We start from the raw sequence: 72,089 nt of genomic DNA, 5'->3' as shown, positions 1-72,089 counted from the left end.
GTGTAGAACTTTGTCTTTTATCAGTAAGTTACCCCCAAACAAAAAGAGCAGGTGGCCACTGCATCCTTTTCTGCTCAATTTCAAAGACAATCATTGTGCGTGCGTATGTGCACGCCTGCTCCTCTCCCCTCCCTTGTGCCATCTGTATGGAACTATCTTAATTTTTTATCCAGTGAATAACCCATTATCCTTCTATCTTAGTTATGTCATAAAGATCATTGTACTGTAGCATTGTTTTTAAACTAGACAAAAACCGCAACTAGTTAAGATTTTCCCCACTGGAAATAATTCCAATATAGTCTCCTGAGTGTGATGAAAACAAACTGACAACCCTGCCCAGTGCCCACACATACAGTACACACACTGTGTACATGTACACTGCACTTTAATCATTATTGACTGCACTGTAATCATTATATTTAGTAAAACACCTTAAGCTTTGAAAAACAACCTCGTTTTAACAAGTGCAAGATTAACCAAGCAGGGCAGCTTTGATCCCATTTATAGCATAAATAGTTAAATACTTTATTTTATGAAACTTTTCTCTCCCTTAGGGTTGAAGAGATATGTCACACAAACAAAAAGGAACGCATAACTTATTCCTGGCACCTGTTGAGTTAGGTGTATTAATATACACTGACAGTTACAATGTATCTTGTACACTACAGCATACAAGTTGATGTACAATGTCAGACATTCAGATTTTTGGGGCTTATGCTGGTTGTTCAATTGAATTCATTACTTGCGCAAGCAGAGCGTGCAAGTAATAATTTTCGTCCAGTGCTTCGATGCGTATGTCGCCGTTTAATGTGTATGCGCCGTGCCAGCGTATGACGTAATGACTACTTGTGCTTGATATGGCAGTGGTGTCAGATTACATACATGTATACATAGGGGCATTACCATTAATCCTCCCGACACTAAAACATATCGTCATTACGTCACCATCGAAAACCAATTGCACCCTGGCATTGGGTCCTTTAATCCACATCTTTATTACGTCATCATTGAGAGCTAGTTGTACCAGTTATACCCTGACGTCATACTGTATGCTGCTACGATACATACGCATCAAACGGGGCATACGCAAAGTAACCACATTATACCGCTAATCAACTTACAAATTACATATACATAATACATAGAGGCATTTCCTTTAATCCACCCGACACTGATCGACATATACGTCACCAGCTGAGATTTGAGGTTTGTAGTGGTCGACAGTACTTGCGTGCTCTGCTTGCGCAATGCCAAATGTCATTGCACAGTTGAGGATTCCCTCAGTTAAAGTTCCCTTTCTACTCTTGGATATATGACTACAAGCTGTGGTTAGCATTAGCAACAACAAGCAACCTACCCTACAGTACAATCTAGCAGACTTATAAGGCAAAATTAACTCTTTAAGATATGATGGTATATACCTCTATTTGGAGTAAGAACAGCTGGAAAAGAATTGGCCTGACAGCGTGTCGCGTGTTTGAGTCCCGTTCATGACGACCTTTGCTGCATGTCTCTCCCCTTCTCTCTCTCCTTCTTTCCTGTCTATCTTCACTTGATATTATATACTATCTATTCTAAGGCAGAAAAGCCAAAACTAATCTTAAGAAAGATGACGCCAGATTCTTTGGAGGCCAAGGTAATGAGTAGGAGGTGCTAAGGTGCTTAGAGCTAGACTTCAGTTTTGGTAGCTACTGCAGTTGTAGGTAATACAATGCTTTAAATCTTTAAGACATATTCAAGTTCAGTTAGCTGATTGGTTTCATCTGGCTTCATTGATAAATATAATTCAGTATCATGTGTGTATAGTGATTATAGACAGTGTTTCCTAATGATTTTACCTAAAGGAAGCATATATAAGGTGAATTGTATTGGTCCAAGCATAGAACCATGTGGGAATCTGTGTCTAACCTTTTAGTGTATGGAAGATTTACCCATTGTTCTACCTTTGATGCCAGCGCGCTCTCTGTGTCTCATCACCTATTGCTATACATGTATCAACATAACTATTTTAAAAAGAATGAATCCGAATTTGAACGTTTTCAAACCTTAGGTCAGGCCCTATAGAAGGCGTTCCCAGATTCGGCCTCAGGCATCAATGGGTTTTAATGTGTAAACTGAAATTGATCTAGTACATGTCATGTATGTCTTAGGAGTAACAGAGGTTTGTGGTTTTCATAGTTTCACTTGTTGACAGAGTTAGAGGCTTGTTTGAGGACACGCAATCTTGTTTTGGTTCAGCCATTTCAGCAGCCGGGAGATGTATATTAAATAGTGACAGAACAAAATGACAACCAACTGGATTTCAACTGGCTTGATCATGTTGCAACTGCACATTGTTTTTTAGTTTCATTAGTCAATGCACACAGAAAATACGACAGTATGTGATACATAATTTCCATTTGAAAGCAAATATCGTTTTGTTTGAGTGGGAGGAGGGCACAGGCATGACCTGTGTCTGTCTGTCTCTCTCTCTCTCTCTCTCTCTGTGTGTTTTTGTCTGTGTGTGACTGTGGTATGCAATATGCATGTGTCAAGTGGGGATATGGGAGCTGAGGTGCAGACTGACAGCTAGCTCAGGAGCAGGGACATGGCTGTGAAGAAAATATGACTGGAATGTGTTGCCACTAATTTGGGAAAAGAATATCATTACTATTTCTCAGGTTTGGATGGATGGATGGATGGATGATAGATATTACTGTCATTGACTGACTGACCAGCTTCATCAGGTATCTCTGGGATACCTGATGAAGGTCGTTTAGACCGAAACGTTGTCGCGGGACCCTTTTCTTCTCATTAACTTGAGTGTAACTTCATTGGTCAGTAATGTTCAGGTTTTGTGTTATCATGCGCAGGCACAAAACTTGATACAGGAGCTAAATCTACCGTGAGAGAATAAAAGGACATCTATCATCTTATCAATCATGATGTTCTTTCATCTGAAATAAGTGTGATCCATAGACAAAACACAAGTGCCTTTGTGAAATGCCAACAAGTAGGCTACCTCTTGGTCTCTCTATCACTCTGTGTGTCTCACACACGCACACACACACACACACACACACACACACACACACACACACACACACACACACACACACACACACACACATGGACGCACACACGCGTGCACAGTGCACACAGTGCTGCGGGACGGGTGGTTGCATGCGTGTGAGTGTGCCTGTTCATGTAAAATTATGTCCTTGAATGCACATGAGTGATCAACGGTACAAGGTAATGAGGACTCCAGTGTATAGAAGACAAGAGTGAGAAAGTGCCTTGGGTGTTTAAAGGCCCTGTCGTTTCATGCTACAATGTTATTATCCCCTTAAAGAATCTTCCATACCGTACATAGGATTAAAAACAGTGCTGTTTTTCCATGTTGATGCCTTGGAGGCTGAACCACCCAAACGACAGCGAATCATCTAGGAAAGAATCCCATTTTGACCGTTCCTGCCTGAGACTTGGCAGTAGCCAACATGGTTGAGGTTCATCTAATACAGGGGTTCTCAACCCGTGGGTCGTGAGTCGCGACCCCTCGGGAGGTCGCCAATTTTTTTTTGGGGGGTCCCCAAATATAAAAAGATTATAATAATTTAAAAAGAAAATTGCAACTAAATGGTTGGAAAAATGGAAATGAAGAGTTTACATACACATAGTGCATACACTTTATATCTGGTTTCAGTATTCATTTATGATATATTTTCTCTATTATTAAGGTTATTTTTGCAGTCAGTTTGTATTGGGGGTGGGGAGGGGGTGCGTGGCGGGCGTCGCGAGACATGGCCAAAGCATTTCTGGGGGTCCCCAGCCAAAAACGTTGAGAACCCCTGATCTAATAGGTCACCTTTCTTTGCACTTTGCACAGACCTGTTCCTCACTTCAAAGAAGCTTGGTGTTTACATCATGGCTGCATCCACATTTGGACCAGTGCATACATGTCAACAGTCCTCTCATTCCAGTGATATCCCGTATTTTTAGAACACATTTGAGGCGGATCCCGTATTATGATTCCTCCCATATTTCACTGCCTCAGGAGGAGATTAAACTTGTGACCTTCCAATGAACTTTGTGGATGCAAGTTAATATGAGCAAGAAATTGTAGCCTTTTTTCAGCTTGCAGTTGTAACTTTCATGTAAGTCCACAATCTTGTTAATTGTGCCACTGCTGCATCAAACATCAAACCTCAACCCCACATGACGTTACCAACTCCCTGTTGGAACAAAGACTTGAAAATAATTGTTCTTACTCTGTCATTGATAAACATCTCTTTAAACACTGCATTAATTATGGGTATGACCATGTCGACAGTCTTTGCAATCTGATCGGCATAGATTATATTCCATGAAGTTTGATTAATGGATATTGCAATGCAATGTTCTTATTTTGGCAATATCTTCATATTTTTTCCTTTTGGCTTTTTGCCCTTATTGATAGATGACAGTAGACTGACAGGAAATGGAGAGAGAGAGGGGGGGGGGGGGGGGAGTGACATGTAGCAAAGGTCGTCGGGATTGGGAGTCGAACTGCATCAGCAGCCTAGGTGCCCGGACCACTACCCTATAGCTGCCTGAAGCGTTTTGGCAATACCTTAATTTAAGTTTTTATACACCTACACTTCTGAAGTTAAAAAACAATAAATAAAATACATCCAGAATGATTCTAGAGTACTGTCAGTGCCCCGAGTCCAAGTTGGCAGCAGCATTTGTTAGCATTTCAGATGTGACTAATGTCAGATCCAGCAACAAATTGTTTCACTGACAATGGAAGGGCATGTTAGATTCCAAGGCCCAACATGAACAATCACCTTGGCATGGCTAAAGACAATGAAAGGCCGCACTAACGACGACGATGATGGAGTAAAAAAAGACCTTGACACAATGAGTCTAACCCAGACGTTTATCATTTGGCAGCCGCCCTGTCATAACAATAACTCGGGGTTCGTACTAGTGTTGCTGTCCTGGCCCTGCAGTGACGCTTGTCGCTGGCTGCATGATGGAGGAGACTCTGAGCATGTGCACACACAGTTCAATGACCTCATTATGATCTGGAATATTCATGCTAGGAGTCACTAGTGCAGTGGTTCCCAAACCTTTTCATGTCAAGGACCCCTAAATTGACACAAATTAGCCCACGGACCCCAATTTGAAAGGATACGCCAGGGACCCTCATAAGAGAAGATTTTTACGGCTAACTCTGCCGTAAATACTTTGTACACTCTCTGAGTTACAGACCCATAAGGGTCCATTTGGTTCCTAACTATCATTTAGCTATCATTTTCAACCTTTATTTATAGTTCTCAGATTTCTCTAGCCTGTCATTTCTGACGCAGGCAACAGAACAGTGATTGCTAACACCAAGAGCAAACACACCTAGTAGAGGTGTATTTATCTGGTCTATTTAAAAGATCAAAGAGAGTGGACCTTTTTTGTTGTTGTTTTTGGTCTAGTTGGCTCAGAGATCAGTTGTGTTAATTTTAGATCTACACAGGCATCCTTATACTACAGCAATCACTGTTGTCATCAGAGAAGACCGGTTAAAGCACAAGCAGTTGGGAGTTGACACCAAAAGTATGTTGAACTTTGTTAATGATTGAGTGTTTTGCACTCCATACAGTAGTGTACATGCACATGGTTATGAAATAAATATTTTGACTGTGTGTGTGTGTGTGTGTGTGTGTGTGTGTGTGTGTGTGTGTGTGTGTGTGTGTGTGTTGTCGCCAGGCAACAAGGTATACGCCTTGTCCTGTTAGATAGTCTCCCAAAGGTCACACTCCAGTTTTTAATGAATTAGCTCCCTCACTAAAAAGCCCTATTCAGACACAGGAGTGTATACTGAGACTATTTGCCGTAGGATATTTGACTCCAGCTCGTCGACGGCCCTAATCATAAGGCCACACTCATTTTCATTAATAAGCCTAGCACATGAACAACCCATAACACACTAGAACAATTATTAATACCTTATTTGATGACCGCTACCCTACTAATCGCGCGTGCACTTGGTGAATGACTGGTTTTGTTATTTAAAGTCTATATAGTCTAGACCTAGAGTGTTGTTTTACAGTTGTGTGGTTAGAGGTAACCCATTAAACTCTTTAAGATGCATAGACCTATATTTTACTCTAACAAGGAGGTCAAAACCCCAATAGTGGAATGAATCCAACAGTGTCAAATAATTCTCTTGAAACAATTGCTTTAAATACAGGAAAGATATAAGTTTTATTTTGGAATAGCAGTTATAGCTTTTAGTAATAACTCAGGTTGAAGCAGTTCAAATCAGCTAATACAAATTAATTAGTCAGTAGAAATAATCAAAACAATTATAATAAAAATCATTAAACCAAAATATTCACTTCCCACAAAGTTACTATCTCGATTCAAGGTTCGGTCCTACTTACAATTTATTCCATCGCCTCAGTCCTGATGAAGTATTGAGTCCGGTGTGAGGATTTAAGGTGATCAATCTCGTTCCTCGCCAGTTTACAATTATTCGAATTTAGAGTTTCCCGGGTTTGAAATCCCCGGGTCTAATTCTCCATAATTGGGAGCTCCTTATGCCAAATATGTTCCATTTAGTGTGGCGTGTGCGTGCATGCGTGCGCACCCGTGTGCGTGCGTGCGTGCCTGTGTGTGTGTGTGTGTGTGTGTGTGTGTGTGTGTGTGTGTGTGTGTGTGTGTGTGTGTGTGTGTGTGTGTGTGTGTGTGTGTGTGTGTGTGTGTGTGTGTGTGTGTGTGTGTGTGTGTGTGTGTGTGTGTGTGTGTGTGTGTGTGTGTGTGTGTGTGTGTGTGCGTGCGTGCGTGCGTGCGTGCGTGCGTGCGTGCGTGCGTGCGTGCGTGCGTGCGTGCGTGCGTGCGTGCGTGCGTGCGTGCGTGCGTGCGTGCGTGCGTGCGTGCGTGCGTGCGTGCGTGCGTGCGTGCGTGCGTGCGTGCGTGCGTGCGTGCGTGTGTGTGTGTGTGTGTGCGCGTGCGAGCGAGCATCAATCTTTACCTTCTTAGCCCCCAGCGGAAAAAAAGCTGACGGAAAGATAGAAAATTTAAAAAGCAGTATGCAGATAATGTATCATGTAAAGAAACAGAAAAGAGGGAGAGAAAGTTAAATAAAGATGGAGTGAGAGAGAATGAAAGATCTTAAAGCTTAATCTCCACCTGCCTAGCAATGTAAACAAACACGCTGACAAAGGAGGGCAAAGCAAACAGCAACTCAGGAGCTCTTACCACCACGTGTTGCCATGCATGACTGTTCCTAAGCATTTTACTTCAATATCTTTGGAAAACGAATGTCACCTTTTTCTATTTCGCTCGTTCATGTAGAGGGGACATTCTACCAGAAACGAACATTTCCACTTCTAAAAATACATATCGTGGCATCTCAGTATTTTTTCTTTTTTTTAATACATGTTTTTATACATATTTTACCCTTTAAATGTCAGGCCCTGTCACAGACAAATGTGTATGTTAGAATTGTTTCTTCTATACAAATTAGATACAAATAATGTTCTCATTCTTCACATGTTCCTGTTTGTATTTAATATAGTTCTATAATTCCTATAAGAAATATAGAAAACAAAAGATATCTTTCTTTACAAAAAATATATAATAGACGTAAGACATAAACCCACCTTTATCTACACAGTTCAACAGATGAATCCATCAATAGCTTCTTAAATGATCAATTTTGCGACAGAAGGTCGCAGTTAACTATGGAATCGTGCGTTTTTTGTCCGTCAGTGTATCACTCAAAATCCCCATACATGGGGAAAGCCCCCATATATTGTGCCCAGGTCGTGTGACATCACTATGACATCATCAGGGATATCATAGTAAATGATCATAGTAAATGCGACCTGCTGTCGCATTTAAGCCCATATATGGAGATCCCTGAGGTCGTCAATATTAGTACATGGATATATGTCAGAACCTGTTCTGACATTCCATATGTTGATCCTTCCCCATCCATCCTTCCTCTTCGATGTCTCCCTTTTGACTGATACCTGTCCATTTAAACTCTAGTTCAAAGTTATTTGTGCAGCCTCGCCCGGCAGCCGGCGAAAACTAGAGTTCTCAACAGGCCCGAAAATTAAGTCCTACCTGGGCCCTACCTGGGCCCTCATCAAACCCTGTACACTCAAGACACTGCCCCCGCTGCCACCCTTAGATCTCCATATACAGAGCTGACCTGTTCTGACATTCCATATGTTGATCTGAACTGCCAAACAGTTTCACTACCTCCTGAGCCACTGCCGCGTTGAAGAGCGAGATCGAGATCATTTAGAATGCTCTCAACCTTCTTTTCCTGTCTGTCTCTATGTTTGTCCTTCTGTGTCCTCCGTGACGCACTGCAGGTATGCCAGCCGAGTGAAAGATAGGGATGGATGGATGGATGGATGAGGGAGAACCTTTTCAATAAAATGGAAGACATATTTATCAGTACATCTTCTGCACCTCTGGTTAGGCAGAGGTTTTGTTTGACATTGATGAAGAGGGTTAGAGAGGGTAAATAATTGCATCTGGAATTCTCCGGGTGCAACACTAAAACAAACATGTTCCTTTCGTTGCAGAATTGATGGATGCTTTGAGATGTCAGATGTACACTGTATATATAGCCTAGTTTTTTATCGTCTGCATGAATTCATGATGTGACTGAATGGGTATCAACATGCTTTAGTCCATTACAAGACCCAGAGTTTATAATTCCATACATTCTGAACATTCCCTTACCTTTAGGTGTGCACATGAACATGTGGATGCCAAGATCTGTTCTTAGATATGAAGCTCTAGTAACATTTAGTGAAATTCTGAAAGCACATATGAGCTCAACTATACTGTAGTGACAGAACTTAAACTGAAAACTCACGTTGTCACACTCACAGTCACACACTCGCATTTACGTCACCCATCATATCAGAATGTGTTGGGGATTCTCTCCCACAAGGCATGGTATGTGTTCTTGAACTCAGACGACTGAAGGCAGTAAGAGTGGTAAGGCGGGGTGGTGCTTAGAATGGGATTACAGGCAGACAGAGTGCTGAAAGACACCTGCACAGATTCCCATAATCAACACTTGTGGAAGTGTGTCATCGCATTGGCCCAGGTGTGAGGACAAAATCACAAAATTCACATATAAAAGTTATCATTCTAACTTTCTGTTTGCCTAAAATAACAGATTTTCAGCAAGCAGCTCAACTTAGACACAGGTCTCTCCTGTCCGTATAGCTTCTGCTTACCTGTCCAGCCTAGTCCTTGGGGTGAGTCAGCCTACTGAGGTAGGCTACAGTAATTAATCCACTCTAAGCCACAGCAGGGTTTCGTGAAATGTGTTGGCACCGCTGGGGCTGTTCGCTGAAAAACAGGGCGTGTGGAGGTATCGCAGGGCGTCGGTCAAACGTCAGAGGTTTAGTCCTGTACCCCTCCCTGACTTTTCATGCACAGAGTTCCATTGTTTGGCTCCTGGGCCCGAGAATTCCTGTCGAGTTGAAGAGATTCCTCGCACTGTAATGGGCTATTATGTTAGTACTGGACCTATTCAATAGACTAATGACTTACGCCAAACGCAATGTCTCTGGGGAGTCCCGTGCATAGAGCTGCATAGCTCAGGGGCCGCCATTGTGCTCGGGCCCCGGGCCTGTCCACATGTCGTTAACCTCTTCAGGGGCCAGATACTGTACATGGAGAATCCTGCTTCAGGTGCTTTGATTTGATTTATTTTATAAATTCATGATACACGTCACCAAGGTGCGGATAGCGCAAAAAGTCAGACAACTTCATTCCATTGCGGTCCCAAAATAAATAATTGCAGCATAGATACAACATCTAACTGATGACACACGGGTTATTCTATTTATAGCTAAATAAAGAACACTGTAGTAATAACATTCAACAACAAGACGGTCACATGTACAAGAGATAAATAAATAGAACATTAGAATTAAAAACACCCAATACCAGCTATACTGCAGGTCCAGTGCAGACCAACCAGGGGCCCTTGGCTCTATTCTAATTTACCAATTCTTCAACAGATTTTTAAAAGATGCTTCTGAAAGATTGTGGTCAAAATACATCATGCATCCATATTCGTAGATTACGTGTGTCACCGAGGGCATTAAATGATTTAGAAGACAATTGTAATTTTGCTAAGATGTGTAATATGTAACTTTGTTTCTTTTTGTTTGATATTGTCAGAATATTTTCTCATATAATGTAAAAACCGCAGAGAACAAGGCTTCTGAAATAAGTGATTGATGGGAGCCAGAAAATATTAACAAAAGAAATGTATCATCTGTTCCAGAATCCACATATCACTTTCCCCATCACTGATTATATTACAATTTGTGGACGGAAACCTTGATCATATCAAACTTCACTTAATGTCGACTTCATAACATTTTCCTCTGCCGTCCCAGGAGAATGATGGAGGTATCATCAGATCTCTCTCCGTCAACATAAGGAACATGCCTATCATGGCAGTTCAGTGGTGGCAGTAATGGCCAGATTAATAATAACTGGCTAGAGCAAATAAAGATTGCCCAGTACAGGAAGAATCATCTAATTTCCAGGCAGGGGAATTACCATGCACTTGACTTTGCATGCATACAGTTTATATCCCGCTTACCACCTTTGTTCTATGTGATCCCATTCGATCCATCACAGCTTTCCAGTTTCTCTCAGCTGCCTGCTGAAGCAGACATACTGTATCATAGGGTAATCTTTAAAAAAAAAACAATAGATCTGTGATTACAGCACTGTATTGTTATTGGACTTGTACTTAGGAGAGCATGGGAGTATGTCAATATGTAAGCCAGGGGCATGTGTTTTGCTGTGTGATTTGTTTGCTAAATGGGCTGGTTAGATCATTTGCATCATTTGGTTGTTCTGTTGCCAGTTCAAGCAGGTTTTTGATGACTGACATGGATGTGATATGAAAGCTTGAGCTGAGAGTAAGTTCATTTTTACAACTTGCATCGTATGCAAAACTGAGATTTATATGTGGCAAATTGCAGGTCATAATCCCTGCTTCGCAAAAGATGCAAAAATTGCCTGGTGTTAAAAATGCAGCTCGGGAAGTGTCCTCTTTGAAGTTAGTCCTATAATAACTGCATAGGTAAACCCCCCAGCCACTCCTCTCCCACTCTCCAGAATGTTATAAAACTGTTTTTTTTTTAAAGAAGAAATGCCATGACTCATCTTCATCACCATCCTCTCATCCTCTACTTTCCATGGTAAGCTCAGCCTGATAATCATTCAGGACTACATAATGTTGTTTAACTTTAAATGACATTTTAATGTCTCATATAAATATAACTTTTAATCCTCTCCCACCTTTCCAAACTCAAGTCTGTCAAAATGTCATTTCTAGGAAGGGTTCATGAAGTGCAGAGAGCAGGGAGGATATTATTTATTTATGCCGGATTTATACTTAGGTGTGGTCTGGTGTCGAAAAATGCCAAAATTGCCGATCTACAAGCTTAGACTGCGTGCAACAAAGTGTATCAAGCCCTTTATAGTGTACTTCATCGCATGACCACCTTCCTGCGACAATATAGGGTGCAGTATACTTAACAGCTTGGTGAAATGGAAGATGTAACAGAGCATATTACAGTATATGCAGAGGTGGCTGTGGTGCATTGTGGAAGACAAAAACCCAAACCCCTTCCAAGGCAAGGCTTGGTGATTAAGGGACACCAGCTGCAAATAATAGCCTTTATCTTTTGATGACCTTCAGAGTGGAGGGAGGCAGGTTTCTAAAGGCCAGAAACGGCCAGTTAAAAAGAGGGGCTATGCCTTCACTGGAGCTGGCTGGCGCTGAAATATTTGTCACCAAGTCATTTCAGCAGAAAGTGATGTTGCGGATTGGAAGGGACAGACTGGCACTTTGACAGTTTTGCTTGTCATTACAATTAAGGCCTTTCATTGTAAAATAAGAATAATATCTTGGTTGATGCTTTGAAATATGGAAGTGTAAACACCTATACTGAAGCAAACATAATCATTCAACCCCACTATTTTCGCTTGTTGAAGAAAATGCAGTGTTTACATTTTGGTTTGGCACAGGGATGAAAGACAGGTTAGTGTTTTCTATTGCACTTAGATTGGCTTCAGCATAAACCCTTTCTGGTCTGCACAACTGTTTCTCTCGCTTTCTCTCTCAACACTGAACTTAAAATACTTTATTTATGGCTATGATTAATGACCCCCATTATTCACAGCTGACCTGCCTGTGGTAAACCAATGTGTTCACATTGGCAATGGAGGTTTGTGCTTTTTCAAACTACTGCTGTAGTTTATTTATTTCTATATTCCAAGACAGTGAACTCTCACTTAATCCTGATTTACTTAGTTGTGTTTGAGTTTGTAGATTGGCTTTCTTTTGGATGTGTGACAGTCTTGCTTTACTGTGCTTTGATGTGAGATGTCTCTCTATTCAGCTAATGGTCTATTAAGCGGATGGTCTGTAAGAATCAACGATGGCGTTAAATGATTTAAATAAGTAAGTCACTATTTATTTTTGCAAAATGTGGCCATAATTTGGCAATGTGTTGACACAACATTTCATAGAAATGACAAAGCATGAACAAAACATGATATGATAGACCAATATGACCAATAAAGTACAATGTGTAACATGAATAAATAAAGTAGAAGGTAAATACAATTTACATTAAATATTTAGTGAAACATTAATTTACAATTCAACATGTAGAGAAAACTCCCAAGAACCATTACATAGTCACAAAAAACGGACTAAACATGGAATGGTCTGCTACATTAATGTACACTGTACTGTACTGTACTGTACTGTACTGTACTGTACTGTACTGTACTGTACTGTACTGTACTGTACTGTACTGTACTGTACTGTACTGTACTGTACTGTACTGTACTGTGAACAGTGTGCCACAAGGCACATGATCATTATGCTCGGATAGGCTTTAAGGTTTTTGAATCCAACTGCATATTGGACAAAAACTGAACTTTGAAATTGGAATCACAACTAATACTGGGATTATTATTTTCAGCAAAGCAATGCCATTGGTTGTGAAGTCCCATTGGTGGTCTTTTGAGCAATATCAGAGTGATAGACTAGACACCTTTTTTATGATCATGTCTCCTATCCTGAGATGATCACTGAAGATCCATTTTAGTCCACAGGGGTCAAGTCCTCTCTATTAAAGTCACTTGAACTCCCAGTATTGGGTCTGACTTTTTCCCTCATATTTCCAACGGAGAGCACCCAAGTCCGGTCAGTGGCAGATGGACTTTTTCCACTGTCGCAGAGCCCGCTTGCCGGCCTTGCGCACAACATCGGATGCCTTTCTGAGGGACCACTGTACACAGAACGTGGCTCAGTAATGGCAGATGTACGGAGAGGAGGTTCCTCTATATCTGGCAAGGTGTGCAGATTTTCGGTCTTATTTTCCTTAGGAGGCTGTGCTTTCTCCCTCCCAGGCTCTCGCCCTGTGGTGCTGCCTCACCCTCCACTTCTCCAGCAGCAGGCGAGTCTTCAAAACAGTCCTGAGTGCTACAGCTGACGTTGCTCTCTTATCACTGCCGTTCACCCTGTAGACAAGCGAGGAAAGGAGAGACAATCAGCATTCTCAAATTCAAACCACTGATCGGCCCTGATTGTGTAGAAGGAAAGCTAAGCTGGGTGGACATGCTGCCAGTCATTACATTTTTGACAGAACCCTTGGTATGCTAGGTATCAGGTCCAGTACAGTTTTAACCTGATACACACAGCAATGTGAAGTTTCCATTTATTAATGTGTCAGAAAGAGCAGACACTTGGCGCTGTAAGATGGTAGTGGGTTTCATATAAGTCATGATGATACATGACAGCAGTTGTGCCAGTGTAGGGCTCAACTACCCCACATCAATTTGACACTTTTGTGAGGGGAATTCTTGGAAATTCCATAAAATCCCAGCAATGTCTCAGAATTATTATTTTCTTTTTCTCATGATGATTTAGAATTCTTTGCTTGAGGGATGTAATTCCTAAAAAAGTCTTAGCCCTAAGACACGATCAACTAGCCTATAAGTGACATTGTGCAGGCTCATTATGCACGCATAATGATGCCTCTGAGATGTTTTGGCCCACTAAAGACCTGTGCCTTGAAGTTATAATTATCGTGTACATTTATTTTCCAAATACACTTGTGGTATTTGCCACCATCACTCTGAGCGGTTTGTCTTACCTTTTAATCCTGCTCGTTTTGCCTGCCAGCGTGTGTTTGCACTGCAACTTGCCATCGCCCTCGGCTGAGAGGATCACCTTGTCTGTCGACATATTATACCTGTGCACAAGACATAGAGTAATATTATTGGAATGGTGTACATTTTCAATTAATTACCCCATGTTTTCAAAATATTTGGGCGGTTTAAAAAATATTTAGGAGATAAGGTTACAAAACTAGTTTCAACATGTCTTATTATACATAAAAGAGAGCATGGAAAGATGGATTGGATTATTGGGCAGCTACATGATCAGTTACAGACTGAAGCAACAACATTGCTTTGCAATGGCTCGAACAGTCTTATGAATTGTTTAGACAAGTTGGAACTACGATAAAAGTGCGATATGTTATTACATAATACGCAGCGCAAGCTGTAGTGCTGTAGCCTGTACCTGAGGCGGTTTTCCATCTGACAGAAGTTTGCACACGCATTGTCATTTTCTCGGACGCACTTGCAGCGCGGGTCCTTCTTGGTGACCTCGGTCCTGACAGCGCGCCTCTTCCTTGGAGCGCTACCCAGACCATAGGAGACGATGCGTCTGTGGTGCGTGGGAGAAAAGAAGAAGCCAAATTAGAATCAATTTGAGTCGAAATTGTGCAGAACAACGTAGAGCCAGTATAAGTTGTAGAAGAACTATCTTTATTGTTATTCACTCACTCTGGCGTGTTGACCCATATGATATCCAGGTGACAGAAGTAGACACACTCCTTGTCAAGGAACGTGGCGCAAGAGCATCGTTTGGTCCTCGTGTGGTGCACCGGAGTGACCGTGGAGGAGGCAGTGGGCGTCTCACCCGCAGGAGCTGATAGGGCTGCGATTACAAATAGAAATGTAGTATTTGTTAAAAGTACAAATGTAGTAGGCCTGCAAATTAAAAACTACTATAATTCGCCATTGCTAAAATATTTTGATATAGTTGGATATTTAGCCTATAAATAGACGTTACATGCAGGGTAAGAAATGTAGTGTTTAATAGTGTATGTTGTAGTTCTAGGCTAATTAGTCTTAATAGAATGTGTCGTGTATTAATTAGAGACAGTGTGTCGAATAGCCTACTTAAATTACAGTTTTTTTTTTTTAAATATCTTACCTGTGTGCAAAATCCCAGAGTACATCACTGACAACATGGGAAATAAAATGCGTAAATCCATTTTCCCTTTAAATCAGTATAGCTCCTACAAACAAATTATTGATGCAAGAAAATGAAATAATCCGTGTGTTTCAAAAGTTCTAAAAACCCAGCAAAAATCGTGCATGCCTCTGACTGGAGCGTTCTTTTAAGATACAGCTTAACTATAGAGCAAAGACATCACCACCCGCTCAAATGTCTTTCTGACAGTGTGCGGCCCCCACATGTGCAACCCAAGACTTTATACAAGTGCTTTACCACGTCCCCTCCTCCTCTCCAGTCGCGTGTAATAAAGTCCTGGCCTTTGGCTTATTCGCAGACAATGCTGTTTGTTAATAGTCACCGATAAGCAACGTGCAAGCCAAGATAAGAACTTTTGAAATTCCTTGGTTCCGAGTGAGGGATGGGGCAGACGCTGTGTGGCTGTGACTGTGCCAAGTTCTTATTGGACTCCCCCAGGCGAGCAATTGCAGCATTCATACAGCAGATGGCAGGCAAGTAACAACTATCCCAAGCAGGTTCATAATAATGAGTGATCCTTGCAGGAGTTGCATTTGAAAAGGAAACTAACCTAAATATCGAAGAATTACAATGCGGCTGGGGGGCGTCGTTGGCCAATGTTTAATGTTGATTAACTTATTTTTTTAATTACCAGATATATTTCCATTTAAGCATTGGGCTTTGTCAGTTGGATTGCATCAAATTAAGAAATTAGTAGTCTACACTGAGTCCATTATGGTCTGCATCAAGTGCACTACTAGACCCCTGAATTAGGAAATCCAGACTGCAGTAGATTTAATGTGGTCATTTAATGTGATGGTTTAAAAAAGGAATCTGTCTTATTAGGCTACACCCAACATTATAGCAATTTAGCAAGTAGGCCTGCCCTACAATAGGCTACTATACAAACGGCACCATGATGACAGTATAATCATATTTGTGCCTGGTACCTTTGTTGCTTCACTTCAGTAATACATTTCACTGGCAACAGATAATTAAGGAGTATTTGAGTAATTATGTATCATACATCATGTTTAATTATGCAATTACTGGCTACACAAGTCATTGTCAGCCAAATACTTTCCCAAAAGCGCTTTATCTTTTAACAACAGTTTTTATAACACCATGGAAGGTGTATGTATTCAAGAGATGCTGTGCTGTAGGTAATCCTGTAGGTGTGTGTGTGTGTGTGTGTGTGTGTGTGTGTGTGTGTGTGTGTGTGTGTGTGTGTGTGTGACTGTGTGTGTGTGTGTGTGTGTGTGTGTGTGTGTGTGTGTGTGTGTGTGTGTGTGTGGAAAAATCTAGTGTTGGAAGGTGGTTTTACGGGGAAGTATACATTTAATCTAGTACTGTAGGCTACTCTAGTACAATTTCGAGGTACTTTTACTTTACTTGAGAATTGCCATTTTCGATGAAGCTACTTCTACTCATATTCTACTATACACTTCAGAGACAAATGTACTTTATACTCCACTACAATGATTTGACAGCTTTAGATACTAGTTTAGATCATTTAGATTATTATTACAAAACATATTAACCACTTAAGCCCTATTTTATATTTTGGTCATTGGAAAATAATCAATAAGCTGAACTCATACAGTATAATGTGTAAGCCTGTAGATTAGCTATTTATGGAAATCTTTGACATAATCTATAAGTAGGCTATACTGTACCATTACTACTTCAAGATTATTTATACATGGGTGTATTGCTGCTTTGTAAAAAATCGGAGTACTTTTTCCACCACTACACTGTGACTGTGTGTGCGCGCGCGTGTGTGTGTGTGTGTGTGGACTGTGTGCGCACGTGTGCATGCATGTATAAAGTGGAAAAATCTTAGGTAAAGCATCCTGATATCGTTCTGTGGTCCCTAATCAGAGGCTGGTGTTAAGAGTTTCCATTGGACAGGGGAACAAACTGCTCAAGGCAGCATAAGAGAATATATCTGGTCTCTCTCTGTCTTTTCTCTGTGCAGGAAAGCAACAAGCTACAGATTTAAGCCATTTCCTCTTCACAAAATAGTTAGTAGATATGGTTTGTGTCATGATTTGGCTCTTTGCAGCTCTGCGTAATAACGTGTAAAGCTTTGGAAGCTTTTGGGAATTCTGGGCCCAATGACAACATACATACTGCAAGAAATAACAAATAACATGGCATGCAATTTAGGCTAATAATTAAACTATTTATTAGACTATAGGAATATGTTATGCTTACAAATTTTACATTGATGCAGATGCTGTTTGGTGGGTTATTTACTTTAACAAAAATGACTGCTTTTCCACATTGCCTGCAGGGCTTTGACCTTCTGCATTAACAGGCAGTGACCTCTAGATGCCTCTGTTGGCTCACCATAGCACCTCGCAGGGTTTCAGCACCAAGGAGTGATAGACAAGACATTTCTGCGCCCCAAGAGAGATATGAGGAGTTATCCACTAAAGTGGTGTAATGAGGAGGTTTTCATTTTAGTGCTCTTGGATGAAAGCCACTGCTGGTTCCCTCATTGAGTGGTGTGGTAAGTTTCCTTCACAGAAGCTGGTTGTGTTCTCGCACTCACGCAGAGCTTCAATGTTCAATCCCTTATTAAATGAAGCCCTTTGTTTCCTAAATTAAAATCAGAATGAGGTTCCATCCCTCATTGAGAAACCGCTAACAGTCGGCCCTGTCACTCAAATGAATGTTCGGTTCAGTCATTGAGGCAGTGATGGGACAAAGCTCTTGGAGAACTCCTCATAGTGACTCTTCTGTTTAATATGGCATAACAATAATATTTAATACTGGCATAACTTTATAGGGTGCCTTTATTTATTTCCTTTAAGTCTAATTGTTTTGCTTAGAGGTTTATATGATATACAGTCAGAAATACAAATGTGTACCTGGGAAGGGAATTGGGATGACACTTAATAGGCCTACATCCAGAGAATATGGCTGGAACTTGGGGAAACAAATACATCATGATATTATGCATTATAAGAATTCTTCTGACTATATTTGGTTACATTTTTAACACCAGGAATTTGCCGTTGTTAGTGGGCCAGTGGTTTCTGGCTGGTGTAGCTAGCGCAATTACTGGTAATTGAGTCAATCATAGAGACAGCCATTTAGTGAAATAGTTCAGGACGGGGTCCATCCCACAGCTGAAATTCCATTCAGTTTCACTGTTTCTTTAACAAAAAGCTACATTTTGGGCTTGGCATTATGTCAGAGAAGGATATAATGGGTCCAGATTCTACAGGGCCACAGACTCCAAGCAAGTAATCTACTGTATATTTTAAATGTATGGCTTGTGGCATTGTAGCAATGTGTGGAATAGACAAGAAACAGTGCTTGTTAAATATATTTTGAAATGTAAGAAAAATATCAGGCCATTCTCAACAGCTGACCACCATATTACAAAAAGGACACAGCAAAGTGAACCTGTTTTACTTGATTGTCTTAATGCTACTCTTCTATGCAATTACAGTATTTAGTAACTTTAATTTGTCTCTGCATCTATTATCAATTTACAGATTGTCTTGTTACCTGAATAAAAATACATAAACTATGCCAATACTTGGCATAATTGGATGCCAAATTCAAATTCAGTTTGAATGTGTGTAGTGTTTGAAATGAAAAGACAGACTCTGCTTGAATGTTTGTAAACAAAGATTTACTGATACAGTTCATAATATTGATACCGCAATGTAAAGCTACCATATTGCACATACCTATGGACTTATGAATCATAATGGGCACTAGATGGAATATAATAAATAGGTGAACACAACATCTGTACACAGAAACATTGCCCCAAGATCCATAGAAATGTACATTTACCAGTACAACATTAATTTTTCAATATTTACGACAAATTTTGCAAAATAAAACTGATATCCGTTTTCCCTGCTCCTACTTCCATCTTTTGAACACAAATAACTACTGAATTCATAAGGAATTATGTACAAGGTTCCTAAACAAGAAACTCCAAAAAGGCACAAGTGTCTATACAACATGTACAAAAAAAAAGAAATTGTCTCGAGCTGACGTGAAAGTAAAAATAAAACGATTGGTCATCATAATAAACACAGTCATTATATGATTGCACATACAATATGAATGTCAGATTCTGTGCTTTGAAAGGCGATTTGCAAAGAGACAAACCCCCGAAGAAGTGTTTTTCAGTCTTACAAAGTGACAAGCATTACAAAAAGAGAACAAAGAAGAGCTTTCCAATTGGGGCTTTTCATGTAGCGATGACAAGTCTGTCTTCATCATCGCTGGATGCCTCATTGTCATCGTCAGTAACCTGTTGCCTGGATTGCACTGGTGGCCTTTGAGGGGCATGGTCATTGGTGCCCCTGGCTAGTAACTGGTTGTCTGCTCCACTGTAGGGAGCTGGTGTTGGATGCTGTGGTGTTTTACCCCTTGCCTCCTTCTCCACTGTCTGTGGTAGCTGAGTACGACTTCCTATGCTGTGCCTAGCGCCCGCTGATGTCACTTCTGAAGTGGTGCTGACTGTTTGAGGGGTTGGTGTCGAGTAGGATGAGTCTCTCCTTGAAGGTCCCGGCTCAGTTCGCACCAACTGGGCCATCGGAGCTGCTGGGGATTCTGGACTACCCTGCCTTTCCGAGGGCGCAGGGAGAGGACTGATGGAAGGAATGAGAGCAGGCAAGGCGATGTTGACGAACTGCAGACCAGGGATATGCGTTTGGGTATGTGGATATGTGACGGTACTGCTCTGGGAAGTAGGGCTTGCAGCCAGGACTTGCAGGCCCAATGTGGCATTGAGGGTGAGCCCCTGCTGGGGCAGCAGCGGTGCAGAGGCCAGGCCTGTGTTGGTCAGCCCCATAAGGTTGAGTGTTTCCAGACCCATTGGCTGTAGAGTCTGAGCCTGCAGACCAGTGACCTGTCCCAGAGGAAAGCAGGGCACAATGCTGCTGATGGGTTCCTGGAGCACCAGGGGCTGGGTGGGGGAGCTCTCATGCTGGGGTAAAGTGTTTGGAGCTGGCAGTGGACTAGTGTTCCTGTGGATGACACTAACTGCAGGGATAGTGAGCTGCACAGGGCCCGCCTGTAAGGGCACAAAGGTGGAGTAAGCTGCCAGACCAGCAGGCACCAGCTGGATCCCTCCTATTGGGACCATGCTGTATGGGGAGCGAGCAGGCTGCTGGGAGTGCAGGGGCAGGTGGCTGAACAGGTGGGTCTGGACCCCTCGTGCAGGTGCGTGGATTGAGCCCTGGGCAGGCTGCTGGGAGTGCAGGGGCAGGTGGCTGAACAGGTGGGTCTGGACCCCTCGTGCAGGTGCGTGGATTAGGCCCTGGGCAGGCTGCTGGGAGTGCAGGGGCAGGTGGCTGAACAGGTGGGTCTGGACCCCTCGTGCAGGTGCGTGGATTGGGCCCTGGGAAGGAAAGTGCATGGCACCTTGAGGGGCATAGGAAGAGGTCTGAGTGCTGCGATCTACTGGGAAGCCAGACTCACTCGTTGGCACAGTTGGCACGGCATGGGATCCATCCTGCAATAGAAGTTAAATAATAAACATTAACTCAAAGTGAAATGACATGGGAACCTCAAACCCGCACCATGGGCAACCGGGCCTTCTGCTCGGCCGCCCCCGAACTGTGGAATGCCCTCCCCGCCCACCTGAGAGCACCACAGTGGGTTGACTCATTTAAGAGAGGACTTTCCTTTTTAACAAAGCATTTTTATAGCATGCTATTTTGTTTTAAATTGTGTTCCCTTTTCTTAGATGGTTTTAATGGTGTAATGCTTCTTATGTTTTTATTTTTTGCTCACTGTAGCACTTTGAGATTCAAACAAATGTAAAGTGCGTTATAAATAAAATCCAGTATTACTTGTGCAAGCAGAGCGAGCAAGTACTAGTTTCGCCCAGGACGATATTCGATGCGTATGCACCGTCCCAGCAAATGACGTAATGACTACTTTTCATCGGATATCGATGATTTATTTTTCTTTGAGAAACTAAAAAGGGATCCAGAATAATTCTAAATCAATAAAACTGTATTTCTTTTATAGATAGAAACAGTTCTAGTTATTATTACATAACAACCCTTTACAAATTCAATGCTATGAGAATCAAGTTTTTAAATTGAAAACTGTGCAGAAGTGTGTTGCATGCATGACTCAAGGCAAGGGGTATGGACAGGAGAGGAAATGAAGGTAGACACTACTAGAGGAGACAGGGAGGGGCAAAGAGAGAGAGATAGTTGGAATGCATGGGTCTCACCTGGCCGAGCTTGTAGCCCTTGCCCGGTGCTGGGGGACTAGGGGGAAAGTCAAAATCAGGGTAGTCGATAGACATCTGCCTGCATGGTGATACAGGACTCATCATGTGCACTGACTCTGTGTCTGATGCGAAGGAATCCGAGGTCGGGGGAAGGGGTGGGGGGTTGTTGGGGAGTAGGCCAGGACTGGAACTGGACACTAAGGTAGGCATCTCCTTGCTCATGGACACGGGGCTCATCATTGGGACAGACTCTGTGTCCGAAGTGTGGGAGTCAAAATTCCGAGGCTGGGACACCGGGAGGGGAGCTGAGCTGATGGACATCTGGGCTAGCAGGGCACTAGGTGGTACCTCTGCCTGGTGGTACGGGAAGTGCAGGGGGCTTGCTGACACAGATGGATTAGTGGACAGGCCAGACTCTGCCTGACTGTCTTCCTCCTCCTCCTCGTTGTCATCATTGTCCTCGTCATCGGCGCCCTCTGAGTCCTCGCCATCAGAATCAGGACGGTCAGTGCTGCCCACCTGACTGCGGTCTCCTGCAGTTGCCAGGTAGAAAGAAGGAATGCTGAGTATATTCCAGAAAGAACACTAGTCATCCGAGCTAATGCATTAAAGATAAGCTCATAGGCAGTGTTTTTAAACCACTTTCTCATTCATTAAATTCACCACTGAAGAATTACCAGCGCCACAGTGGTGGTGTTTCACACCCTAGACCAGTATAAAGTCCCTAAGCTTCATCACAGGCAAGAGAGAGAAAAACAAACATGCTTTTAGAGAGTTGGACTACAGAACGCTTTCAGGCAGCTTCGCTCTCTCTCTCTCACTCTCTTTTTTTCTTCTAAAATTAGACGCAGCAATTTCCTCTCTAAATGCTGTGCATGCCGCCCACATGCGCTCAGAGTTAACAGGGGAAGAAGATGCATTTAGAATTTGTAATTAGACTGTGGCACTGCTATTGATCCGCACAGCTACAGAGCACAGGCAGGGAAAATCGGCATCATACATTAGCACATGCCATTAGGGGAACTATTTAAAGAAGGGCTTTCCTGTTGCTCGATTCCATTGGGTAATGGTGCGAACTAAAATCTTTGCAGTTTGATTTTATAACATTCTGAACAAAACAAATAAGCAACATGTAATATTCTACTGGTAATCTTACTTTGAACCAACAGAAAATAATGTAGAGTATAAAATGTGTATGGCTTTGCAACACACAATGGCCCCTGTGTATTTCCCAGCAGTTCATAGCCGAACAGGGAAACACTGTACCTGAGTCCTCGGTGTCGTGATCGTCTAGGAGACCCTCGGGAATGCCCATCTCCATGCATTTCTTACTGTGCGCCTTGGACTTCATGTGTTTGGTCAGATTCCCTGCAACCAGAGAGATGAGATGTTTCAGGGTGGGTGGAGGTTGAACAAAAACCTGGTGGGAGTTTACATAAAAGAACTCTGCTTTCGGATAGGATGCATGTAACAGGTGACTAACGGAAGACATTTTTAAAAGAATGTGGGTTGCTCTGACACTGCAGTGGCGCGTGGGTAGGTTAGTTTGAGAACGAATGGTGAATCATCCTCTCTCAGTACTAGAAGCTATTCGGATAAAAAATGCCTGGTTATTATCAAGATTTATATCATTTCAATGAACATGGACATTCTAATCACGCATAATTACAGTATTTTACACAGTTGTATTCTAGAGTGGAAAACACATTATTGGTAGAAAAAAGGGCATACATTTCTATTCACAAGCAGCTCTAGTTAATGTTCAAATGCATTTTAAATGGAACAATTTTCAGATGCCTGAAGAAGGTCTTTGATCGAAACGATGCATTTTTTCTGAATAAATGGCACAATTTAAAACCTTTGCATAGAAGTGCATGTATTGTTTGTTAGACATTTTTACTCTTTACCAAGGGTGCAAAATACATGGATTGGACACCCATTTATGAAAGTAATAGAATGTATTACTATTCAAGACAAGTCCAAATAAGCAAATCCGCAGTTCCGCACTCTAACCTTTAGTCTTGAAGGAAAAGTTGCAGTGGGTGCAGTGATATGGCCGGACATCAGAGTGAGTACGGATGTGTTTGCGTAGCATGCTTGGTTTCTTGCAGCGAATCCCACACTCTTCACAGATGTATTTACCACGGCCACGGCCACGCACATACACATATTCCTCGTTGGATTTGTATCTGCGTTGATGACAGAACCATTAGTGTTAAATAAAAATTGCTCAACCATCCCCACCATAAACATAACTTTGCATTTCAAATCAAATACACAACTTGACAACTGTGTTGTTGGTATGTGAGTAATTATGTAATTATAAGATTGTATTCATACCCTCCATCAAATATTTTGACACGTCTTGGTTCTGTTTTGGATAGATCCTTGTCTGACTCACTGCTGGGCTGTGTCTCGGGCTGGCCCTTGATTTTGCTTTCAGCTGTTGCAGACTTTTGTGTTATTAGCACCTGGCAATGCGAAGAAAATAAATATTATAATTACATCACATAAGCAGATTGTTATCATAACATCATCAGTGTTTAGGACTGAACTATATGCATTCTGTTATCACAGTGTATGAATTAGAATTTGTTCTTACCCTCGGCATGATGTCTTTCAGCTTGCCGGAGTAAGACAGGATGTCAGATTTTCCACTCGTTTTTATTGCCGAGGTGTAGAGTATTTTCTTGGAACTCTGCTTGGAGTCAAAGAGAGCCATGACCACTTTGGTGGGCAGTCCGAGGGGATTTGGGTTATTGGGGCTGACCGGCCAGGCGGCGTATGCTGAGATCTTTAGGTCTATCTGAGGGACGTGGAGAGGCTTCCTCTTCATCAAGAAACACCACGTGAAGGTGGTTGCGGTCTTAAGACTTGGGAAAGACAAGCGGTGGCTGTCTCTCGTGTTGACGACAGACACAGATGAGGTTAGTTTCATCTGACTACCCTGGAAACTGGAGGGCCTTATGGGAGACTTGGCTGAAGACCACCTGTGTTCCTCAGTCTTGTCATGGGGCTTCAGGTTGAACTTGTTACTAGATGGAATGGAGGCACTCTGACTACCCGGACTGGTGTTCGACACAGAGCCTGTCTCCTGAGGAATTGCAGTTGAATGTTCTTTATCCAACCCAGTGCTGTCAGGTGACATGGGTATTGGGCATTCATCAGTAGCCTCTGAGTCCTTCTCCCCATCTCGTTTATCTTGAGGCAATGGCGGGGCCTCGGTTTCAATGGGGCTGTCTGCGGGTTCAGTGGTGCAAACTTGCCTGACAAGTGTAAATTTTCGTTGTCGAGTCACTTCTGCCATCTTGGAGTTCAGATAGTTCACTGACCGGCCATCAGTGAGACAGGCTATTCCATGTTCATCCTTAGCCCGCTTCTGGTGTTTTTCCATATATATGTCCAAGCTATTAGCAGGCGACAGCATTCGTTTGCTGGAGGCAGTTGGCTCCTGCTGTGGGCATAAGGTTACCGATGCCAGTTTCTGTGTGCAATGTAAAGACCCAAGAGAGGGAATTCTTTCCCCACTATGGTTCTGAGTACTGACAATATGAGTTGGAAGTCTATCCTTATTTACATTTGGTGCAATTTGTATATCACTATCTACACTGTGAATGGGTGAGAGGCTATTTTTAATGGACACAGGAGCCGGGTTCATCTTCTCTTGGGTTATCAAAATCTGGGGCAGTGGAGCAATGTTTGGTTGGTTCTGATTTAAGGTATCCCTTTGTTGTCCTACAGGTTGTGTCTTAATGTCGGCTTCCTGATGACTGTGTTGAGCAATGTAGACTTTGTGGATCACGTCTGAAGGCTTTGAAACACTCAAAATCTGATTGGCAATAGGTATTGTTAAAATTGGCAAGGTTATCTGAGATCCCTGTGTGCTAGAGAAAGAAAATGTTTGGCTAGGTCCCAGATCAGGATATTGGAGTTGGTATTTGGGCACAAAACATTTCTTTTCATCAGAGTCAGATAATTTATTTGGGGCATTTTCTCGACTGGCAGAGATCTGACCCAGAGGTTGCAGTAACATTTGGCTTGTTTGAACCCTTGATGTTTGATGCCAAGGGTGTGGAAGGCCATGGACTTGAGCGTGCAGCATTGGGTTACCCAAATTAATGCTTTGAACCATTCGCTCATTCTTCTGCAAGGGTGTTTCTCCAGAATATAAGACAAAGGGTTGAATGGGTGGCTTGTTGGCAAAATGAATCTGTTGGGGTCTATGGTGAGAGATGGGGCTTACATTTGTGATGGTGAGTTTCTCCAGTGGTATGATATTTTTTCGAACATTTTGATGACTTTCTGGACCTAATTTTAAAGACATCTGACGAACTAATGGCCCCCGGCGCCTTTCAATGAGTGGCACCTGGGTTACTTGAGGGATCTGTGCAATTCTAGGCTGCCCTACAGGGGACAAGGGTCTGCTGGGTGATACATGGCTACAGTCAAATGATTTGCTACGGTAGTCAGATGAAATCTCCACAGAGGGCTGAGTGCAGCTTATCTGTTCAGAGGCGGCCCGCCTCATCATCCCTGGTACCCCGAGTGTGTTGAAGGCTGTTGGTATCCCTTGAGGCTCTGTGCTTTTGCTGACAGAGTCCCCCCTAGAGGGACTCTCTGATCTGGATGGCTCATCTCTCTCAAAAGAGGCTGAAACACTGGAGCACCGAGAGAGGCTACTGTCCCTGCTGAGGCTTCGAGAGAGGCTGGACTCTAAACTAGATTCACCAGAGGAGTGGTCCATTTGAGCGAGACGAATTCTCTTCTTTTTTGGAGGAAGTTTCTCTGCTGGCAGCTTGGACAAGCTCTCGCTCCTCTGAGGCCAGCTGAATGAATCTGTGGGTTTATCTACTACCTCAGTACTCTGTACCTCATGTTCTCTGTCAGGCTCCTCTGTGACCAGAATTTCAGGGACCTGAATGTTGTTCTGGCGGACCAGTCGTGACTGGTGGACTGGGGTAGAGGTCTCACTCGCCGATGCTTCCACAGCAGCAACACAATGTTGCATACCTTGTTTTCCATAGTCAGCACCCTTAGGTATAGACATCTGTTCATGGTAACTCTCAATTGAAATATTTGCTGTAGTCTCTGCTTTGATCTTGCTCTGGACATCTTTCTCCATGCTGTCGACAGGAGAAGCCCTGTCAAAAGATTCTGCTGTCTCAAAAGAATTGGGTCTGCTGAGAGAGTTGGTGTGTCTAATGACCGATGTACCACTGCCTTGCCTCTGCAGATCCCCTCTCTCCTTAGTAGAAGTACTGATCTGGGCCTCTCGTATTGGCGACAGTCTGGACTCTGATGTATCTGTACCTCTTGCTACGAGCTGGATCTGAGGTAGATGCGTTGGACTGTTCTTGGGCTGGATGTCCAGCACCACCGCCATGGCTGCTGGAAGCTGATATGAATCCAAGCTGACGGAGCATGGGGGAATGATGTCGGTGGGAGATTGGTCTTCATCATCTCCAACACTCTTCATTTTCCTTCTCTTTCGAATTGACTGTTGTTGATCCATTATCCCCGAGATGCCTGTTGATCGTAGGAGTATGGGATGCTGTGTGCTAACCTGGAAAACATCATGCTCGGTCTCCTTCACAGCTACTGGCTTGTTTTTTGGACCATGAAGCTCGGAGCAATAGAATTTCTTGTGATTTTCAAAATTCTCTAGCTTTCTGTACCGGTTTCGACAAGTCTCACACTCATACATTGTGCCTTTATTCTGCTGCAATTTCCTGTTTCTGTCCTGGCTGTGCTCAAAAGATCTGCTTCTTTGCATCATCTCTGTGGAAATACTAGGACCAAGACAGCCTTCATCCATGGAGCGGACAGTGTGTAGTCCATGCCCCTCATTTGTGGAAAAATCCTCTACTGCTGCTTGCCTCACCAAAGTACGAGAATGTATAGCTGGATTTGGGGTAGATGGGGCTGATGAAAATACATCGTCATTCAAAGAACCGATTTTATCATCAAATGATTGACAGATTCGCAAAGGGTGAGGTTGAGGGGCAACGTTTATAGGAAGAGCAGAGTGTCCTGGTGTTGTAGGCATTGAGTTACTCCTTGTTATTGGCAAACAATCCATCGGTGGATATTGAGGAGGTACAGAGAGTAGAAATACTGGCTTTGATTTATCTGTGGGGGTGAATGGCGACTTGGGTATGTCTGAGCTTGAACTTGACCTTCTTCCCATCATTGGTTTGAGGTCAAACTGAAAAGAGTCTTTAAATATGTACGATTTAGGAGAGTCTATGCTACCTCGCCTTGAAAGAGATGTCCGTCTTGGTTTGACACTATCTAGCTGCTTGTTGTCAACTACTGCCTCATTGTCAGATATCAACTTTGAAATCCTTTCCTCCAGGGAGAGTGCTTTTGTTTCCAGTGGAGGGCGCATTTGCCCTAGTGTGGCTCTTGGTTTTTCCTCTGCTGCTACATACATTACTGTTGCAACCACAGGGGGGAGATTGGTCTTGGAAACGTCCATGTCCATTGGGGGGGTTAGCTTTACAAATGGACTTGGGGGGCTCATGGCCTGATCAGCGCTTTCAGAGCGTGAGAAGTAGCCAGAGTCTGTGCTTCCTAAACTGCGGGGACTAAGCAGGCACTTGGCCTGCTGCTGTTGAGAAAAGTCTGTTGCTTGTTGTCGCTGAAGTTGAGCATGTCCACTTAAGAGTGGAGACCTGCACTGTTGGTCCTCATCCTCACTTACAATGTCCAGAGAGGGATTGGAGCAGTCCACCTCTTTCAAGGATGAGAGTACGGTGATGCTGGATCTCAGATGGGCAGACTGGAACTCTCTGCGCTGCACAGCAGCTTGCTCCGGTGCAGCATCAGTGACTATCGGGCTATCAGCTCTCAGAGGGGATACATTCACTGGATAAACAACGACTTTTGGAAGTGCAGCTGTCACTTTGGGCTCATAACCCCTCTGACTGGAGGACAGTTTGACTGACTCTAAGACAGATGCTGAGTCGGCTTCGCCGTGGCTTGCTTGTGTTGTGCCTACACTTTGCAAACTACTCTCTGAAAAAGCTGTGTTACTGCTGTGTGAGGAGTCATGGTCCACATCTGCAGTGCTGCTTTCTCCATCACTGTCCCCACTCTCCTCTACATCTGATTGTGTTCCAAGGGCTTTATCAGATTCTTGGGAGAGTGAGCCTCCTCCAGATTCAGAACGTGCAACAAGGCCAAGTTTTATAGCATGAGCGTGAGATTTCTTATGCTTGTACAAGTTGCTCTTGGTCTTGAATGAGAAGCCACATGTAACACATGGGTAGGGTCTCTCTCCTGTGTGAGACCGTATGTGCTTGAGCAGCACACTGGGTTTTGCACATGCTCGATTGCAGTATTCACAAACATATTTCCCCTGCTTCTTCGGCTTCTGATCCTTAGCTGTCTGCTCAGGACTAAAATTCATAACAGAGGCCATCTGAACTTGGTTGCAGCCAGGTGTGACAGGGACTTGGATGGTACTGGGGACACTGGCTGAGAGGGACTGGCACGTATGAACCACAGGTGGCTGGCTTTGAGGCAAGGCATTGGAGCATGAGGGAACAGGAGCATGAGTTATGGTGGCTGGTCCAGTGCTAAAGCTCACACGTAAACCAGGTTTTTCTTGATTGGCAGCAACGGGTATGAAATGTTGTGCAGTAGCTGGGGTAGACATCTGTAAATTACCCTGTAGTGGTGCTGCTATGCCAATAAAGTTCCCTTGTTTGTCTACATAGTAAGTCTGCATATGGGGCGGTTGACCTTGGAGACCAAAACTTACTGATGACATTGGCTTTATTTCACCACTAGACTGGGCAGTGAGTGCTGGGGTAGGCCTTCCAATGGAAACTTGGAAGGAGTTTTTCCTTTCAGCCAGCGTGCTGAAGTCTGGCTCCATGGCCTTTAGCAGGACCTCGAGGGGTGCAGTCGTGTGGTAAGAATCCCCTTCAAAACTGCCGCCACAGCTCTTACTATCCTTGGACTGAGACACTGCAACTGCAGGTGCAGAGGACTCTTTTCCACCGCTGGGTCCAAGAGACTGTGGCTTCGAAGAGGAAGCTTCCCCCTGCTTCAGCTCTTCGTGGTCAGTGGAGGATGCTCCATCCTCAGGGGATGCTGCAACTGGCTGGGCATATTCAGGATTTGTGCTTCCACTGGGTGACCCAGTGGGGTTGTGAGTGGGGCTGTTGGGATAGGAGGAGCTGGAAGGTTCAGTTTGGTCGGATGGTGCTCTGTGGAGAGTCGTTGTCTTGGACTGCAGGGGTTTCTTCACTGGAGATTTGGGAATTTTCTTGAGCTGATTCTCCCCTACAACCTTTTTCCTCTTCAGGCCTTTTATGTTTTCTGCATTTCTGACACTGGCCTCGGGTATCCCTGTGGACATAAAGGCATAAGCATGAATTCATAGGCTGTTGCCGTTTATTAAATACCCATGTATATCTGTATATCATCTAGAAGTAAAAAAAAAAAAATCACACCCGTGTGAAGTGAGGGGCGCTCTTAACATCATGCACCATCTCATACTCTCCAATCAGAATGCCTGTTGCCTGTGATTGGTCAGCTGATTTGCTTGTTTACATATGACGTAAACTTTCCCTTCAATGTCAACGCCGTTTAATGTTTTGATGTTTAATTTACGATTTTACGTCATATTTAGCAGAATTTTGACCTAATTTCTCTGCACACACACACACACACACACACACACACACACACACACACACACACACACACACCAAATGCTGGATATAGCAGGGGCTAGTGCCCCTCAAAAGAAAGAAGAAGTACATTTTGTTGGCATAGTGAGCGAAATGTCAGTCCATACTGTATAATTTATTTGTGTGCATAAATTATATATGGCATTATGTTCATTGAATATTATCTATATTCCTACAACCTGATCCACTGAAATCACAAATTAGGCTTGCTAGTTATACTTTTGTATTTGTCTGATTCAGCACCAATATTCTATATAGGCCTTTTGGTACAATTAGAATTTGTACATTGTTCTGTTCAAATTATTGACTCTAGAATATCTATAATATATTTCTCACTTTTCTCGATTTGTGGTAGATAAATAGAATTGTTATATTATAATACATGTACAGTAACAATTCAATAAATAAACTATTGAAAATACATATTGAGTGACATGTCACACACACACACACACACACGCACACACACACGCACACGCACACGCACACGCACACGCACACACACACACACACTTTATACTTTATACAATGTGTCTAATTCAAACTAAAATAGTACCACCTGAAGTTGATAGCACAAGCAATCATCTACAGTAGCCCCAAGGCTTTGACTGTGAGTCTTCATGCTGTCACCACAGCAATCCAACAATAAAGCTCCACTGTTGTTGAACAGGCGCACCCAAAACAGGGTGGCCCATATTTTTCTTTTTTCATATTGGCCATACAATGGCCGTTTTCAGAATGTGGTTTAAAGAACTAGTTGCATAAGTTTACCATTGCCCTGTCACAGTTTCCTGGCTTTTGTACAGTAGGTATTTCCCAAGATGAGGTCAGGATTCCTTCTGGTTTCTGGCATAATTAGACTAAGACTTAGGAACGCCTAGTCTTTACATAAGTTGGGCTAATCCCATTCTCCACACAAACATGCAGCCAAAGAGCTTTTAAAATAGCCTGTAACCAACATAACATGTTCTGCAGACAAACCATGGTAGTCCCGAAATAAGCCAAATCATACAGCACAGAAATATGCCTTTAGACAGAAGAAAAACATAAATCACTTACAGGGATGGAAACTAGCCATTTTTAATTGAATTAAAATCCATCACTGACATTTTCATGTTTTCAATTATATATATATATATATATATAGCACCCTAGTTGTGCGTGTGGTGATTCGTTTTGATTATTTTATTAAAATATATATTCATTTCTATAATCGATTATATGTATTAGTTGTTGCTTGCACACCTAGCCTGAACATAATGTTGAAGGGTTTCACCTTTGATCTTGTAGAGCCTGGATTTTGTAGGAACAGATCACAACATGGTGGTCGAAATTATTGTATGTATGTACACACAGGGTGTTGTTGGAATGAACTGTTTTAAAAAGTGGCTTGTCACAGGGATTACCCTTTGGTTAGTGACATCACTAACAGCAGTATTTTGAGAAAGGGATTTAGATATTCCCGTCAGGTTTTAATCCTTGCCGTTTAACATATCCACACCCAGCCTCATGAAAAAGGGTGACTCATTGCAAGCTTGCACATCCTGCAAAGAAGCTTGGTGTATTTTCAAACAATAAAGTTCTTCTAAGGACAACCTAAGTTTAACTGTTTAATTGTACTGTAGTTACTAAACATTCTCAAGAACACAGACAACTTAAACAGGTTAGCCGAAAACTATGGTAACTTGGCTTGACACTTAAGTTAACCTTATTGTAACAGATATTCTATTTTAATTTAATTACATCACAAAAGCCAAATTGCAATTGTAAGAACAATGGTTTCAAAGCAATGTATACATTAAAAATGTAAATGTTTGTTATGCAAAAACTGATGGATGGCTGTCTTAAGACATCTCTAGACAGAATCTAGTCATGCATTTCTACTTTTAATTTCAAGATGTGTCACAAGATAGAACATTGGGTAATCACAAATACAATTGCATAAACCAAATATGCAATTGTTTTGGATCATTACCGATCTAAAATCTAAATGCAGGAACCAAATAAAAACTATTATTTCCTAAATAGATCCACAAATAGATCCAATACAGATGTGCTAAAGGACTATGTTGAAACAGGAAGCACTGCTGCAGAGTATTAGGTTTGTGCAGTGGCATCTGCTACAGTACTACTCGTAGCCTAGTAACAAAACAAGACTAGTAAACTCTTTGCTATAGAAACTCTTACTTGAAAATGTGTATAGGGCGAAATAAAAACATATAAAATACCTTTTAAAAAAGGAGGGAAAAAAAACTAGAGGGTAAAAACAAAACACTAGATAAATACATATAACACTATAGATATACAATATATAAATATACACATACTATTGGACTACTAACACAAAACAAGCTTATTTTTGTCTGTGAGTGCTGAATGAATGGCACATTTTATAATACAGAGCTTAGAAACACAATTGCTGTATGATTAACGCAAAAAGTCAAATTTAACTTTTCAAAATAAGACATCTCCCATAAAGAACACAAAGTGAAAGCATTCCCATTTCCTCTTTTGAAAATCTTGCTCATTTTGATCTTTATCAGAAGGCATCTTACCTTTCTGTGTGCCTATGGGATCTTTGAGTTCTTTCTGTGCCTCCTCGATTTTATCTGCAACACAGGGAGAGATAGCATTTTGAGCACAGTGAGCACAGCAGATGTGAAGAGATGGGCGCCCCGTATCGAAGGCAGTGAGCACAGAATGTAACTAATGATACTGGTGGATGCTTCCCACACTGTTGCAGGCAGCAGGATGAAGGTTTGTCTAATGAAAAACAGACGTTCTTCCATGGCAAAGGGAGTACACCGGAGCATTATGGAAACTACCATAATTATGAACAGGGCACTTCTCAGTGCATCCGCAAGCATGCACACACAAACACGCAGTCTTGCAAGCACGCAGTGACATGTGTGCGGACTGTGCGCACGCCGCACGGACAAACATGCTTATAGCTTGAGTATGGAATGGATGGTAATAAATAGTACACAGGTCACTCGGTAAACAAGTCAATACAGTGTTCGCCGTCTCCTTATTACTAAGCTGGCTCAGTGCTCACCCACAGATCGATTTACATATTTAAATGCTGCTTGCAACCCTTGGGAGAGATCAGTTCAGTCCATTCAAGCCTTTTAATACTGCACGACGTAGAATCTAGCAGGTGAGGAACCTGTTTCATTACGTGCCATATGGATATGTGGGAGGAGACACTGGCGCTGGCCGTGTGCTGCTGTAATCAATTTTAATTCTATAAGCAGGCATAATGTGGCCCGCATGAGGTATATGACGTGCATCGGATAAGAGAGGGGAGATCGGGAGAGGGGCGAGTAAATGGCTCCGCTTTGCAGCGCTCCTGCAGAGCGGCTGGCCGTGGGAGGAGGCAAGAGGGACTTGTGCTTGTTTAGATGCACACAGGTAAATACAAACAAATGCACGTGTACATACTACATGTTAACACACCAGTGCATCAACATGCACATCAAACTCAAGCAAACATGTACGTAAGCATGGAGAAACATGCCGGTAACGGTGTTGCTTGAGGAACACCATTGCATGTTGAAGTATGAATTTGACTTAACACAGATACTGTACGTTACAGTGCTGTACTTTGTTTCCGTCTCCTCTGCCCATGGAAACAAAACAAAACCCATTTCTGTGCCCTACACATAACAGCAACAAAAACGGAGCCTCAAGGACCTGTGGTAACAATTTTGTCCTAGATTGCACAAATGCAAATTGAGGGTGAAAGAGGATGTTCTTCTGTGGTTTCCAAATGGCAGCTTGCTGCCGGGAATAGGCCACTCCAGAGAGGATGGATGGGGGGGGGGGGGGGGGGAACCCAAGCAGGCTATGGATGGGGTCAGTGGATTATGTCATCCAGAGTGTGTGTTACTATAGTCACACCCTGCTCCATCTCTCTCACTATCGAGAGGCACACGCCACAGATTACATAACGCGTCCCCACCCCTGCGCTGCTGTGGAGAAAAACAAAGGCGCCCTTCCCTGCAGAAACACAGCGACCAAGACACACGGGGGGAGTGGGCAAAGTCTGTGTGTATGTGAAAGAGAGAGAGAGAGGAGATAGACGCAGGGAGAAGTGATACACAGAACTGAGAGAGACATCTCTCTGTATGTCATTTGACAGCATGTTATGCTGTGCTCGTGTACAGTATGTTTGCATATAAATGACCATATGAACTGAACTCACCCTCCGACAGAGGAATGGTGCAGGCTGTGTATTCCTGGCAAAGATATTGGCTTGGTATGAGGCCAAAAAAGAAAGTATCAGTAACCTTGAGAGTGTATCTGAGCATATTCCAGTGGCCTGCACCATGCATACCCCCCACCTCCTCAAATGCTCAGCCGCCATATACCTCTACTACAGTGCATCAGATTCAGAGTCACGGCTTCTTCCTCATGTTAAGTATACACTACTAGATTATGTTATTGCAGCCCAATTGGAGATAATAAATGCTTTTTCAGTGGTTAGGAGCTCTGGGCGATTGGTTTTCACTTGTGTATGCTTTATTGTTTACACACGTCTGTGCATATGTCTTGTATTAGAGACCACACTGGCATGCACTGGAAAGTGATTACTACCCAACAAAAATCTTATTAGTGGCTATGTATGGTGGGAGAGCGCTGTGTAAGCTATACATCAGGTTTCGCCCATTACATAATAAACCACAAACGGGACCTCTTTGTGCTGAAAGACAACCATTAAAGTCAGCACCACTATGCTCACATTTTGAATGTACAGCCAGCTCTGAGCCATAGGGCAACAAGGAACAGCGGAAACCAACAGACCGAAAAGGACATGAAAGGCACATGATGCAAAAGTTAATATTATTATTATTGTTATTGTATTTAATAAGGCGAGGCAGGCCCTCTCTCTGCTCTTTTACCTTGGTAAAATCTGAAAGCGTTCCATCAGAATGGCGGAGTTAGGAAGACAGCAGGGAATGATTACAGGGTTGTTCATATTTCCCTCATTACGGCCGGAGGGGTTGCTGCTGTTATTACTGTACAACGGTTATGAAAGGATTCTGGCCAGCGTTTAGAAGAAGGTCTTTTATGATGTGCTGTCTGAGGTGGTCAGGGTGACAGCTACATATTTCACCGCAGGCACAGAGACATTTATAACACAAGCTTGAATGCATGTAGTTGTCCTGTACCCAGGGGAAACAATAAAGGGAATGTAAATAAATGTTGTGTGCAGCCTGTGATGAAAACCAGAGTTCAGTTAGGAATATACTCAGTGACCATGGAATGCAATAGCAAAGAGAGAAAACACAGTTGGAGAGCAATGAACTCATGAAGCTTTGCTTAAACGTTTGCCAACAACTTGACTTCTCACAATTGCGGTCTGAAACTAAATAAAGAAAACTTTAATTTCGCACAAGCACTACATAAAACAAGTGTGTTGAAATGGTTTAAATGGCGCTAATACCAATTCAATCTATTAAATGGCTAAATGATTACCAGGCTCTTTCAAACCCCATTCCAAACCCCTTTAAGAACTCACGATTGCAACGTTTTCCTAAATAATTAATGCATCACACACTGTCAATCCATATACCCAACTATTAGAGAGATGACCAATTCAAGGTAAAACGTACTGCACCGTCAGTATGCTTCTACAGATTGCAAGAAAAATGCATCTGCTTCTAATTACACCATTACAAGCAAACGTAGGATAAACAGCAGACCCTGTACACGAGAACAATGCAGCTAATCATAAATGAGCACTTAATTCTTGATGCCACACGTGTGAGCCGAGTATTGCCGTTGACAGCCAGATGTTGTTGTAGTAATGGTGCAGCAGGGCTAGCTAGGCTGCCCTGTTATGTACCAAGAGTGAGCAGACAGGGCAGAAAGATCAGCCGCAGAGGGGTGATTGATAGTGCAGAATCCTTTTCTTAACTCCTTTTCTTAACCAACATCCTACACCCCCAGCCTTCTCTGCTCTTGTAAAGGAATCATAACATCACCCCCTGATCTTGCCTCATCTGCACACAGTCACTGCTGCTGTTAGGAATCAGTGAACGAACCAGCAGGCTGCATCAGGGTGGAGCACTCATGTCATCTTTGATCAATGCAACGTGATACCTGAGAATAAGCGGGGGCATGGCAGTGGGAGGAGTTGGAGTGGGCGGGGTGCATGGCAATTAGGCAGGGATCCATGGGCTGTCAGTCTCCTTGGTGGCGCTACCATGACAACCAGGAATCTTTCAAGTGCCCTCCTGCAGACTCTACCCACAACCCTCTCTCTCTCCGACTCCCTCTCATTACTTGTCCCCAAAGGGACACAGCGATGTCATCACAGAGTGATCAATCAGCTACTGTAGGGGTGACTCAGAAGGTGGGGAACGCCATTTAAATATATTTTACGCAATAATGTTCAGCACGGACACCCTCTAGAAAATGGGCCTAATCTAAGCCAACAATATTATTGTTATACTAACAATATTACATTAGAGACTAGACTGTCCACATAAACCCATGTAGAACTGGGGCACATCTGCATGGTACAGACTTCTTCCTGGGCAAGGCATTAACCCCTGCCCTGCCTACTGCTTGACTCTGTCAGCCGACCACAAGGCTCTAAGCACCCATCCACCCACACTGCCAGCCTGTACCACACAGGCTTTGCTCAACAGCCTGCCCTGCTGTGCCTCGCCATGCCAAATGGCACACATTGACAGTATAATGGTAGCTTTTTATGGCAGAGCACATAGCCCATATGCATGGTGTGCATGTGTTTCAGAAAACTTGGATGGCGGTTGCTGTTTGTCAGGCTAACATGAGGGGAGTGTCAGTGTTTAGTTTTGAGGGTTCTAGTTGTTTTGGTAAAACATCATCTGTGAGTTTATGGTAACACTAACATAGAATGGCACTGATAACAAGCTAGGACAATGGCAATTAAGCAATATTACACAAGAGGGTGTGCTATACCGTGATTATTGGCACGACAGCGTTGCTGCAGGAATGAATTTGGAGAGTTCCGTAAGCATCACTGAAGTGCCAATAATCTACGTAAAGCACACCATCGAGTGTAATATTATACAACAGTTACCCTTAAAAAAATATGAATGACTCAGTCAGAACTGCCAGGTGCAGCAAGCTCTCTGATCTATAATCAGTTTGTGTACCGCAGCCCATGCAGCTCATGGCTCATGTTGCGGCGTTCATCTGCAGCGTTCAGAGTATGGGTTTTATGCCGTTCAGACTATGGGTTTTAGAGGAAGCCAAGAGGGAGACAAACATGAAAAAGTTGCTCAGTGGCGTTTCGAAACACTCGGAAGACTTCCGGAAGTATAATTATAACTCAATGGTTTGAGCGAGCGGAAGTTTAGCCTAGCCTAGCCCCGGACCTCAATTTGTCCGGGCTTACGCACGTGACGTCATGAACGTCCGTCCACTTCCATTAAAGTGCTGCAATTCCACATTTCGCCAGTAGGTAGTGGCATCTTCAACGTTGGATAGCCTTACTGGGGGCTACCCAACGCTACTAGAGGTACTAGCAAATGTAGTCCAGGCGCTTTTCCAGCACCTGGCAAAACACATGTCAACTCAATTTCATTGTAACTAAGATATTCAATAGAAAATCACAATTTTTCTTATGCCAGTTTTAGCCATATAATGGACCATGAACTGTGGACAGTACCCGCATATTGCGTTATAATAATAAAGAGGTTCACCGCTGTCTGACTGTACAGTCAGGCAGCGGTGAAAGGTTCAGTTGTTTGTTTGATTGATAGTATTAAACAAGCCTTTACAGGCAATATGAAAGATCAGAGGAGCGGTTAGGTTCTGCTGTCTGTCTGAATAGCAGCATTTTGATGTCTTACGACGAAGGGAGGAGGGGTGACGTGCCAGTATGGTGATGGCTGCACTAGTAGAATGGCATACTGTACACAGACTGCTGAGAGAATAGGAGAGAAGAGTCAGTCCCCCCCCCCCCCCCCGCCCTTCCTTGTCATAGTGCGGGCGGTAGATATAGATTATGTAACCTGAATACCTCATACGTACCTCCACCAGTCCTGCTGAACACAGCTGCCTGACCCCCCACACGCATTTATGGAACACAGTTCTTATATATTTCCCTATGGGAATTTCAATAACAAAAAGTATACTGACCGGGAATGACGTCAGGACTCAATGGGGCATAGCATTTTGTGGTTCCACTCAAATTCACTCCATACATTTTTCCCATAGAGATTTCCAAAAATATTTATATCGGTTATTTTAAGCCTAGATTCAAGCCATCCAGGCTCCTGGTGAATCATGACCATAAAACATTTGATTCTGTGAAGAAAGTAATAATAATAAGAATAATGAATAAATACTGTTTTGAGGCTTTTCACATACTGTAATCAAATGTTTTATGGTCATGATTCACCAGGAACCTGGGTGGCTTGATTCTAGGCTTAAATTAATTGATATAAAAGTTATATTATGTAATATGTATATAAATATGTTTGGAATATGTTTGGAAATCTCTATGGGAAAAATGAATGGAGTGAATTTGAGTGGAACCACATAATTGCCACGATTGCTATAACAATATAAATTTTAATCTGATAAATGGGTTCTCTGGATGGGATTTGATAAAATTGGTGACCTACCTGAAAATGTACTTTCTGTTTATTAAATAGCTGGAGACCCCCGTTACTGAACAAATACTCTATAGCGAGGATGTTGATGCTATCAGTACAGTAGTACAGTGTACAGTGACAGTCATACACTTGGTCTAAATTATTTTTTATTTTTATGTTCCTTATGGACTATTTAACTTCTGAAACAAGATTTCTTATATCACAAATATCACTTACAGCACCTTTTTATTTTCATAACCTGAAGAAGGCCATGCAGGCCGCTACGTGTGGTGTTATCCCAGTTGTTTTTACTTCTATTATGAACTAGCCACTTCAATGTTTTCCACCAGAAGAGTGCCTTCGTTTATTTTTCCTTTGTTGTACCTTTTATTTTTCATTCCATGTCCTGGCACCGTGAGGGTCCATTTGGTTTCATTTGACACTCTCAAAGTTAAAGATCTATATGGGTCCATTTGGTTACCAACTCTCCATCATTTAGCTGGGGACCAACTGGAACCTCCTCAACTGGCGGACCACTGGTGGTCCCCAGACCAGTGGGTGAAAACCACTGTTCTAAACAATTAAAATCTAGGTGCACCCACTGCACTGCACGCGTCTGATGACTCGCTGGAAGTCTGCTGATCTGATCTGCCTCCCTTTCCTGTGGTCCAGTCAATGAAACATGCTGTAGCGTTTATTTTACTTTTTGCAGCTCTCAGCAGCTGATGTGTGCAATAATTGTCTATATGGGCAACAGCCTAAACTGTTTATGTTAATGGCAACGCCCTTATAAAAAACCAGGAAACAGGCACGGGTATTTCAACCCGGGTCTCCTGGCCCAAAGAGGTCCATGCCAAGGGGGGATATTAGGCTTCTAGGCTACTCTGCGCACGCACACACACACGCTCAGACACACACACACACACACACACACACACACACACACACACACACACACACACACACACACACACACACACACATACACACACACACACACACACACACACACGCACACGCACACGCTCAGACACACACACACACACACACACACAGAAGGTAGAGGAAATGAAGTGTCCTGACTGTCCTCTTCCTCCCCTGTCCCGGCCAGGCTATAGATGGCCAGAGTGTTCCATGGAAAGCGGAGGAGGAATCCCCTGTTCTGCCACAGATTGAATGTCCCATTACCCCACAGTCCATCATCATTACCCTGCTTAGAGAGAGAGCCAGTGCAAAGTGACTTTCCTCCCTCTCTCTTACCACAAATTACACATTAACGAGGCTGGGCAATGGAGTGGTTTGATCCTTGCCGAATAGACACTGAGAGATGGAGATAAGAGTGAAAGACGGAGAGATACATACTGTAGATACATACTAGCGAGAGTGAGACAGTGAGAGAGCGAGAGATAGAGAGAGAGAGATAGCAGAGTCTGACAGAAGTCAGACATTAGCATGCAGGAACAGGTGTGGTCCCAAAATTCTCAGCACAGCATAAATAAAGCTCGGAATCTCATCCTTATTTCTTTATTAATAATGTATTTGCGTGGAGTTCGGCTTCTGACTGCTAAGCATCCTGCCAGTTTAGGAGGCTAGTCTATGTTGGAAAGAGGGAGGAGAGGGAACAAGCATTCCGTAGACATGAGGCAAGTCTGGCCGTAACGCTCCGTTGGGAGAGACCGAGGGAGTGGGGTGTTTATGAGGGACATGAACTGGTACGGTGAATGGTAATGACACTGCTGTGTTGAAAGAATAATTTAAAATATATGGGAGAAAAAAAAACATTAACTATTGCCTCAGGCAGGGAATGATTAAGTATTACTATTATGGCAAGGAATAGGATACAGATTCTGGACCACTACTTTTACATTCAAGTCACTCACTCACTGTTGTGGAGGTTAGAGAAATAAGGAGACCGTGGATAGAGCTGTTACAGTGTTATATCTGTATAGTGCAGCTGCCCCCACACAAAACTGTAGGTTTTGTAGGCAGCCCAAACTGATTGTTTGGGCTGCGTGGGCACCCTTGTGAAAAATTGATATAACGAGAAATCCAATGGGCGTGTGTGTGTGTGTGTGTGTGTGTGTGTTTCCATAGGGGAAGCAATAGTTGAGGAGGTGGTAAACATTAATTTAAGTGAAGCCATTTTCAGCTCTCATCCAGGCAACATTTTCTTCAAAATGTGGCCTGCACCAACAACATGACACATTGCCAAGTTGATGCTTACACCAATTTATGGTAAATCATGGAAGGAGTGATTATGCGGTCTTGAAACCACTACTCAAAAATAAAGCAAGGCTTTACAGTAAACAAACACCCTCTCTTTTCTCATATACTGTATGTCAAGCGTCACCCGGTCAACATCTCGAGTTCCTCCTTGGGGGCATCAAATGCTGTGACACAAAACTAACAACAAGCCAGTGGTTCCACTGATGTGAACCCCGCGAGTGACGGCCAGCATTTGTTGTCAAACCACGGGCAGGAAGCACATTTAATTAATTTCAGTATGAAAACACGCTTCATGTGTGCACACGGATGCACAGCCAAGGAAGAGAAGGAGGAGCAGTGGGGGGTGGGGGTTGTGGGTTGCCACACAGCTCAGACTGAAATAAAAAAAGGTCCTTATGGCACTGTATAATCATGTTAATTCATTCTAGATACTTTGCCTGAGGTTGCCTCGCCATTGCACACACAGGCTAAGCGCTTCATGGAAGCGGCCATTAGCCAAGGCAATTAGTATGAGGAAGTCTGCCACTTATGCCGATAGTCTCAGTCGCAACCTTGTGCCGTTTCAGAGAGAACAGCGGATTCTGGTGTTTTGATTAACCACTTAAGTATATTATATTTTATACTCAAAAGAAAATTGTGAAAAGCTTCTGTTTTTCTTTTGTTTTTTTTAGGGATGCACCTAATTATTGGCCAATACCGATGTTTAAAATATCAATTCATCCGATAGCCGATACAGATATGTTTATTTTGTTTTTAGTTATCCCTTTTGTGGCAGGGAAACAAATACATCTCAATACAAGGAATAAATGTTCAGAATCTACAGCTTGGTAGGCTGCAGATAACCAACACACCAACATAGCCAACACAAAATGTATTCTTATCAACAACAACTAAATATCGGCTACTGCCATCGGTTAATGTCAGTTTTATTTGCCAATAATGACCGATAACAGCAAATCGCACATCGGTGCATCACTGTTTTTTGGCTATAATGACACCCCCAAAATATGGACACAAATTCAGCGCAGGAGGAATAATATACTTCAATATCAACTTAAATGTTTGATCCCCAGGACTTGTCAAATTCAAACCTCAGGTCCCATACGAGTGTGAAAAGAACTATTGTATACTCACAGTGACAAGGAGAATCACATTAAGAACATAATGCTGGCGCACTCTGCCCATTTGCTGATTGGTTACCGTGGCCACAGCTGATTGACAGCAGGGTGACAGCTGTCACTTCAGCTTTAGTCAAAGTCATTCCTTTGGACGGCGACACTAGGAAATGGGAAAATCAGCGTAGCCCAGCCCCTCCTCAAGTCATCTAGGAACAGTCCACCTTCACCCTCACCCAGGCCCTGGGCAGGGGAAGCCCTTGACAGCAGGGACGGCTGCAAATTGACCAGTGACGTGCTACTGTTATGTCAAAGACAGGGCCTCACAACAGGCATGTCACATGGTACATTGCTAATGTAGTGTGTGTGTGTGTGTACGCGTCCGTATATTAGACCATAGAATCTACAGAACAGAATGTTCGCTTCTTACCCCGGACCATCCTGATATTTCAGAGCACAAAGACTCAGCAAGTCCCTTTGTTTTCGAGAACAAAAAGGCAGAAAAAACAACTATATGGCCGCATGTCAACACAAGCAGTCACAAGTCCCCATTTCCGCCCAATCAGCTGTGGCTCTGCAGTGTTTGGGGCGTCGCCGGCGGTTTCCTCTGAACAACGTGACGAGGAGGGGAATTCCTGTAAAGGCCCAGGAAGAGGGGGGAAGGGGGGTAGAGGACGAAGGGGAAGGGAGGGCCTGCCCAAACAGAGCAAAGGGGCGTGACGTCAGTAAAACAGGCTCGGGCACCCTCCAGGGGTTCCTGCTCTCTCTGTCTGTCTCTCTCTCGCTCTCTCTCTCTGATGAGCCAGAGGGTGGGGGGTGTCGACTACTGAGCTCTGCCAACTGGTGTTTGCCCAACAGCTCACTCATCAGGAGAGGTGGAGCTTGAGCTGTTTACTGGAACATGTCTAATATTTTCTTATTTATTTTTTTGGCTTCTAAAGCAATAGCAAAAAAACTAAATGTTTGCCTATCTCTCAGCCTTGATTTAGCTGCTCGCCTACTTTTTTTTTGTCGAGTTGGAAGCAGGTCTCTGGACTCAGAGGACTGCATTACGTAAACTGGAAATAAATGATATTTGACTAGGAGCTGATCATCCTTAATTGTTGTTTCTAGTAATAGAAACATTATTTTTAAATGTAGATTATCAGTTTAAAAAATAAAATCTTATGATATTTAACAATAAGTTCAATACGTCATTCTGCAATTAAGATTTCCTAAGAATCGTGCCTTTATCAATGTGGGTTAGTTCTCTATCCCAGACAGTTACAGATTATTGCGAGATAGAGTCAAGGTTGTGGAATACAAAGTCTGGAAAGTGTGAAACTGAAACTGGCAAACTGCAGGATGTTTGTGTATCTTGTTTGCCTTTCATTTGTCTGCGATAACAGGGTGATGTAATTCTGACTGAACATAGGAAAAACTAAGTTGTGAATAGGTAGCAGGGTAATGATCTGCCTGTTAAACAGAGAGACAGCTGTGACACAAAACCACAGGGCCTCAGTCCTATAGAAGCTGTGGTCTTTGTGGTATTGTGGACTGTTACCATTTAAAAAAAGGGAGTGGAGTTGATATTTAAATTAGGGGTTTCAGTCTTGTAGGGCACACAGGGTGACAACATAACGCCGCTGCCAAGATCAACACAAGGACCATCAGCCAAGCTGTGAGGCCAGAAGCTCAAAATGGCGCAAATTTCTCCTTGGATGACACCGTCCGACACGTTTAGCCTCGCTGACTCGAGCCAGGCCACTTCAGCAAGGGAACTTCCTCCAGCATTATGTTTAGATTCAGTCATTATAGGGGAATTCTGAGGGCTGCACAAGGCTGCACAGTTTAGCCACAAAATGAGCAAACATTTACCAAGGCCAGGGACAACAAACACTGTGACCAAGCTCTTTCTGCAATGTCACAATCTGGTGATATTGAATAAATAGCTACCTTAGAGGTAATGTACTCCATGGTCAACATCATGACCTTTGATTAAGCTATCTTAAAACCCTTTTCACTTCAGATTGATTTGAAATTTAAACCCAGTAACGGTCTCTTCTGCTCTGAAAGAATATGCTTTACAGTAATTAGAGGGAAGACCCCATTATATAAACAATGTGTTCCATGTGGTGGTGTGAATCTATTTTTGAACATGGGCGGCGTGCGCGCGTGTGTGTGTATACATAATGTATTAACACAGAGTGGCGAGCACGGACGGCGCTGGATGCGAACTCATCCCTGTGGGAACATCTCTGTTAATGACAGCTGAGCTGGCGATAATACAGCAGCGAGAATTAACTAATCCAGCTAGTAACCTCTAATGCCCTGCCCTCTGCGTGGCCCATTAGGTTAATAACACCTACAAATACCAGGGAAATGCGCACGTACTGTATGCACAGAAACATACTCGGCTAGGGAACAAACACACACACACACACACACACACACACACACACACACACTACAGTGGTTGTATATCGGACTGAACGCAGTCTAAAAGCATATTATTTAAGGGAGGACAAATGAGTACCAAAGGTCATGTGGGGAGTTTTAGACCGTCTTGTGTATTCAGAGAGGTCCCATCCAAACCCCTCTTTTCTCGCTGACCACGTCTCTGCCTGTGGTTGCGTATGGCTGTGCTTCGAACTATATTCAGCGAGGACACAAAGGCTACATTCAGATCTTCCTTTTATGAATCTGAAATGAGCTGCTCTTCTGCTCTGCTCTCGGCACGCGCCTTCTGCTTGTGTCAGCTCAGCGACGGCTTAGAAAGTAGGGCTTTCAATGACGGTGACCACTTTGGTAAAGTGCTCTGAAATGTGTTAACGTTGATTAACATTAACCCACTAAGGTTGCACAATGCATTTCAGTTTATCCCAATAAACTGTACTGTATGCTGTATACACAAAAGCAGTGACACAACCACATGTCTAGTCTGTATAATCTTTACACTTTTATATTTAAATAATTATGGCCCGGTTGAAATCTCATGACAGTGGCACAGTGCCATCCTCACTAGTGAAGGAGAGAGAAACCATTACAATTGTGACACACATTCTAGGAAAGAGACAACTAATTAGATCTGGGGCTTAGGAGACATGGTTACAGTTAATAGGCAGGGTTGGAAGCCTATACATTATAGTGTGTAATATGGATCCGATAGGCTGATCATTTTACAAAATGCATTACAAATCCCATCCCATCTAAAAAAATCCCATCCATCTCTCCTTCCAGTCAGCCATCTTTTTTGTTTGTTTGTTTAATGACATTTAGGGGGATACACAGGTTCACACATCTATCTATATCACACATCTATTGGTTCAACATGTTAGCACTGCCAACTGTCCATGTATAGGTACCTGAAAGAGGTACTACTGGAGAGGGTTAGACTTCCACTGGTAATAAACTGTCTGGTAATGAATTGATGTATGTGGAGTCATGACATTTTAAGCTGCTTTGAATCAGAGCACACCCACTGAATGCCAACATTCTATAGTGAGAGAAATGGCAGAATGTAAATGTACAGATTTACATTTGTGCACTCTTGGATTCCTGATTTGACAGTATAGATGTATAGAGGAACCTGTTTTTTTGGGGGGGGGGCCTCATCATGAGGAATGAGGTAACGTTACATAACGTTAGACCGAGATGCAGGAGTGGATCGTTCCCGCGCTCTCCATTCCATTTTCTTGGCTCTCCCTACTCTCCCAATCATCCTCCCCTCCTCATCACTCTCTTCCTGCAGCCTCTCCTCCACCTCAAACCTCCCGTTTCTCTCATTTATTTTATTTCTGCCTTCTACCTGCTGCTGCTGCCCACTCATCTGTCCTCTTGTGTCCATCACGCTGCAGTGCACGTCTCACCGAAGGGCCGAGCTATTCCACAGCCTACGAGCAGTCGAGCACCCACGGCAAAATCCTGAGTTTTGATTTAACTCTGAAAGTGTACAAATTTACTCTTACGAGTCCATTTCGCATAGTGCACTCAGCCTCTTTCCTGAGTTCCATGCATGCAGGCGATATTGAGAACACCCTCGTCTCAGCGCCAAGCTTCCCAATTACTGTGAGCTCAAACGACCACCGCGGGAGTGTGTCTGCAATATTAAGCTGACAATGTGCAAGTTCGACAGATGACAGCCAATCGGCCATATCTATTTTTGTGTCTTCTGTTTGTAACTGTCATATTAATTATGCTGCTGCCTGTCATGGTCAGGTCTCCCTCCAAAAACATTTTTTTGATCTCAACGGTGATGACTATGCTGTGGTGGGCTGTCCCTTTTCATTAGGTCCAACTTTTAATTCTGTTAGCGCCGGTACTGCTGAATCCGCTGTTGTCTGTCAAACGACCAAACCTATTAATAGTATTGCAGACATCGACGTTACCTAGTACCTCAAATTAGAGGCCAGAGAGGGTAAAATGGACCGATAAGTGTCCACTCCCCACACAAGCACTGACATTTCCACTGTTGAGAGCTAAATTAAGTTTGGACTTGGTTGCAATTCCTCTTGCAATACCTCTTGTCAACCAGGATCTCTGTCGGTTCTCTGCTCTATATGTAAAGTGCCTTGAGACAACTTGTTGTGATTTGACACTTTAATAAAATGTATTTGAATTGAAGTAGTGGTCCAACCCAACCACACGGTCTACATTTCTCAATAGCTATGTTGATCAGCGTATCTTGGATTAACAATTAATAGGCTATAAACATGGCATGTTATGCAATTCTGAGCATAAATAAGACTAATAACCCTGTGTACCGCGGATTATTATGTACGCTGTTTCTACAATGAGAGGCCTATGGATGCTAGCCGCGGAAGCTAACCGAGGTTTAAAAAATAAGTTAATAAATATTTTTTAATCATTTTTAATCAAATCTAGTGTTTCTCATGGATGGCCCAGGTGACGTTAATACCTTTCCACGAGAGATCTCGAGGAAAGCACGGATTGGGTTAACATACTCTACTACTATTATAGATTGCTAAACGCTTTTATTCACAAACAAAGGTTATGGATTGCCGCTTTAAACAAACATTTAGGATTTCACTGTGTGGTCATCACCATTATCATCATTCTGCATTGTTTTGTCCATCTAGACGCGTATTATGAAATGCCGAAGAGGTTGCGGTAAACACTTCTGTGTCATTCTGGACAGCAAGCACAGCAATGGGTTAACCCATTCTGACCTGAGATCAGATTCTAAAAATGTCTTCTACATCCTGACAGTTTCATTATTAACCCATTCTGACCTGAGATCAGATTCTAAAAGTGTCTTAGGTTTTAAAAAAATAGCAGACCTACAAGCTCGTATCGCGCCACTCGGTGGCGCGATATGAGCTTGTAGATCTGCTATTTTTCAATAGCTAAAGCACGACATGATGCTAACACCAAAATGGGTGCCCGGTCAGAATGGGTTAATCAAAACTGGCACTGATGTTCCTACCACTTATTAATGACATCATTATAGAACTTAAAGGACCATAATGAAATTATAGAAGAAAGACAAAGGGTGCCAGGAAAATCCTCAGTGTTCATTTATCCAGACCATAACTCTGAGTGTGTCTAAATGTTACACGAGCACTCGTACAGCGTATGGCAAGTGAAAAGTGACAGCATAGACTGATCTACCATCATACTGAACTTCCGACATCCTAGAGGTGCCTGATGTGTGTGACGATTTTTAGCCACTTTCAACTTGGTGTCCCTATTTTGTGCATGTGCATTTTTCTAAAATATCTATATCTCACAAGTAGTTTTTGGCATTTTTGTAAAAGAAACAACTTCAAAACACATTTTTCTTTTCAGACTGATTTGAAAATATCTGTCAAAACATCAGTTATCAACTTATCAGTGAGCTAACGGTCTAACCGGGACTGGCGTCGGACTCAAGAATCTCTCCTTTTAATAGTGTCGAGTAATTGCGTATATTTACTTATTTGGAGCGATGAGGACCCAATGAGGAAGTTGTGAGCTGGAGGAAAGCTGAAGTGAACTTGGTGATCTCATGGCGGGTGGAAGGAGTCAGGAGAGCCTCCGCTCCGCTCCCCTCCGCTGAGCTCTGCGCTATCTCTGGACTTGGCTATTGCATAACCCCTCCAGCTCATCTCAGCTACGGTACATAGGCTTATCTTGTCCTCTTTGTCACACAAATGCGTCAGCGCCTTAGCCATGCATGATGAACACATGCCACGGGTATGCGCTCCGTCTGAGCCAGGGTAAGGAGTCACTGAGCTGGGTCTGAACTAAGGGGGTTAGCCCCTTGGCCGACGTTGTCATTACTTTCACACCAGCTGGTGGCGAATGCTGTGCATAACACAATACACACACACTGATGAACGGGTGGGCTATAATGGCGTATGACAATCTTTAGACATGGGAAACTATAGTTATACTCATCTTAAATAAATGTACCCTTCTGTTGAATTGTTAAAACGATATTTTAGAAATATCATCTGAAAATATTAAAACCAATTCAAATGTAGGGGGGTATGCCCATATGGACCGGAGTATGACCTCATGAGAGGTCATATATGGGGAGGGTTAAGGCAAAAAAGATGAGATACAGAAATAAAGGCAGATAGGAAGAGCTAAGAAAGGAAAAGTAGGGACACAAAAGGAAACTATAAACAACCCTCGCTAGCAAAACAAAGAAACAAGCTTAAACCGAAGGGTAGTAGAACGAAACGGTAAAAAACACAGAGATCAAGCAACCACACAAAGACGAGCTCTGCACAATTATCTGCACAATAACAGTTACCTGTCTGGAGGAGGTGAACTACACCGCAAAGCTCCCAAGGCGCGTTCGAAAGTCAACACTTTTTCGGAGTGGCTGCTTTTTCCTCTCTGGAGTCAGGCACGCTTATGCGGGGGAACACCTGACATTCCGGACTCACACACAGTCACAGACACACACACACACACACACACACACTGAACCAACCAATAACTTGCTGACATTCCTGACCCCCCCAAACTCTGAAATGCCACAGCAGAGCAGAACACGGAGCGTCTGGCCGCCGTCTGTCTGAGAGCTCACTCTTGCGCCTAATACAGTCCTAGACACACTACACACACATACACGTATACACACACACACACACACACACAGCTGTGTCCTTATACACGGCACAGAGAGCCAAGCTTTCACTTCCCACTCCTGCCTCGCTCCTTCTCTCGCTGTAGCAACCACGCTTCCCTGCCTGCCTTAGTTTTCTTTCTTTCCCCTCCTTCCCTTCGCGTCCTCCTCCTTTTTTTATAAGCCCTACTCTAAATCAGGGAAAGCCCTGCCTGCCAGTGTGTCGACTTCCCCTAGCTGAGCAACATCTCTCCCTCTCCCGCTCTCCCTCTCCCTCTCTCTCTCTCTCTCTCAAAGCAAAACAAAGCAGAACTGTTGCTCTAAAATAAACCATGGTCGCTAATTTCCTTATTTCTGTACATGCTCAAGGAACGCCCCCACCACAAACACACACACACACACACACACACACACACACACACACACACACACACACACACACGCACACACACACACACGCACGCACACACACAATCAACTGCATGTCAACATCAGATTAACTGCTAACCCACTTGTGGTGTTACAACCTCCCACACCCCCACAGTGGATATAAATACCCTTTCATCCATTCTGTGCATTGATCCTATCTGTGCAGGGGGAGCTCAGTAGCGCCGGGGACAGCCATAACATACAAGAAGAGGACTAATGAACATGCTAATGGGCACAGTCACAGTAACACACATTCGCTACAGAGTCTGAGATAAAGAGAGCATGTGACACATGGCATTAAGACTAACAGTTCTGCCCACACGCACAAAAACACACACACACTGTGATTTCACAGATGCACTTTCTAGCACGCATTCACACACGCACATGTGTCCAATCAGGAATGGGAGTCTGACGATATGGACATTGTGTGAACATTGTGTACGTTCTCTCTCTCTCTCTCTCTCTCGTTCATTATGGCCTGGTTTCCCTATACCTGCAGGGTACTAATGTATTCCTCTGGTGAATACACTGTCATGTACAGTACATGGTGACTGACAGTACCTGCACGAACGTGCTGAGAATGCCCACACTCCTGAGACTCAGCATTAGTCATGCGTTTCACATATGGTTTCATGGGGGAAGAAAAGATCCTACGTTACCTGTCAAGGTGCACACAATGCCCACACTTTATAATTTTACAAGGCACATTCTGAGCAAGTGTTGAGTCACACACACCAGCCTCAGCGGTTCCCACATGCAATCTTAATCTTATCTTCTCTCCCTCTATTCTCTTTCTCTTTCACACACTAAAATCCCACTTCAATTATTGTCTTATTTACTGCATGATCACATTGATGCGGCAAACCCTGTACTCGCTGGTATTTGTGGGTTACCAACAACAGCCATGGCACTTTGGCACTGAAACCAAACCGGCTTGTGAGAGGGAGGGGGTTTGAAAATGAAAGCCACAGAGCTTGAATCCAGCTGTTTTCTCTGGCCATTCTTTGGTGTGCGTTGTGCTATTATTGGAAGAAGAAAGTCGGGGATAGTCGCAGCTTAAGAGTTCCCCAGAGAATTTCTCCCATGTGAGACAGTGGGCTCAGAAACCACCCCAACGTCGTTCCCCATGGCAACGGCGCGAAGGGAGGAGACCGACGCGCATGTTGTGTTATGCAAGAGGATGAAGCTCTGCCAGGCAGTAAGCCCCCCTAGCCCCCCTCCCATTACACATGCCTGTTTTCAAAACATCTGTATTAACCCTCTTTAAATGTCCATCCATTGCTCTCTTATGTCCCACTCATTCCCCTTTTAATCAGATTCTAAAAATGTCTTCTACATCCTGACAGTTTTCCTGTCAGTGGTTCTTTGATTTTTCAAAAATAGCAGACCTAAAAATAGCAGACCTCATGAGCTTGTAGATCTGATATTTTTCAATAGCTAAAGCAAAACATAATGCTAACACCAAAAGGGGTTCCCGCCCAAAATGGGTTAATACCAGGAGGACCCAATCAGGGAAACACAACTATGACACACAAATCACAATCACTTGACTTAAAATTGCAAGAAGGAAACACAAAATAAATGTCACATAATTATGTTCTCTTTGTCTGTCTAAATAAGGTGTAGTGGGCGGCAATATCCCAAAACAAAGTTGGGGCAGATAATGAACTTTGTCTTATATAACACAAACATATTTTATAGTATAGCCCCTTCCATTTTTTTTCTTTACATTTCTTATTGAAATGAGGCTTCGGCTTCGAAGCAGTTGCCTTTAGGCTTTACAGTAGAAACATCCTGCTATACGGGGGTGACTGGCTGAAAGCTATTTCTGCAGTCACAACAGATGATGTGATGGCCTTGCTCGCTGAATGCAATCGTTTGACGTTGGCTTGACATGACCGCTTGACCCCACGTTGATGGGGAGCGGAGCGGGAGCTCCCCGTCGTGAAACCACCACCACACCATGTATCATGTCCTCACACCTGACCGGCCTGTCACTACCAACTCCAATCCTGCACTCAGGAGAGAACCATGATTCAAAGGCTGCGAAGCTGCTGACCCTGAAGTGTGTCTTGTGTGTATTTTACAGCATCCATTACTGTAGTACACTACAGTATGTGCTTGTTGTGTGGGCTTGCTCGTGTTTGCGTGTGTCTATGTTATGTGCACGATTAAAAATATTGACCCGGGCCGACCTCGCTGACCCCACTCGTCCGGGTAACTCACACGTCATCGTGTCAGGCCTTCAATCTTTCATCATCGATCGTTTGGAATCTGTCAGATCTGCGCAGTCAAGGACATCCCCCTGACACAAGCAGACACTTTGGGACAGGCATCCCCATTCATTTCCTCTCCCATTTCCTCCACTGCCTCACTCAGTCAATATCCGACGAGCACGTTCACAGTGTTCGATTTGTAAAAGAAACATAAGTGGGGGAGGGGGGCGAGCATTTCCTTTGCAACTTAAGCACTATATACTGTACATCTTTGTACGATAAATAGCATGTTTTGTTTCGTTCTTTATTTTTCCCCATTTAGGCACATTTTGTCAGACTAATAGTATCAAACACAAGTGGTCTACACATTTCCCGAAAGGAAATGCATGCATTTAATAGTCTGGCCATAAGCATGGATAAAACATATCCCTAAGCATGGATAAAACATATCCCTATCGGTCATCCAGCAAATCGGACCCTGCACGGGTAGCACACACATACTGTACTACTACTGTACAGGACGACGCATCACCAACGAGGGAAAAAAGGTGGCTACACAAAGAGAAAGGAGATCAAAACAAAGCATGATGTTTATGAATGAACAGGCTAGGCCTCATCATGTCAAGAGGCGGGGTGTGGAGTCCACACAGAGGGGACTTGTTTTGCTGACCTGTGGAGTCCACTGTTTCCAGTAAAACGCCCCACCGTCTACATGCTGGGTTTATTGCCGTTCAGTTCTTTATTCAGCGTTCGTACTTTCCACCGCTAGCGGAGCTACCTGGACCCGCTCCAACGAGCATCCTCTATATGCATAGACATGCATGTATCCACATGAGCACATGTGTGTACAGTATAGACGCGGTTATAGTCATGCTTCGCAGACAGCAGACTATGTGAAATGAATGCACATAACAATGCAACATAAGAAACGATTATTATTATTTTTTTAAAGTGTAGTGAAAATAGCAGATATACAGTACAAGCTCACAACGCGTCGCAATGTGCCATCGGTTATTTCCGCTATTTCTGCACGTATAACAAAGTATAAAACAGGGTTTAAGTGGTTAGTCAGACTAGTCGGTTTAGTGGATTCATCGATATATACAGTATGAGGAGACAGTAAAATCTTCTCGATTTGAGCAAGATTAAGTCGGTTACTGGTTCTAAATGTTTGTTTCGATACATTTTCGGTTTATTGCCCAGGCCTACTACAATCAACAATGAAACTGTTGAACTGGTGAATAACGAATGCGTGCCTCAGAAGCGCCACTACCAACTGTTGTCTTAATAACAGCACAGGGCAGAAGTATCAACAGACACACTCACACTTGCTGCAATTTCCTCCAATCACGTCAATCTGCTTGTTGAACTGATAATCACGGTGCCCTCATCACATCAGAGTTTAGAGAAACATTGTCCTCTGAGCAGCCTCCTTCTTGTCACATCACTATCACAGAGTGTTTAGCAGGCGATAAAAGAACTGTCAAAGATGGAGGGGACCAATGAGGCAAAGCAGAGGGATCTTTGTTTTTCATTTTGGCATTTGACCCCTTTTTAGCTTTGATTGATTAATTGATTAATCACTGCTCACCTTGCCAGTGATAAGCGCCTGCCGAGAGGAGGGTAGAGCCTTCGTCCTATACTCCTCCAGCCTATAGGTGTACGTGGCGTGTATTGACAAATATTACCCCCGCCCACTTGCCTTCCACCGGCCAATTGTGTTCGTATAGACGAATCTGTCGCTCAGCAACCATAACTGCGGTGTCAATCAGCTCATAATGAGATCGTCGACGACCCAGTTTACTGTATGATTGCGCCCACGGCAGCGCTCCGCGGATTCGTCTATAGACGCTCAACAAAGCCGGATGCACTGCGCTGGATTCAAACCCACAAATTCTCCGGTGGTGGGCAGCTACTTTACCATCATGTCTAATAGTGGAGAGAATTTTGAATAATTAAAAAATATTTATGTTATTATAATACTTTGTCATAGGTCAAAAAGCAAAGTCAAAATTATAGATCTAAAAGCTCACATGAGCTTGTAGATTTCTCAAAATCTTTGACATTTTCGCCAATGATGTCCAAAACAAGGATGCCAGGTTTAAAGTGGGAAATGTGGCTTCAGTCAATTTCCAACGTGTAGCAGTGGTATATAGAGTTGGGCTTCCGTTCTCAATGATAATTAGCCCCTTCAAGCCTGATACATGTGATACTTCTGCAATCTGCATAGATGTGCATTGATACGCCAGGGTTTGGTGACAACGGCCCTAGTCATCATCCTACACACAGAACAAAGACATAGTGTTGATAAATACAGCCCACTGCCTGACCTTTATCCAACCACAGAGCAACCTCCACCTTAAAAGCCAATCTGTCTGCCCACCTGGTCCAGCCTGCAGATCAACATCTGGTGGGAAGATGCCACTTAATGATTCTCGGTCACACCAGCAATATCTGCTGCCATGACTCAAGGACAGGGTTTCTTTGAAGGCCACACGTGTGTGTGTGTGTGTGTGTGTGTGTGTGTGTGTGCAATCTCATTTTGTGGAGAATCGTGCAGCACTAGTTGGCTGTCCAATACATTTGAGTTACTATTGTGTTTTTGTTTGTTTATTCTTATAAATATTTTCATGGAAAAATGAGAATCGTGTGAGAATTGTGATCACAATTCTTGTGGAGGAAAATCGAGATTCACATTTAAGCAAGAATCGTGCAGCACTAGCGCAGTCGCACGCACAAATCAATGTCGGACCACCAAGTTGAGTTTATGTAATGTATCAACCATGATCACATACACTCGCATAAGCAACTGGTGTTGAAAAATGCCTGTGTGTTTTGCGGTCGATATTTGTAGCATGATGATGTATGCACGTCAACGTGGGGCTGAATGTGTGTACTGTGTCCAGAACAAAGACGACAACATTGAATTAATTACGTGCTGAGCTATTAGGTCACGACAAGTACAGAACACGCATCTGCTGCCATTATTATAGTAATGGCGCTGAGTTCACAGTTTGTAATACAGAGGAAAACTGGACACAGCAGGTGGTGAATGCTCAGATAAATCCTATGAATCAATGCATGATCTGAGAGGTGCCATACGAACACCGAATGGAAAGAAGGACGAGGAGAGACAGGGAGAGAGAGAGAGAGAGAGAGAGAGAGAGAGACAAAGATCCCAGCTGAGGGAAATCACAGACTCTAAGAGCGTATGTTATTGTGTCAGCCGGGAATGTTTGAATTCTCCTCCAGGCATGTCAGTCCCTCTCAGGCAGAGAGCGTCTGACGGAGGGGAACAGTGCCGTTTCTCTCTCCGGCCACTGGATCCAAGCCGACGTCCACACATACCATACCATTGTTGTGGACCCGCCTGCTCCTTCAGCAGCAGAAACCCCTCTCTCTCTCTCTCTCTCTCTCTCTCTCTCTCTCTCTCTCTCTCTCTCTCTCTCTCACTCCCTTCCTTCCCTTCACCAAACCTCACGGTTTATTCTTTGCCAAATGCCAACCATTCTGGCTGAATTCGCAGCATTGTTGCTCCCGACTCCTTCTGCTCTATTCTCTCTGTGTCTCACTCACCGTCTCCCTCTCTCTCTCTCAGCATGACTGTAACTTTGGTTACGATTCCCTACTGTGTGACTGCTGAAGTCCTGGACTGTAGTCAAGGAATCCTTTGGTGTGAAATTACGCTCCCTATTCCCTTCTATTCTATTCATCTATGTCCTCCCCTATCGCCCCCCCACAACCCCTGCTTCATTTTATTCGGCCTCCATTCCCTTGCCCTTCAGCCATTCAATAGCACTGCCATAATAAACTTTACATTTACTGTCATTGATTTATTTTTAATTCTCCTTTTTTATTAATTTTTTACTTGAAACTCGGTTGTACTGTATGTCCACGCGGCTGCCTTCTCCTCTCCCGTCCTCCATCTTTGTAGGAGATTCCAGCAGTAGGACACAAGGAACAGCACCTGCAGACCACGACTCTTGCTGCTCTGTTTCCCTGGCAACCCCTACATTGAGCTTGTGCAAACCATTAAGCATTGCCAGCTCTGCACTCAAACAGCGCGCACACACACACACACACACACAATGTGCCCCCACGCAGCCATCCTTTTAAGGATTTCCGGATGGCACACGTCAGCTTTACTGCCTTTCTTTTAATTTGAGCAGTTTTTCCAACTGCTTTTTTTTCTTCTTCGCTCTTTCGCTCCAGCGACTAGGCCCACGTCACATTTTCCCCCATCTTAAATGGAGCCCCCGGGAAAAAGCAGTTCCCTCTAACAGAGGCAGGTTTTGTTGAGGGGCATTTCTCTGACTATGACACATACTCCCATAAAGATACAGGACTCCGCCAAATCTGGCTGCGACAGGAGCGTGTCGTTACCACTTTAAACATTTAAACCACCTTTTTGCATCTACAAGCTCACATATGAATTTGTAACGCATTGTATTGCATTGCTTGTATTTTCACTATATCATTTTTTTATAAATTTAAAGTGGTTAAAAGAACGTGACTTCCAGCTTAACCACTGGACCGTTTCATAACCACAGGATGTTGCTCCCACCGTTGTTCCCATGTTTTCCATGCCTCCCCCTCCCACACACACACACCACACGCCACACGCCCCAGGCCCACAACCCCAGTCTGTCACCAATGCTCACCTTTCCAAAGTTGCCAATACCAATGACTAACCAAATTTCCAGGAAATTACCCTGGAAAGTGGAAACCCAGGCTGCAAAGCTCACCTGCAGTGGAAAACTGTGTGTGTGTGCGTGCGTGTGTGTGCATGTGTACGTGCGCTCATATGGAAAGACCTCTTCTGTTCCTTAGCTCCAATTTGACTTGGCATGCCAGAGCCCTTCAGTAACACTTTAGTTTGAAAAGTTTAAGCCAACTAATTTTACTGATTGGGAAGGAATCCTTGGTCCTGACCCAAACTAAACCATAGCAACAAGAAAACTGTGCAAATATAGCCCTGTAGTCAGGTGTTGTCACCAGGCAGTCGTGTGTATAATGGCATAGCAGCTGGGTAACTTGAGGTGAGACATCTTCCTCATATCATGCATTTTGAGCCTTGACAGGTAAATTGACTGTAAGAACAATAAAGGCAAACTATGAACTATTCAGACGCACATGCAAATATATCATCACCAGTACACACACACACACGCACACACGCACACACACACCCCCTCTCTGCACAAACAGGTGGGTGGTGTTAGTGCTGGTATTAGTCCGAATCGTTTGATAAACCGTCACTGTTTGACAGACATTCAGACTGAGAGTCTGTATAAAGTTTAAGAAAACAGTTGGACGTAGAAAATACAAAAGTACCATTAGGCCTCCCAACAGTGAGAGATGAGAGAAAGAAAGAGAAATTACAACAAATCCAATCCCACACCCTCAAAAAATGTAAAAGCATAAAAACTGAACTAATGAGCAATGTGTTCAAATCCAACTCCCAACGACCAAGAGAAAACACTCTGACATCAGAGACAAAGGCTGTCCAAATACCCAAAAACGAACTGCCAATTGAAATCGAGCCAGCTGACAAATTGGTTTCCTCAAAACCAGATGTTCCCAGGTGTTTGGGAGGTTGTCCTCTTTGCCACCATATAGTGGAGCTTTGATTTTTTTGACACTGCCATTTGTGAGATACAGCCAATAATTACAAGTTCTGAAAGTGGAAAAATGGCACAACACAATCTAAAATTGTTATGAGCTCAAACTGGTTCCTAGTAATATTCATATTTTCCATCATCAAGAGTCATTTTGCAGCTTCTGAACTACAGACCTGTCTGCCAGCCGTAAAAAGCCAGAGCACAGTGAGCAATGATCAAAATATACTTGATTGTTTTCCTACATTAGAAAGAAGGAATAGACATTAACCCGCATTCAAGAATGGCAAAGTGAGCAACGCACTTTGCTTTTTTTCCACTATATTAAATTTCATTCATACAAAATATGGCCATAAAAATTCCAACCCTGCCCCTTCCCCCCCTCCCTGTCCTCATTCTCTCCCTTCCTCTCTTTCAAAGTGAAAGCTTCTCTGAGGTTACCACCAAGTTAAACAGACATCCCTGAGCTGGTTTCAGCCTGTCTGTTGTAGTTACTGTTGCTAAAACCCCAGGTTATTCCTGCCTCTGGGAGAGAAGTTCCCTTTGTGCGAGTCGCAATGCTTTCACACACACACTGTAATTTGAAGGTACAGTACGGAAATACTGGTTTGGCTGCATAAGCATGACACAACATGTAAAAATCTATTCACTTGGGCCAGGGTATTAACTCCTTCTTTCCATTTGCTCAAAAGATTGAACACACAATTAATTAATACATTTTTTGACAGTGGTAGGCAAATAAATAAAAGGCTTTTTCATGTTTGTAACTTAGAGATTGCTTTCTTAGAAGGATAGAAATCACACGTCTTAATGAGCATTTTTAAGGCAACAGAATTCTTCTCTCAACTACAGTTTTACACAAATATTTATGTACCTCAGAGTAAAACTCATCAAAACATTATAATTGACATTATATACGAATGTAAAGTCTCAAGTTATTAAAATTAAAATTTTAAATAATTGCCTGCAATTGTCATTTAAATGTCCACCAATGATATAGAACTTGCTTGTTGTGGTCAGCCCCATTGTGGCAGGGTAGGGTTGTTGTCGGAGACCCTGACTGTGGCCTGACACTGGGCAGGGTAGGGTTGTCTGTCGGAGACCCTGACTGTGGCCTGACACTGGGCAGGGTAGGGTTGTTGTAGGAGACCCTGACTGTGGCCTGACACTGGGCAGGGTAGGGTTGTCGGAGACCCTGACTGTGGCCTGACACTGGGCAGGGTAGGGTTGTTGTAGGAGACCCTGACTGTGGCCTGACACTGGGCAGGGTAGGGTTGTTGTAGGAGACCCTGACTGTGGCCTGACACTGGGCAGGGTAGGGTTGTCGGAGACCCTGACTGTGGCCTGACACTGGGCAGGGTAGGGTTGTCGGAGACCCTGACTGTGGCCTGACACTGGGCAGGGTAGGGTTGTCGGAGACCCTGACTGTGGCCTGACACTGGGCAGGGTAGGGTTGTCAGAGACCCTGACTGTGGCCTGACACTGGGCTGGACTGAGATTGGAGGATCGAGGTCGAGGTCAGGGCAGGTCAAAGCAAAGAGGGGGCATTCTTAAGTCTCCCTATATCTCTGACTTCGGTGATGAAGACAGAAGACACAAGAACTGCAGAAATAATGTGACCTTTTCTATGCATTTATACCGATGGCAGCAACTGTACTGTGTCTTTAAACCATGAACACATTACGGTAGGTCCTGTATCAGGCCATCTCTAGGTTGCCCTGCAACTTTGATCGTAGGAGTAGAGGAGTGGTTTTCTCTGACCCCTGAATACTTAACCACAGTCAGTGATGAGGTCAGAGGTATGGTTGATCATTAACAGGAGACTGTTGTTGCTTTGTCAGAAATTACTGAGGTGGTAAAACACTCGATGGGCTGCTAAGCGTTGTGAGAGAACTCGATGAAGCCTGGGGGTGAATGTTGTTCGGCCAAATGGATATCAGAATATGAAACGGTTGCATTGCATATTCTTACTGTGACCATTATCAATTTATGAAGGAATTGTATCTTGAGGATTTGGAGCACCAGCCACGTACGTAGTAGGCCTAAATATTGTACTGCCAATGCTATGACATACTCCATTATGTTTCAATTTATAAAGACAACTGAATTTCCAGTTACCAGATGAGAACAAATCAAACACTAGTAGGACTAGGAAAAGTCATTTCAAACCTCATAAATTACTGAACATTATCACAAAATCAATCAAATGTAACAAATCAACCAAATGTACAACACCCAGTATTGTACAGAAGGTTCTGCTCCAACGTGTGTTGGGTGCAATAAATGGTACAGGACTACGTTAGGGGGAACCCCATCCTTTTTTCCCCTCCCTCGCTGCACTCGCTTTACGGGGGTGAACATTTTCCACTGCGTTAACCCATTTTGGACTGAAGTCGATTCAAAAAAGTCTTCTAAATCCTAACCTTTTTCTGAAAAATCCATGTTTCTATGTCAGTGGGGCTCAACCTTTTTCATGTCAAGGACCCCCAGAATTGTCTCTATTGGGCCACGGACCCCCATCTCAAAATATGTAGTTCCAGGGCCCCCCCAGAAGCCAATATTTTAGTTAAAAATGTTCGCTCTGAAATATATGTTCAAAGATTTGAGCCACATTTTCACGACTTAAAAAAAATAGCAGACCTACAAGCCACCGAGTGGCGCGCTATGAGAGAGCTTGTAGATCTGCTATTTTTCAATAGCTAAAGTATAACATAATGCTTAAAACACCAACATGGGTTCCCGCCTAAAATGTGTTAAATGTACCCCGTTTTTACTGCAGTTGTTGCCCATTTATCACACAGCACGTTCTCTACCATAAAGCAGGTGTCCGGGCACACTGGGCTTCGGTGTGAGAACCTTTTTATAAGACAAAAAGGAATGTAGAGTTGGCTCTATAAACGCTGTGGTTGCTAACAAGTCTGGACATTTTCAGGGGCACTTTTTGGAATGCACTTCCATGGTTATAGAGCCATAGACAGGAGACTATAGTGATGAAGACCAAACACCACGGATGATGTTGTGCAGCGAAAGTAGCCGATCTACAAGCTCACAGAGCTTCTCTTCAAGACACGTTGTGAGAGTGTGAGTTTATAGATAATAATTTTGTATTAAGTCAAGTCTTTAATCCAAGAATTAATGTAAGAGCATGGGAAGAAAGGAAATAATTTTAGTACAGTAAAGAAAATACAAATATCATGGTCTGAGACGGCTTAGCAGTCCAGGCACCTTGGCTGGTAATCCAGCATGACAGTTTGTGACGAGTTCGAGTCCCGATGCCGACGAGATTTACTGTGTCTCTTCCACCATCTCTCAAAACGCCCAAAAAATATCTTAAAATACAAATATAATAAATTATGTTGTAGGCGGCAGTCCTGTAGTGTAGCTGTGTTGCTTCTTGTTTTTTTAGACAGATCTCATAACTCTTCACAAATAACAACTATAGTAAACAAAAATGTTAAAAAATTATAAAAAGATGAATAATAATAATAGTAATTTAATAATAATAATAATGGGAGGGGGGGTCAAGGTGGTGAGGCACTATAGAAGTTTAAAAGAAGGCTTGCCAGTCAAAAGTAAAGAGTTTTTAGATGAAAATGAGGTGCGTACGATAAAGTGTCCATTAACTTGGCTATATAGTGTATGTAGGCTACTACATAGTGTACTGTCATCAGAAAACCCTTTCAAACTTTGCCTTCCAGCTAAGTACTGTGTACATCAACTCTCAGTCTACAGTACTGTGTTTATGATGCCCACAGAGTGTGAATCTGTCTCTGTGAAGGGATATGAGGGGCAAGGGAAAGGAAACCACTGCAGTGCATGTCCCGCCAAAGCTGCTTAGAGACCAGCTGTTTGAGAAAATTAAACAAAAGGACATGAAGGAGGAGGCATGAGTTCCAAACTTCCTGCCTTATTACCCACAAACTGCGTCATAGGATCATTCCTAATGCTGTGCGTGCGTGCGTGCATGCGTGCGTGCAGCTACAGACCATTCATTGGAATGCCACCCTGCCCCTGGCTCACCTGCATAAGCATCATCAACGATCTGGGACTGGGATGTTATAAATAGAACAATATAGTATTTTTGGCTGTATTTCAACAATGGCACGCAAATGTCTCTGACTGACCTAAACTCACGTCAATCACCAGGCTTTCCATGGTACCTGTCGAAAGCCGGCTTCTATTTGAATAATGGATGTAGTCTTTTATTGACCTGCTAGGTTGGCCTAACAAACTAACTTGACTAACACAGAGTAATCGTCCTTCCAGGCTATGGGATGTAAATTAATCTATCCTATTGTGTGTGTGTGTGTGTGTGTGTGTGTGTGTTTATTATACTTTTACAGTATATTAACACACTTATTTCAGTTCACCATTCATAATGGTGGATATAGGTCCTGTAGCAAGTATTGTGGCCATATGAAGTTACATTATTGAAGTTACATGAACATACTTTGGTATGCATTTCATTAAATAAAAGCCTCTAGCGTTTCCTAGACAGTACAGCAATATACGATACGATATATCTTTGTATCGTTGACAAGGCAAAGACTGATAAGTCTTGACATGACTGTTGGTTAGCATCAGCAATCAGAACTGTGCCAGTGCGCTCCAAGGCATTGTGGACATAAGTCTTCTCAGCTAACCAAATGCAATCTACTGCAACCAAACTCAAGATGAAGCTAGTGTAACTAAACTCAAGCAACTGAGCTAAACTGTCCGTTTATGTATGTATGTACAAAGAGAAGTCCAGCGCGCTTCAGCCAGTTGAAGGTAGAAAGGCTCGTCAGTGCTCAACAGGGACAGCTTGAATCAGAGAGAATAATACCAGAGCACTTTAGGAGAGTCTACCCAAATAAAATACTGGAGCACTCGACTGGTCTGCACGTGTTTATTATTTTACAGGGGTGACTCAGTCCCCCCTGTGAAATAATAAATACGTGCAGACCAGTATTTTATTTGGGTAGTCACTTCTGAAGAAGTTCCCAGGTATCTCTGGTCCATTTATGTATGTTGTTGTTTTTGTTGTTTTGTTCAAAAGTATTTGTAATGTAATAAAAAGGTGACATTGACAGTTAAAATACGTTAGACGGTTAAAGGCTTGTCTATTATTGGCTTGTCTATTATTAAGTAAATGTCGTACTCTTAATTGTTAGTCTTGACTCTTGACTATAGTCTTTCTTCAGCACCAGGCATCATCATGTGATGGCTCAGATGGGTGGGGGGGTTTGGGGGGGGGAGGTTTACTGAGTTCGGAAGAAAGAAATTCACTGGAGCAGAATCTAAGCATGTGATAGCATGCCATGCAATGAGCATTTCCTGTCTGATGAAGGGAACGCCTTCAGTGCAGGGCAGGCCTGGAAGAGGGTTGTTGAACTAGGTCATAAGGCAAATCAACGAAGCCAGAGCATGGTCTCATCAGAGTAATCTAGTAAGAGAGTAATGACACTCCCGTTGACTCTCATTGTAACAATGGAATGCAGAAGTGCTCATTCTATCTCAATGGAATAGTTCCAGCCATAGGAGCAATGTTTGGAACTATCGCCCATAGGTGAAGTGTGGGTCATGACCGAAAGAATAAGGTCACGAATACAAGCGGCCGAAATGAGTTTTCTTCGACGGGTGGCTGGCATCTCCCTTAGAGATAGGGTGAGAAGTTCAGTCACACGAGAGAGACTCGGAGTAGAACCGCTGCTCCTTCGCCTGGAAAGGAGTCAGCTGAGGTGGTTCGGGCATCTGGTTAGGATGCCTCTCGGGCGCCTCCCTAGGGAGGTCCTCGACGCATGTCCCACTGGGAGGAGACCCCGGGGCAGACCAAGGCGCAGTTGGAGGAAATACATCGACTCACTGGCCTTGGAACGTCTCGGAACCCCCCAGGAGGAAGTCACTAATGTTGCTCTGGAGAGGGAAGTCTGGAGCTCTCTGGTGGAGCTGTTGCCCCCGCGACCCAACTACGGATAAGCGGTTGAAGATGGATGGATGGATGGATAAGTGGACAGCACTGAGAAAAGTCAAATACATTAGGTTCATGTATAGTGCAAGTGGTGAGAATAGTCAAGAGAAAACTTTAACTGCTTTCATATTCAGTATCCATCAGTATTTTCTAACCTTGCAAAGAATCAATCAAAATCTCAAAAATAACACCAACTAAGAACAGCTGTGGCACTGTAGTCTGCTCTCTGCTGTGTGAAAAATAAGTTTAAGACCCTCCATCAAACATAGCATCCAGAGCAATTTGGCTGGAGTTTGTATGGACCTCTGTTGGGTAATGTGCTGCAATAAAACTTAATTATTCATATTATTTGGCCAAGTAAGCTCAATGCAGTACGCACAGGGGAGGTGTTTATAACACAAATAACTATGAAAATCTGGGTCACTGCTCACAGACAAAAGCCAAAGCATTTTATTCAATGCATAGACTTCATATACAACCACCACATTCATAATATACACATCACACCCAGTTTCAATGAGTCCAGTCCACCATATTTTGTTATGTCCTGTGGGATAATCACACAAGTACTGTAGACTGACAGTCAACCGACAGGTCACACTGATACTAGCACATTTTGTGCAATAATTAGCATGTGACAACTGCTGAAATCATGCATGTGTGGAGACATAATAAATAATAATAATAACCCAAAATAGTCTATTGAGGTAGGTGAACAAGGGGATCATACAGAACCCACTATGGTGAAATGAAGCCACTTGCCGTGTACAGTACCTAGAAGTACAGTAGCTACGTACAAGTGTATAAAACAGTGCAGCATATTCGGACATAGCAGGTGGTGATACAGTACCTTAGTGTCATCACTAGCCTCCTACAGTACCTCATCCCCACATTAATCTGCTTGATTTCTAATACACTAGTTAATTTTGGACCTGTGTAATAAGGAAGTAATTACACTGTATTACAAGAAATTGCACATATAAGGCCTACATTATTTATTGTCCTACTTGGTGGTCAGGAGCAAGTTCAGTAACTCATGTTATACTCATGTGCAATGTTACAAATTCTGCAACCAAATAGATGACATTATGAAGATTTTCACTCCAAAATAGCAACATTTTTGAAAGAATGCTACCTGATATTCTTGAAATAATATTTCTAATACATTGTTGACTGTATACACAAAGACAAAAAAAAGCAACAGAATTACTATAACTTGCACCTTTAAAAGCAAAAGATAATTTTGATCATCATTCTTCCCCCAAAAATCATGGATATCGGCCCAGGCCGTAGCGTAACGGTCTGGGCACCGGACTGGTAATCCAGTCGCAGTGTGCCGCGGGTTCGACTCCCGGACCCGACACGGCCTTTACTGCATGTCATCCCCCCATCTCTCTCCCGTTTCCTGTCAGCCTACTGTCTGTCCCTTCAAAAATCAATAAAAGGCGTAAGCCGCAAAAAAATATCTTAAAAAAAAAAAAAATCATGGATATCTTACTTTGGAATGATATCATATTGATTTGAAAAAGTAATGTTTAAAAATGTATTAAATGTATAGAATTGCAACTTACCTTTTAAATTTCTTGGGTTGTTCTGCTTGGTGCGTGGCATGTTTACTTTCGCTCACGGGTACATCTTGAGTAAAGTAGGTTCTAAAGTCCTTGGATCTTGAGAGGAACTGACGTCCGCTCCACACAGTTAGGGCCACACTGTGGGTGCATCTATAGAACAAACACATTACAGAGATATTCAGCATAAAACCACAGAGATCAATGAACACTAAGTGGGCCTTTCAGATTTCCCGCTTGAGCTTAATTTATGCTTCATCGTAGGACAGTGTCACTCGTAACATAACTTGTTTTCAAGCTAACAATGCAACACCCACCACCCCTCTCTCACTTGGCCTTCTGGGCCTGTCAGGTGGAGTCAGCGTAGTTAGTGGAAGGAGGTGTGAGTATGTTCTCTTCGTATCAATATAAGCTGTGTTGCAGCAGTTATCTCACATGCTGATCTCTGCAAAAACCAAGAAGCGAGAGGACTGTTGTTTTTGGTCAACGTCTGATTGACAAGTCAGTGTCTGATATGGGTCGCCTGCCCTTCTCTTTGACGAACAACGGCAGCTCGGATGACGAAAGGCGCAAACAATAATGTTCTGTTTGCGCTGGGGTATTGAATGCTCCAGGCTACTTAGTACTTGGGAAGCCAGCAGATAGGTTGCTATCAGGCTAATCTAATTGTATAAGTTAACTCTCACAGGCCGCTGCATAAGGGCTATGCAAACATCAAAAGGGCAGATTGAACTCATTCTGACAGGGGAACTGTTTTTACTCTCTGTATCGTTTCTGATGCCCTTTTTACACTGGAATGATCAGGGGTTTAAATACAGACTTCATGCAAATTCTGGCTTGGTTAAAGAAACACTGGGTAAAAGGGGACTGTTCAAGTTAAATGTTACCAAAACCTCAACCTTTCAAATCCGCTGCACTGCACATGCTTCTGTGGGCTCCCTGATATACAACATATAATATTAATAATCTCACCTATACAGAATGAGCTCACCTCCCTTTGAATGGACAGGCACGGCATGAGCAGCAACAAGCGACATCTACACGCATAAACACACCTGTACTGTAGATTCTACAGTAACCATATTAACACTCATATTTTAATGCAATCTCTGTTTCCACAACATCTAAGGCTCTAAGTCTAAGCTATAGTCTTTCGTAGAGAGTTTATATAGGACTGTGAGCCATTGTCGTGCACATGCAATGAGCAGCATTGGTCTTTGTTTGTCTCACCAGGAGTATTGCATAACAGTTACTACAACTGGACGGTGTCTTTTCACCATGCATTGGTACATGTGGCACTACAGCAATGACATCATCTCCCCGTGCATCTCAATTTGGCAGAATGAACATAGCACATGCACTACTAGCCTAGCTAGAATAAGAAACACAAAAAGTCACACAGATGCTCTCACGTAAAACACGTGCAAAGATGGAAATTTTAACTAGGTCTGACAGGCAGCAATGATTAATGGAAAAAAACGAACATTCCCATTTTTTGTCTGGAGTTGTGTGTGTGTGTGTGTGTGTGTGTGTGTGTGTGTGTGTGTGTGTGTGTGTGTGTGTGTGTGTGTGTGTGTGAGAGAGTAAAAGAGCACATACAACTGTGAGAAAACACCCTGATGCTGGTCGATACAAATACAAGGAAGAAGGATGCACTACAATGAATGAATTGAACGCATAAACACTTGACTGCACTGAAACGCCGTGTCCTAAACCTGTTAGAATGGAATGCATGCATTTGCAGGTGAGGTGACTGAGTCATTCATTCACACATGAGAATTCCAGACCTCACCTCTCTCTCTCTCTCTCTCTCTCCACCTTCACCGGAATCAAAGCCTTATATAAAACCAAGACATCGCGCGCACTCTATGCGCGCACTGCGTTAAGAAAGCTGTCAGCGGCACAATCACGTGTGTTTGTGTTATGATAATTACACGCCCATCACAATGTAGCATATTGACGAAAATGTACCAATATACTCGTATAATGGTGATTATCTCCATGTTTGGGTGCGAGTGGGAATGGACTCTGCATGCATATATACGAAAAATAGATATAGTACACACATCAAAATGCACAGACTTGATTTGAGTCCTGTTGGTCATTGGATGGAAAATACAGTCAGCAAAAACAATGCGTGGGAAATGGGAATAGCATACGCTATGCCTGTTGCAACACATGAACGCCCTGCAACTGAGGGAGGAGTCAGGGAAAACCCCTCGCCGTCTCTGCAACAGCGCTCTTATGGGACGCTGCTTCCCCTATCCATTACAAAACCTGCAGTGTTATCTCTGCCTTCATCCGTTACATATGCATAGCTTGAAGCTTCCATTAAAATGAGGGATGGCATTGAACAACACGAACGGGAAATGGTTTACCTATACGATACAAACAGAGCGAGAGAGAGCGGACAGCCTGAGCCAGTTACACGTTGCGTAGTGAGCAGTTAAGTTGCCAGTTGTGTGTGTCTCTCTCACTCTCTCTCTCACACACTCACACACACACACACACACACACACACACACACACACACACACACACAGTCACACACATACAATGCTGCACAAGTCTCCACCAAAACAGCGATGCTATATGCTGGCACTTGAGAGACCAGCTCTGAATAACAGCGAGCTTTATAATATCTGCATTGTATATACGACTGAAAGTGAAACATGCTGCCACTGCCACAATGCGCAGATCACCAAACAACCCATTCCACGGAAAACAGTGAGGACATTGATAAGGACCAACCAACCCGACATCAGCAGCCCAGCCAAACACGAGCGCCCTGTACGTGAATGCACTGACCGACTGAACGGTACCAATGCAGCTCCGAAAGTATATACGCCTCGCGCGTTCACTTAGAAATGTTCTAAAACTGAATTGATTCATACTCACATTAAGTGCAGTCTTAAGTTACTGCCGGGGGTTTCTGGTATAACGCACCATAACGATAAATAACGGGGAGGAGGGGGGCAAAGAAGGTCTGTAATTCTCTCTCTCTTCACCTTCTCGCTCACTTTCTATTGCAGGAAACAGACAGGCCCACTGACGTCAACGGGGGTCCCGTCCCCGCCTCCCCAACCACAGGATGTCAACTCTGGGAGGGAGGTGCTCGACTTGCGCATACGCTGCTTCCAAAATGACGGTGTAATTAGACGATCGCAGCCATACATTTATCGCCGTGGTGATTTATGTGCGTTGAGAGACTTGAGAAGTTGAGACCCATCTCGCCGCGTGGCTCCAGGTTCATTCCGAGTCGCGTTCGCCCGAGAGCGAGTGCCTTTTATTGGTGTCGTCCGTCGCGAACCCCCTTGGCGACGGCCCCATTTGCTACATAGTTTAGCACTGACGGTTTTCCCCAGCGCCGGTGGTTCCTTGTTGTCAGGGTCACGTTGTTGAGCCCCGCTATAGTCCTCCGCCACTACGACCGGGCTTTCCCTTTCCCATGTATACATACTGGCCATAAGGATACACAACAATTAAGGTCAATTTAACGAGAGTGGGTTCCATTTGGTAGGCTACACTTTTGAATGTAAAATTAGTAAATTACACTAGGGTTTTTAACAGTGATCTGTCAGTGTGTAATTGAAGAAGTACACGTGTCTACTCTAGTTTAGTTTAATCCTTCCCGACCTTCACAAATCACAATGAGTTTTAATAGCTAGTTAGTTTCTGAACCATGATCGTTTTCATCTTATTGTTAAATAACTCTAATATGACGACTAGCCTAGAGATCGAACGAAACAAGCTAAGAAACATTGTTACTGGCCCAGGCCGTAGCGTAACGGTCTGGGCACCGGACTGGTAATCCAGTCGCAGTGTGCCGCGGGTTCGACTCCCGGACCCGACACGGCCTTTACTGCATGTCATCCCCCCATCTCTCTCCCGTTTCCTGTCAGCCTACTGTCTGTCCCTTCAAAAATCAATAAAAGGCGTAAGCCGCAAAAAAATATCTTAAAAAAAAAAAAAAAAGAAACATTGTTACTGGCCCACTGTATATTATGTTTGAGTACTCCTATGCGGAGCTATGTGTGTATGTATCATGTATAGCCTATGTACATACTGTACATGTATGCATGTGTGTATGGGTAACAGGTAGGCCCTAGGCCTACGGTCGCCCCTTTTCCATCTCGCCCCACTACTCTAGTCTCTTCCTAGCTGTAAATAATTCATGTTGGTGATTATATAAAAGGTATTATCATCATACTATCATCATCATACTATCATCATCATCATCATACTATAATCATCATCATACTATCATCATCTTCATCATCATCATACTATAATTCTAACAATGTCTGAGTGTCTGTGTGTCAGAAACACTGCCGTAGCTCCTTACTGCCTGCACCAATCACTCCCAATCACTCGGAGCACAAAATGAATATGGAGGGCGTAACGAAGCCCTTTTTTCGATTTGACACATTAATGATTATTAATTAATTTATTAGTCAATTACAAATGCACCCGGGCGCAGTACCCCCCACGGCCACAAGGGGGGGGGGGGGCAAATATCTCACAACGGGTAAGGACTAGTCATATTAATTTATCATTGTTAAGTTCACTGTATATCCATGGGCATAATAGCATGATGTTGCCATTACAAAACATTGGCTACATGGAAGAAATGTGCAGCGGCGCAACACGGACCGAACGCTAGGGGGGGACATATAGCGGCGCCGAAAAATCCGTCCCCCCCGTCCCCCCCACCACCCTAGGAGAGGGGGGGATGGGGGGGTCTAACCACAAACGTGGGGTTATGGTTAGGGTTTGGGGTCGAACTACAGAGAGGTTGTTCCAGTGACTCAATGTACATACAAAACTGCGTTTTGGCACAGTTATTATTATTATTATGAATTACCTGGCTGTGATTCCTCCTCCTCCCCATTTGTCTCAAAATGTAAAAGTTTAACCACATTATCAGCAGCGCCTCGAACAGGTCAAAACTCACTGACCATCTGATCTGTAAGTTAGCCTATCCTATAAAATGTACAACACCTGGGAGGTTTTCAGGAGAGGATGTTTTAATGTAGTTTAGTTCAACCCATGCAACTCGAGAGGAAAGAAAAACCTGCAGCGCCTTACCTGGTCTTGACAGTTAATAGCGGCGTCGATCTCCTCCTTTCCCCAAATCCCCCAAAATAATAATATAATTCCCAAAGTGGGGTCCGGGGACCCCCAGAGGTACAACTACATGATAGTTTGTGGCATGTCATGTGGACGCTCTCAGTTTTTTTAATTAACATTGATTATCAATTGGAGTCCCACCGCTAGAAATGGTTAAAATAGGGTCCGTCCGAGCTGTATAAATCTTCTCTTATGGGGGTCCTTCTCTTCTCTTCAAATGGGGGGGGTCCGCAGGCTAATACGTGTCCATTTGGGGGTCCTTGACATGAAAAGGATAAAGTAAATCCATTCATCTATTGATCGTCTGATGGTGCCAAAGTGGTGCGTGACACCAAAAGTGGTGTCCTATTGAATTCTGTTCCTGTATTATTAGAATCATTACAGAGTGCAAAGCACATTGGGTCACTGATTGCGGTGTAACAACTCCCAACTTCCGAAAGTTGAGAGAACGGGCCAAACCATTTTGGGATTTAAACAGGGGTGGATCAAATATATGCTTCAAAATATATTGCGTTTATGAACGCAGGATTTCAAAAGTATTACTCCTAAGATAACTTTGGTGCCAGGGGGGGACCCCCCCAGCCAGGGGGGACCCACTAACACATCTGGGGGGGACCAATGTGAGGCTGGCAGGGGACGAAACCCCTCCGTCCCCTACCCTATTGCGCCCCTGGAAATGTGTTTAATAAAAGAGTATAGAGATCGACTACTATACAATCAAATAAATCTGTATACAAGATAATTTCAGATTTCAGAGGGAAATACTAAATTAACTGTTAACTACATTAAAAAAAATTGCGGGGGCGAGTTGGTAAAGGTCGAGTCGTTTGGTATTCTGTGTATGTATGTGTACGTAGCTGCAACACCTAAAATGGCCAGTAGAACACGCACGCGTGCACACACACACACACACACACACACACACACACTCTAGGGGTTATGGTGAAGACAAAGCACCTATTAGGCAAGCCATGGTGGTGGTTCTTCAAATTATTCTTCGAATTATGACCACGCTCAGGGAGTGAATATAACTATGACGGCATCATCACCTAAAAAAGGAGCATACTATTTTTTTCTATAGCCTATCTAACTATAAATGCACCAAGTCTCTGTTTGCATGTGTACGTCTGAAATACACGTAACTCGATATATGTTCTGACATCTGCATAGACTCAATATTTGGGCATGCCTGACAAAGAACTCCATATATGGGCATAAAAGGGACACATAATAACTGGGTGGGGCATTCATTTCCAACTTGCATCGTTTCAAGTAGTCCAGTGCCCAACGGGCACCGCTCTAGTACTGCTCCTGGATAGATAACGAATAGCTCCTGGGATAGATGGCAAATAAATGGCACTTTTCCTAGTAGAAATTAATACACTGCAATATGGACAAAAGGACAAAGTCTCAGTCTCTATGTGAGCAGCCTGAGCAGGTGACATGCTGAGATGATCAGATAAAAACAATAGCATCAATTTGCTACCCTCCTGGCAGGTTGTATTAAACGAAAAAGCTGTCAGCCAGAAACTGAATAAGGGGTGAAAATGTACAGATATCTCCAAACTGAAAAACTCCACCTAATTTACAGACTATCTTAGGCATGAATACTGAACTGAAGACTGAACTTTTTTTTATAAATATTCACGTTACATTAATGACTGCGTTTGCCACAACGAAAGAAGAAAAAAGCGCACTGACATCCAGAGAAAAGTTTGCTGCAGTGAGGCAGTTCTATATATTAATAAGTGATTTTGTGACAGCCACCCACCTTCATGTCACAGGCTTCCTGCAGGCTGCAGAGTGGGACTTTATGACTCACCCGTTTCAACTGCAACAACTTTAAAATGGCACAATTGAATATAATGTTTTCCATAGAATGGGAAATAAATTGGTCATA

General features: G+C 43.3%; 2 protein-coding genes across 2 annotated transcripts; both read right to left on the bottom strand.

The window, feature by feature from the left end:
- Positions 1 to 12,517: 12,517 nt before the first annotated feature.
- edn1 (endothelin 1) lies at positions 12,518 to 15,576 on the bottom strand. The gene is made up of 5 exons (XM_083766608.1): positions 15,320 to 15,576; positions 14,887 to 15,040; positions 14,621 to 14,767; positions 14,190 to 14,288; positions 12,518 to 13,554 (listed from the first exon to the last, which is right to left on the bottom strand). The coding sequence occupies exons 1-5, from the start codon at positions 15,378 to 15,380 to the stop codon at positions 13,416 to 13,418; spliced, it is 600 nt and encodes a 199-aa protein (XP_083622734.1). The 5' UTR covers positions 15,381 to 15,576; the 3' UTR covers positions 12,518 to 13,415.
- A 3,421-nt stretch (positions 15,577 to 18,997) lies between these two features.
- Positions 18,998 to 68,086, bottom strand: hivep1 (HIVEP zinc finger 1). Its single transcript, XM_083775453.1, has 9 exons — positions 67,958 to 68,086; positions 65,063 to 65,212; positions 32,839 to 32,892; positions 24,184 to 29,939; positions 23,922 to 24,052; positions 23,595 to 23,770; positions 22,848 to 22,949; positions 21,582 to 22,114; positions 18,998 to 20,849 (listed from the first exon to the last, which is right to left on the bottom strand). Exons 2-9 carry the CDS (start codon positions 65,100 to 65,102, stop codon positions 19,581 to 19,583), a joined length of 8,061 nt encoding a protein of 2,686 aa, XP_083631579.1. The 5' UTR covers positions 65,103 to 65,212; positions 67,958 to 68,086; the 3' UTR covers positions 18,998 to 19,580.
- Between the last annotated feature and the right edge of the window lie 4,003 nt (positions 68,087 to 72,089).

Source organism: Protomyctophum parallelum (genome assembly GCF_964188405.1).
Source record: "Protomyctophum parallelum genome assembly, chromosome: 1".
Classification (NCBI taxonomy): domain Eukaryota; kingdom Metazoa; phylum Chordata; class Actinopteri; order Myctophiformes; family Myctophidae; genus Protomyctophum; species Protomyctophum parallelum.
The sequence above is the reverse complement of the archived record's forward strand: the minus strand, read 5'-3'. Positions and strand labels throughout refer to the sequence as shown.

What these genes read in the sequence shown, in the direction of transcription:
- edn1 (XM_083766608.1), bottom strand. Translation starts at nt 15,380, where the DNA reads ATGGATTTACGCATTTTATTTCCCATGTTGTCAGTGATGTACTCTGGG. An exon ending in CTCTGGGATTTTGCACACAG is followed by an intron (nt 15,041 to 15,319) that starts GTAAGATATTTA and finishes TTGTAATCGCAG; the next exon opens with CCCTATCAGCTCCTGCGGGT. An exon ending in CAGATGGAAAACCGCCTCAG is followed by an intron (nt 14,289 to 14,620) that starts GTACAGGCTACA and finishes TCTTGTGCACAG; the next exon opens with GTATAATATGTCGACAGACA.
- hivep1 (XM_083775453.1), bottom strand. Translation starts at nt 65,102, where the DNA reads ATGCCACGCACCAAGCAGAACAACCCAAGAAATTTAAAAG. An exon ending in TCCCATAGGCACACAGAAAG is followed by an intron (nt 29,940 to 32,838) that starts GTAAGATGCCTT and finishes TTATGTCCACAG; the next exon opens with GGATACCCGAGGCCAGTGTC. An exon ending in TGAAAGACATCATGCCGAGG is followed by an intron (nt 24,053 to 24,183) that starts GTAAGAACAAAT and finishes TCGCATTGCCAG; the next exon opens with GTGCTAATAACACAAAAGTC.